Source organism: Myotis daubentonii, chromosome 9, assembly GCF_963259705.1.
Source record: "Myotis daubentonii chromosome 9, mMyoDau2.1, whole genome shotgun sequence".
NCBI classification, from domain to species: domain Eukaryota; kingdom Metazoa; phylum Chordata; class Mammalia; order Chiroptera; family Vespertilionidae; genus Myotis; species Myotis daubentonii.
In genome coordinates, this window is record NC_081848.1 from 78705735 (window position 1) to 78775089 (window position 69355).

The 69355-nt window shown below is 56.5% G+C and overlaps 2 protein-coding genes across 3 annotated transcripts; one reads left to right on the forward strand and one right to left on the reverse strand.

Moving 5' to 3' along the window:
- The first annotated feature begins 10339 nt into the window (after nucleotides 1-10339).
- LTO1 (LTO1 maturation factor of ABCE1) lies at nucleotides 10340-17954 on the forward strand. The gene is made up of 5 exons (XM_059709813.1): nucleotides 10340-10518; nucleotides 11815-11920; nucleotides 12940-13010; nucleotides 16309-16426; nucleotides 16623-17954. Exons 1-5 carry the CDS (start codon nucleotides 10469-10471, stop codon nucleotides 16689-16691), a joined length of 414 nt encoding a protein of 137 aa, XP_059565796.1. The 5' UTR covers nucleotides 10340-10468; the 3' UTR covers nucleotides 16692-17954.
- Nucleotides 17955-21818: 3864 nt separating this feature from the next.
- Nucleotides 21819-32875, reverse strand: CCND1 (cyclin D1). Of its 2 annotated transcripts, none has more exons than XM_059709810.1 (5): nucleotides 32468-32875; nucleotides 30763-30981; nucleotides 30110-30269; nucleotides 26547-26695; nucleotides 21819-24892 (listed from the first exon to the last, which is right to left on the reverse strand). In XM_059709810.1, the coding sequence occupies exons 1-5, from the start codon at nucleotides 32663-32665 to the stop codon at nucleotides 24728-24730; spliced, it is 891 nt and encodes a 296-aa protein (XP_059565793.1). In that variant the 5' UTR covers nucleotides 32666-32875; the 3' UTR covers nucleotides 21819-24727. The 2 variants fall into 2 exon arrangements, with proteins under 2 accessions (XP_059565793.1, XP_059565795.1); XM_059709812.1 differs by having other exon boundaries at nucleotides 30763-30978; nucleotides 32468-32871.
- Between the last annotated feature and the right edge of the window lie 36480 nt (nucleotides 32876-69355).

Below are 69355 nucleotides of genomic sequence, written 5' to 3' on the forward strand. Positions count from 1 at the left end.
CAAACATGTCTCCATAAGTAAAAAGAGGTGGACGAACTAATTTGCCAACCTTTTAACATACGCCATGGGAAAACCTGCTTTATTATATAACGGACTTCGGGCTTTAATAGACACCCTCTCGCCTGAATGAGTCTGTGATGCTGAGGCTGGACAGCACAAGTTTCCATGCCCAGGAGTTTTATCCCGTAATTGGCCTTGTTTCCCTCCACCATGTATATCTGTTCTCCTGAGCCCAAGGAGGTAGCGCATTTCATTTTCCCTCAGCTGATACGGTTTATGGTCAAAGGATGCATTTTATAATCCTAAGAGTTCCCTTATTTCAAACGTGTTTGTAACATAATGTTAAGTGGGCAGCAGGACATAAAATTGTACACACCGGGTGGGGCAAAAGTAGGCTTACGGTTGTGAGTATGGGAAACACAGTTTATTCTTTTTTTTTTTTTTAAGCAAAAGGGAAGCGAAGTTTATTACGGCAAAAGTAACAAAGCTCTCGGCACGCTAGAGGGGTCCTGAACAGGGTTGCCCCGGAGTTTATTCCTGTATTATTGTTCATTAATTATTGTATTATTTTCCATATGAACAGCTGTATAGGCACTTTTGTGCACCCCCCCACACCCCATTATTTTTACGTGAAAACTCAAAGGAAACAATGCAACAAAATTAGCAAAAACGCGTTGGTGGCCAGAGCGGTGGGAGAACCGATTTGTTTGCTTGTTTTGCCAGTTTGTCCACATTCCAAATGTTTTGTGATTGTTGTTGGATTAAATTAAGAAAACAAATCAACTGAAAATGAAGAGGCGTTGTAAGAACAAAATAATACAAAGCCTATTTGGTTTTATCTCCCAAAAAGTATCTTTTACTGTACTTTTTATGCTCCAAGGAGGAACTCATATTCACTGTACAAACAGGGGCTAATCAGTAAAATAGAAAAGAAAGCATCTGGATAAAGTCAGTGTTAGCACATTAACAATGTTAACATACTAGCCTTGGGGTTTTTTTGGTTTGTTTTGGTACCAAATTACTTTACCTGAAGGGATGGGGCAATGAGAGACATGACATGTGGCTGATTTGGTGCAAGTTAGGGGAAAGGGCAAGGGAACTCCAACAAGCACTGGCCCGGTGACCACGGAGTCACCCGGGGGCCGCGGGCAGCCCGCCCCAGGCTGCGCGCATCCCTGTCTCCTGGGCGCGCTGCCAGAGGCGCCCGCCAGGCCGGATTGCCGCGGGACCGCCACCGGTTCTTGGATGCATTTCGCTGCTTCTCCAGGGAGTGCGTCTCCGTGACGTCACACAAGGAGGTGGCTTTTGTCAGGGGCAGTTTGTGCGCGTCCGGGACAGTCCCACTTTTTCCCACGCACAACGCACACTCCGCGCACCAGCCTCCTCCGGGCGTCAGGGCTGCCGTCTTTCTGCTGTTGCTGGGAATCCTCACCAGAGGACATTTTTCCTTGGATTTTTAGAGAGAGTGGAAGGGAGGGGGAGAAACAGAGAGAGGAGCATCCATGTGAGAGAGACACAGGGACTGGCCGCGTCCCACCTGCGCCTGGGCCAGGGCCAGGGATGGAGCCAGCAAGGGAGGTAGGGGCCCTCGACTGGAATCGCATCGCGAGCCCTCGGTCCGCGGGCCGATGCCCCTGCCCTGACCACTGCGCCCACCCGGCCAGCGGGTCTGGCTTCTGGAGACCCTGCAGGAAGGCTCGCCCGCGGCGGGGCTGCAGCGTCACCAGTTCTCAGCGCGTTCCTGCTCCGCAGGAGGCTGCGAGACAATATTTGGCAAAGTTCTTCAAAGCCCCGTCATGGTGGTCAAATAGTCAGACATGGACAGGCAGGCAGGCAGGCAGACGCGGGAAGCGTGGAGCTGCGGCTGAGGGGGCGGCGGATGGCGGCCTCCGAGTCTGGGTAGTAGTCCTGGTGCCTGGGCGGAGGACGCGGAGATGGCTGCTGTCACCATGGTCCATTGCCGCCATTGCCGCGCCGTCGTCACCGTGGTGGGCATTGCCGCGCCGTCCTCGTCCTCGTTGCGTGGTCACATCATCTGTTCAAAGTAGTGAGACGCGGACAGGCAGACAGACAGGCAGACGTGGAGCTGCAGGCTGAGCTGGCGGCGGATGGCGGCCTCCGAGTCTGAGTAGTAGTTCGAGCCCGCTGGCGAGCTGGGTGCCGTGGTAGTCCCTGTCACCATGGGCCTATCGCCGCCATTGCGGTCATTATCGTCATCATGGGCGTCATTGCCAGGCCCTCTTCATCCTGGTTGCGTGGTCATCATGGTGGGCGGCTACGTGGCACTGGGACGGTGGCGATGGGACGGGGGCGCAGGGACTAGGGGGCTGGGACAGTGGTGCTGCGACGGTGGTGGCGGTGGTGGTGGCGAGGGTGGTGGCATTGGGACGGGGCAGTAGGAGGGGGCGGTGGCACTGGGATGGAAGCGGTGGCGGGGCCTCGGGGCTGTCGGAGGCGCTGTGAGGAGGGGGCGAAGCTGCGTCTGGGCGGCGGGCTGGGGTGGGTGAGCGCCGGGTTCGCCCAAGCTCTGTTGATGTGGGTACCATGGACACTCTCTGCGAAGACTGTCCCTTTCATTATTAAAAAATTTTTTAATTGATTTTTAGACCGAGTGGAAGGGAGGGGGAAGTAGAAACATCGGTGTGAGAAACACAGGTTGCCTCCACGGGTTGCCTCCCGCACTCACCCCGACCAGGGGATGGAGCCTGCAGCCGGGGTACGTGCCCTTGACCAGAATCGAACCAGCAAGCCCTCGGTCCGTGGAATTAAACCTGAAACCCCTCCGTCCGTGGAATTAAACCTGAAACCCCTCCATCCGTGGCATTGAACCTGCAACCTCTCGGTCCGTGGCATTGAACCCGCGAGCCCTCCGTCCACGGGCCGACGCCCCGACCACTGCGCCCACCCGGCCAGCAGGTCTGGCTTCTGGAGACCCTGCAGGAAGGCTCGCCCCGCAGGCGGCGGGGCTGCAGCGTCACCAGTTCTCAGCGCGTTCCCGCTCCGCAGGAGGCTGCGAGACAATATTTGGCAAAGTTCTTCAAAGCCCCGTCATGGCGATCAAAATAGTCAGACACGGACAGGCAGGCAGACAGGCAGACGTGGGAAGCGTGGAGCTGCGGCTGATCTGGCGGCGGATGGCGGCCTCCGAGCCCCGGTAGCGGGAGCCCGCTGGCGAGGTGGAGGTGGTGGTAGTCCGTCGCATGTCCTTATCGTCGTCATTGATCGTGGTCATCATTGCCGTGCAGTCATCGTCCTCCTTGTGTAGTCATCATGGTGGGCAGCTAAGGAGAGGCCGCTGTGTGGCGCTGGGACGGTGGTGGTGGTGGGACGGGGACACTGGGACGGGGCGGTGGCGATGGTGGTGGCGCTGGGATGGTGGCACTGGGACAGGGGTGGTGACGGTGGTGGCGGCGAGGGTGGTGGCGCTGGGACGGGGCAGTAGGAGGGGGCGGTGGCGCTGGGATGGAAGCGGTGGCGGGGCCTCGGGGCTGTCCGAGGCGCTGTGAGGAGGTGGCGAGGCTGCATCTGGGCGGCTGGCTGGGGTGGGTGAGCACCGGGTTCGCCCAAGCTCTGTTGATGTGGGTAACCATGGACACTCTCCACGAACACTGTCCCTGTCATTCTTTAAAAAATTTTAATTGGTTTTTAGAGCGAGTGGAAGGGAGGGGGAGGTAGAAAGAGAAACATTGGTGTGAGAAACACGGGTTGCCTCCCGCACTCACCCCGACCAGGGGATGGAGCCTGCAACCAGGGTACGTGCCCTTGACCAGAATCGAACCCGCAATGCCTCGGTCCGTGGGATTGAACCTGCGAGCCCTCGGTCCGTGGGATTGAACCTGCGAGCCCTCGGTCCGTGGATTGAACCCGCGACCCCTCGGCCCGTGGATTGAACCCGCGACCCCTCGGCCCGTGGATTGAACCCGCGACCCCTCGGTCCGTGGATTGAAGCCACGAGCCCTATATCCGTGGATTGAAGCCGCGAGCCCTACATCCGTGGAATTAAACCCGTGACCCCTCGGTCCGTGGATTGAACCCGTGACCCCTCGGTCCGTGGATTGAACCCGCGAGCCCTATATCCGTGGATTGAAGCCGCGAGCCCTACATCCGTGGAATTAAACCCGTGACCCCTCGGTCCGTGGGATTGAACCTGCGAGCCCTCCATCCGTGGATTGAACCCACGAGCCCTACATCCGTGGATTGAAGCCACGAGCCCTACATCCGTGGAATTAAACCCGTGACCCCTTGGTCCGTGGATTGAACCCACGACCCCTCGGTCAGTGGATTGAACCCGCGACCCCTCGGCCCGTGGATTGAAGCCACAAGCCCTACATCCGTGGATTGAACCCACGAGCCCTACATCCGTGGAATTAAACCCGTGACCCCTTGGTCCGTGGACTGAACCCGCGAGCCCTCCGTCCACGGGCTGACGCCCCGACCACTGCGCCCACCCGGCCAGCGGGTCTGGCTTCTGGAGACCCTGCAGGAAGGCTCGCCCCGCAGGCGGCGGGGCTGCAGCGTCACCAGTTCTCAGCGCGTTCCCGCTCCGCAGGAGGCTGTGAGACAATATTTGGCAAAGTTCTTCAAAGCCACGACATGGCGATCAAAATAGTCAGACACGGACAGGCAGGCAGAAGGCAGACGCGGGAAGCGTGGAGCTGCAGGCTGGGGGGGCGGCGGATGGCGGCCTCCGAGCCCGGGCAGTAGTCCTGGTGCCTGCGAGGTGGACGCGGAGATGGTCGCTGTCAGCGCGGGCCATTGCCGCCATTGCCGCGTTGTCATCACCGTGGCATTGCCGCGCATCCTCGTCCTCATTGCGTGGTTACATCGTCTGTTCAAAGTAGTGAGACGCGGACAGGCAGACAGACAGGCAGACGCGGGAAGCGTGGAGCTGCGGCTGATCTGGCGGCGGATGGCGGCCTCCGAGCCCCGGTAGCGGGAGCCCGCTGGCGAGGTGGAGGTGGTGGTAGTCCGTCGCATGTCCTTATCGTCGTCATTGATCGTGGTCGTCATTGCCGTGCAGTCATCGTCCTCCTTGTGTAGTCATCATGGTGGGCAGCTAAGGAGAGGTCGCTGTGTGGCGCTGGGACGGCGGTGGTGGCGGCGAGGGTGGTGGCGCTGGGACGGGGACACTGGGACGGGGCGGTGGCGCAGGGATGGAAGCGGTGGCGGGGCCTGGGGCTGTCAGAGGCGCTGCAACTGGGCGGCTGGCTGGGGTGGGTGAGCACCGGGTTCGCCCAAGCTCTGTTGATGTGGGTAACCATGGACACTCTCCGCGAAGACATGGCGGTGGTGGTGGCGCTGGGATGGTGGCACTTGGACAGGGGCACTGGGACGATGGTAGTGGTGGGATGGTGGCACTGAGACAGGGGTGGTGTCGGTGGCGGTGGCGGTGGCGAGGGTGGTGGTGCTGGGACGGGGGCAGTAGGATGTGGCGGTGGCGGGGCCTCGGGGCTGTCGAGGCGCTGTGAGGTGGCGGAGAGGCTGCAACTGGGCGGCTGGCGGGGGTGGGTGGGTGCCGGGTTCGCCCAAGCTCTGTTGACGAGGGTAACCATAGACACTCTCCCTGAAGACTGTCATTCTTTTAAAAAAATTTTAATTGTTTTTTAGAGCAAGTGGAAGGGAGGGGGAGGTAGAAGGAGAAACATCGGTGTGAGAAACAGGGTTGCCTCCCGCACTCACCCCGACCAGGGGATGGAGCCTGCAACCAGGGTACGTGCCCTTCGCCAGAATCAAACCCTCAACTCCTCGGTTGAACCCGTGACCTCTCGGTCCGTGGGACTGAACACGCGAGCCCTCCGTCCGCGGGCCATCACCCCGACCACTGCACCCACCCAGCCAGGCAGGTCTGGCTTCTGGAGACCCTGCAGGAAGGCTCGCCCCTCAGCAGGGCTGCAGCGTCACCAGTTGCTCAGCGCGTTCCCTCGCCGCAGGGGCTGGTGAAGAACGTATTTGGCAAAGTTCTTCAAAGCCACGTCATGGCGACCAAAGTAGTCAGACACGGACAGGCAGACATAGGGAGCGTGGAGCTGCAGGCTGAGCTGGCGGTTGATGGCGGCCTCCGAGTCCGGGCAGTCGTTTTGCGAGATGTGGTGGAAGTCCCTGTCGCTGTGGTCGTCATTCCGCCATCGTTGTTGCGTGGTCATCACGGTGGGCGGCTAAGGAGAGGCGGCTGCGTGGGTGCTGGGATGGTCGCGGAGCAGGGCCTGGGGGAGGCGGTGGCAGAGGCCGCGGGGGGTGGGGGGTAGCGAAGGCTGCATCTGGGCGGCTGGCGGGGATGGGGACAGCCCCGGGTTTGTCCAAGCTCTGTTGTAGCAGAAAACCACGGCCACTCTCCACAAAGACTGTCGCTTTCATTATTTTTTAAAAATTTTCTTGCCGAAACCGGTTTGGCTCAGTGGATAGAGCGTCGGCCTGCGGACTGAAAGGTCCCGGGTTCGATTCCGGTCAAGGGCATGTACCTGGGTTGCGGGCACATCCCCAGTAGGAGATGTGCAAGAGGCAGCTAATCGATGTTTCTCTCTCATCGATGTTTCTAACTCTCTATCTCTCTCTCCCTTCCTCTCTGTAAAAAATCAATAAAATATATTTTAAAAAAAAATTAAAAAAAAATTTTCTTAATTGGGCTTTAGAGAGAGAGCGAGAGAGTGAGCGCACGTGCACAAGCGCTAGAAAGAGAAACATCAATGTGAGAGACACGTTGATGGATTGCCTCTCACACTCACCCCTACCAGGGATGGAGCCTGCCAGGCCTGCCACCCAGGTAGGAGCCCTTGACGGGAATCAAACCCAGGACCCTTTGGTCAGCAGGCCAACGCTCTATCCGCTGAGCCAAACCGGCCAGGGTTGGCAACATTCTTCAAGGCCATATCACTGCAGTCAAAGTAGTGAGACAGGGACAAGCAGATGTAAGAAGCGTGGACTCCAGGTTAATTTGCTGGTTGATGGCGCCTCCAAATCTGGATAGTAGTTCTGGCGCACTTGCGAGGTGGATGTGGTGGTCGTCGCTGTCACCATGGTCAGCATCGCTGTCATTGTCGTTGCTGTGGTCTTGGTCCTCGTGGTGTGGTCACGGTGGTGGGCGGCTAAGGAGTGATGGCTGCGTGGCGCGGGGACGGTGGTGGCTATGGCGGGGCCTTGGGGCTGTCCGAGGCCCTGTGAGGAGGTGGCGAAGGCTGCATCTGGTTGGCTGGCTGGGATCGGTGAGCGCCGGGTTCGTCCGAGCTCTGTTGAAGTGGGAAACCGTGGCGACTCTCTGAGAAGACGTTCACTTTCATTATTTTAAAAATATACTTTAAAAAATCCTCACCTGAGGATATTTTCCCATTGATGTTTAGAAAGAAGGAAATACAGAGAAATACCAATGAAGAGAAACACATCGATTGGCTGTCTCCTGCAAGAGCCCCGACCAGGGCCTGGGCCAGGGAGGAGCTCCCAACCAAAGTATACGCTCTTGGCCAGAATCGAGCCTGGGGCCCTTCAGTCTGCAGGCTGATACTCTATCCACTGAGCCAAAACAGCTAGTGCTAAAATATAGTTTTTAATCGACTTTTAGAGAGAGAGAGGAAGGGAGAGGGAGATAGAAAGAGAAACATCCATATGAGAGAGAAACATCTATGGACCGCTCCCCATGCGCTCAAACCAGGGATCGAGCTGGCAACCTCGGCATGTGCCCTGATGGGGAATCAGACCAACCTTTTGGTGCGTGAGACGACGCCCAACCAACTGAGCCACACGAGCCAGGGCTTACTTTCCTTATTTTTAAAAACGTAATCGTGTAGCCCTGGTCCGTGCGGCTCGGTTGGTTAGAGCGGCCTCCGTGCACCGGGGGACCGCGGGGAGGTGCTATCGGTTTACCATTCGGTCACCGTAAACGGTTTCTAACTCCTGGCGTTTACAGATCGCGCTGCACTGGACATCACTGTACAAAAGACTGTCACTTTTCCCTGTTTTTTTTTTTTTCCTCGAGATGAAGTCCTAGACGTGGAATTACTAGGTCAAAGTTAAAGACATTTAAAACGCCCTTACTATCTTTCTACATCGCCAGAATGAAAGGTGGCTTTAATTTAGGCATCTGCGGGCAATGATAGTATCTTCCCCTTCTAAAAAAGAATTTCCTCTTAACTATTGTAAAAGGTAATGGCAGCATCCTATTTTCCTTTCTGTTGGCACTCCCGCGCCCACTCCTAAGGCGGTCCTTGCTTCCCGGTGCTTTTCTGTGAATTAGGCCTGTTTTTTCCCCTGTGAGGATGCGTTTATTTCTTATTCACTTGCACAAGCTCTTTATAAACCAGAAACAGTATGCCGTTAGTTATCCTATTTATGACAAATGTATCCCCAGATTGTCCTTCGGTTTCTAATTTTATTACCACTTCTGAGGTGCAGAAGTTGGTATCTTCACAGTTTTTTCCTTTGTGATTTTCTCCATGGCTTTTTATACATTACAAGCGCATCTCCAGGCTCACCTGAACGTTCCACTAGATTATTACACGTCCATTTTTTTTTTTAAAAAAAGAAGTTAAGTCTTTAATTTGTCTGCAACTATTTTAATGAATGCTGTGAGATATAAATGGAACTGGAGTTTTCCCAAACAGCTAATTTTTCTATTATCGTAACTGCTTCACATCTATTTTCCCTGTTAGTTTGTGCTTCTTTTTATCATATATCATACGAGAACCCCTTTCTGGGCCATTCTACTCTATTTCATTCATCTGGTTTCTTCAGGAACTAACGTGTTACAGTATTTTAATTGAAACTTTCTATTTTTCATATCTGGTATGGCAAGTTCTCCATATCATTCTTTTTAAAAAAAAAATCGTAGTTATTCTTATCAGTTTATTCGTCCAGATGACATTTAGAATTTTGACACATTTCCCCCAGATCATGTGGAATTTTGGCTGCAATTGTTCCCACCAAGGATCAGGGTGTGTGGCTGTAGTTTTCTTCACATAGATTCTGCTCAATTGTTATTCCTAAGCAATTTATTGTGACTATTGAGAGTGGATTTCCCCAGCCTCCATGCCCTGGCTACTACTAATTATTGTTAGAATAACAGAAAGCAAGTGAACTTTTTCTTTTTTCTTTTTGCTACTACCAATTCTGAGACTTTCTTAAACGCTTATTTTGGGGTCTCTAGATGGGCCATCACACCTACACATAATGACACTTTGGAGTCTTCTTTCTGAGACTTCGGTGGCCTTCTTGCTGCTGTTCCCGCGTCACTGCTTCCCTGAGGCCTGCAGAGAGTGTTCAATGGGCCCGTGATGAAAGCCTACCTGCTTTAGGCTTATTTTTTCCCTTGAGAATGAATGCTTCCAGCACTCATGTCTATATTCCACTGATAGTCTGAAGCACCTTTTAAAATGTCGTGCTCAGAAAGTCTCTTTCCCGGAAACGACAAATGGGAGAAGTAAAACTAGATACTCATTTTTAAAGTGTGTGTGTGTGTGCGTGGGGGGGTGCCTCTGGGTGCAGTGGGGGCGCCCGCTGCTCTCACACACCCTCCTGTACAACTGGAGCTGGACTCTGCACGATTTATGAATTACTCTGCTTCTGCTTTAAAATCAAGCAACGGCCAGGGGAGGGGAAGGACACAAACATTTCTCTTTCCAGTTTTCAAATAACTTAAAGTTCGAGAGGGGATGCCAACATTTATGACTGCCTTTCCCAGCGAGTGTGAGGCCGGCCAGGCGGCTGCTCAGCCACGTCGCCAGGCAGCCTTGCGTTTCCGGAACCAAGGCTCGCAGACCCTGGGCTCCGGCTACCGTGGACCTGGTGGGGTCTGAGGTCCAACGTCCCGTGTGAGTCGGGTCAGCGAGAGGTGGGAGGGGGCGGGAGGAGGGGGGGAGGGTCGGGTCCTGTGACCACCCGGAATGGCCCTTCCTGGAACTTTTCACCCCAATCCCCCGGGGCAGAGCCTGGCTTTCCCAGTTTCTTCCCAGTAATTCAGTCCCATCTGCTCGCTTTTGTAAAACCTAAAACACGTGCCACGCCCCCACCCCGCGGCGAGGTGGATGCTCCCTGCTGGGCCCTACAAGCCCATTGTGGAGCTGGGGGGCAGGGCTGCGGGAGCCGGGGGCGGGGCTGTGGGAGCCGAGGGCGGGGCTGTGGGAGCCGAGGGCGGGGCTACGGGAGCCGGGGGCAGGGCTGCGGGAGCCGGGGGCGGGGCTGTGGGAGCCGAGGGCGGGGCTACGGGAGCCGGGGGCGGGGCTTCGCCCCTGCGCAGGACCGCCCCACGCCGCCCGACGCTGTCCCCGCGCACGCGTTCCGTTCCCGCGCACGCGTTCCGGCCCCGCGCCGGCGCTGCTGGACTCTCTGGCGTGCCGTCCTTTCCCGGCCTGCCCCGCGCAACCGAACCCGGAAGTAGGGTTCGCCTACTCCGTAGAGGTGCGTCCGTGCCCGAGCCTCTCGCGGTGGTGGTAGCAGCGCCGGGTGGCGCAACCCGCGGGCAGGGGCTGGTCGGGCTGCCGCCATGGCCGGGGGGCAGGACCTGTTTGACGCTATCGTGATGGCGGACAACAGGTGGGTCCCCGTCCTCTCGGGTCCGCTCTCAGCTACTGGGGTGCAGTGGCCGCTCGGGCCTGGTGTCCGCGGGCGTGGGCCTTGGAGGAGCGCTCTGTGGCCCTAGAAGCAGCGGGCACGTGTGGGGCCGAGCTACTGTCGATTCTCCTTTACTCCTCGGCCGCTGGGGCGGGGCGGGGCGGGCCCCTCGTGCCCAGCTGCTCGTCCAAACCCGCCTCCGCGTGCGGGGCTGCCCCAGGCATCTGCTCGGTCTGTTGACTGCCTTCCTCCAGGAACGCCCCGTCCGCGGCTGGGACAGACCTCTGCCATCTGGGCACTGCCCCCTTCTCTTGTTCCTCCGTGGTAGGACATAAGGCAGCATTCATGGACGTGCTGATGAGTGTGTCAGACGGCATCCCTGGCCCTCCAGAGCCTCCGGGGGCGCCTGGGGCTGTGACGAGGGGAGCTGTGAATTGCTTTGTGCCTCTGAGACGGCAATAGGTGTCAATCAGTCGCTGCTGACTTTTATTTCGAGCTTATTGTGAATCTGACACTGACTGGAGCGTTGCAAACCCCCTGCCCCATTATCTGTTTTAGGAGATTGTGTTATTCGCCCCGCCTTACAGATGAGGCAGGGTCGCTGTTCAGGGTCACACCACCAACACAGGCCAGACCTACATACCCTGCCTCATTAGGGGCTCCGACAAGCACCTTTCCTCTTTGGTGACTGGGGGTTAAAGGGTGCCATTTCTGCTGTTGAGCCCTCCCAGTCAGAGCTGGAATTATACCCCAGGCCCCTGGGCGCTTGGTGGCAACCCAGTGGCATTTTCCTCTGCCAGTCTACTCCGATGTGGTGGGAAACCCTGTGTATTTCTCTGAGTTCTTCGAAAAGGTTGGCTGAGTGTGTATCTTTCAGACTCAGAGGACTTCGGCTGCAGACCAGCGTCCCCTAGGAGGTATCGAAAAGCAGATTCCTAAGTCGTACCCCAGACTCAGTGAATTTTGGGGCGAGGCTCTTGCGTTGGAGTTTCCCTGCGTGCGCCTGGTGTTCCGCCAGGCGTGGGACTCGCTGACGAGGCCGCGCTCCCCATGGCAGAAGGGGCCAGTTGGGCTTCAGGAGGTCCAGTGACTTGCCCGAGGACAGACGTAGGAAGGGGTACAGCGGGGATTGGAAGCTAAGCCTTCTGACTTAAAGTCTGTACTTTATCTACTATTCTCTGCGTTGTCTTGCTGGGTCTGGGCATTATGGGAGAGAAGTGTTTCCAGGAAAAATGCCCTCCCTCCTGTTTGCTCAAACCCGCTTCTCCTCTGTCGCAGGTTCCACGGGGAAGGGTACCAGGAAGGCTATGAAGAAGGCAGTAGTTTGGGCGTCATTGAAGGAAGACAGCATGGCACGGTGTACGGAGCAAAAATTGGGTCTGAGGTAAGTGGCCGTCCCCACGCAGCCCCGGGTCCTGCTCACGGACCGTTGAGAGCTTACTTTGATGATCAGTCTGATCGAGCCAGCACTTCAGGCCTCTTACCATGGCCCTGACTAGGCAGCATGTTGATGGAGAAACATTCTTAGCACAGAGCCGGCAGCGCACATTGCTGATGGAGATAATGCGGTGTGCGTGCGGCTGGGGAGCGAGAAGAGCAGTCCGCAGCCACCTCCGTGGCCGGCGAGGGTCACGGTGCCACCTCGTGTCTTTAGCCAGCTGAGTCCTCACTCAGAAAAACTGCTCTGTGTCGTGTGGGAACACTGCATTTTCATTGAGGTGGAAACACCATGGTTTTCCTTCTCTTTACCCTTCGTCCTACATTGGCCCTCACAGACGTCTGGCCCTGAATGCTAAGTTGAGGCAGCCATGACCGTGAGATAGATATCTGCTGCTGCAGAAAGAGTCAGCACAAAACGTATGGACTGAGGTCAGCAAACACTGGTTCTCACCAGCTTCTGAGGGTCAGCAGGCCAGGAGCAGCTGAGCTGGGTGCTCATGGCTCAGGGTGTCCTGATGACGGTGCCAGACCAGCCAGGGCTCCACTGGGGCAGGAGGAGCCACTTGTGAGATGGCTCGCACGGCAGCTGTTCTCGCCTGTGGGTCTGCTGTAATGTCCTCGTGACCTTGAGTGAGTGAGTGATTCAAAACAGCAAGGTACAGGTGACGTTGTCTGTGTGTCTAGCCTCAGAAGTCACGTGTGCCCTTTCCTCCAGGTTCTGGTTATACTGGCCACCCTGGTGCAGCCGGAGGGGGTGGGGTCCGTGGGCCCAGCTTGGAGACTGGCTGCCCCACTGATGACTTGACCTGACTCCCCCTCCTGATGCTCGACACCTAATTCCAGAATAGCAGTACAAGAAGCACCCCTGCCCTCCGCCCCCCTCTTGTTTAGAGGGCTTGATCATGAAATCGAGTGTAGCCAGTTGCGTATTAATTTTACTCTTAAATATTTGTGAATTCGCAGATCGGCTGCTACCAAGGGTTTGCGTTTGCTTGGAGATGTCTCCTGCACAGCCGTGCAACTGAGCAAGACAGGTAAGTTCGAGACTCCTTTCTTTTCCAGTGTACGGACCAAGAGTTCTGGTTCCGTAGCTTGCTATGACCTTGGGCACTTACTGTCTCAGTCTTCTCACCTGCAAAATGGAGGAAATAATCAGGCCAAACTTGAATGTTGTTATGAAATTAATAGGAAATAGTATGGTGATTCTCCTTTATCTGCAGTTTCAGTCATCTGTAGTCTGAAAATATTAAATGGAAAGTCCCAGAAATAAACCGCTCACAAGTTTTAATTGTGCGCCATGGGGAGTGGGGTGACGACACCTCATGCCGCTCTGCTCTGTTCCACCCGGAACACAGATGGTCCCCGTGTCCGGCGAATCCACGCCGCAGACACTGCCTGCGGGCTAGTCACTTAGTAGCCGCCTCGGTGATCAGACGACTGTCCTGACATCGCAGTGCTTGTGTCAGGCCCCCCTTACTGTACTTCCTCATGGCCCCGAAGTGCAAGAGTGGTGGTGCCGGCAGTCAGGATACGCCATGGAGAAGCCATAAGTGTGTTCTGTACGTGAAGAGGTGTGTGTGTGTGTGTGTGTGTGTGTGTGTGTAGGAAGAACCAATATTTGTAGCATCGGTGCTATCCATGGTTTCAGGCGTCCCCTGGGGGTCTTGGACTGTATCCCCGAGGTCAGGGGAGATTGCCATAATAGACAGTCCTGATGAACACCAGTGGTTACTACTTCCCAGGAGTTCTCACGTCCCGGCTTTTCATGGCGTCACTCAGAGCAGCGGGCCTTCGGATACCCTGCCAGTAAAATGCTGTTGAAGTTGGTTATATCCTCTCCCTCACCGGTACCTGGGTGTCTAACAAAGCACCTAGTCACGGCACGGCTAGGGCTCGGAAGTGGCGCTTCACTGTCACCAGCTTTTAACGTAGCCAACCAGATCCAATGAGATAGGCGCTCAGTGTTTAACAGGCGCCTGCACTTGGAAGCACCATGCTGTTGGCTGTCACGGGCATTTTAACTGTTCTCACGGTGTGACCCGTAGCATCTGTCTTCATTCCGATGCCTGGCGGCCTGGCCTGGCCTGGGAGGGGCGTGAGGAGAGTGGGTGACAGCGCAGGGAAGGTGGCATTCCCGTCTCCGTGACTCGTTGTAGGTGAGATATTTTGAGTTTCTGGAGCTTGGCCCCCCCCCCCCCCCCCGTATTCGGATGTAAGAACAGGATGCTTTCAGCCGAGTGGTTGGTTCTAAGTTGCTTGCCTTCTGGCTTGTCTGCTCACCAGCCATCCGTTTGCATGGAGAGCTGGAAACTGACCAGGTTCTGGCGCCTCTGCAGGGACTTTCCCCTGAGGAGTCAGCGGGAGCACAGGGGGGCTGGTGATCTGGTTGGAACAGTGGCTGGCAGCCTGGGGCACCACTGGGTGGCAGTCACAGCTGAGCTTGGCTCTCCCTCCGATCCATGAAGGGACGAGGGGAGGTGCATTCCTGGAGTTCTCCACGAGTCTCCCCAGTGCCAGGTCTGCTGGCGGGTGGAGGCATGTTGCCCTGGACCCACACCCAGGGCTCCAATCTTTGCCCAGAGCAGGGGTTCCCTGTGCCTAGTCTGTCAGAGAGCAGGAACCGCAGCCTTGGCACCGGCAGGCAGATGTCCTCAGCCCACCCTGCGGCCGCCCCCACCCTGCCAGCAGTGCCTGAGGGTCTCAGAAGCATAACCTAGAGGCCTCTATTTCAGTGCCCTGGCCGGGGGAATTGCTGGTGGAACGGCTGGCAGCTTTTGGCTCTTGTAGGTCAGTACAATTTTGAAAAAATGGTAGAAAGCTGATAGAGGATCTTCTGCTTCTTTATGTCCCAAATGAGGGCGCTGAGAGAGAAACACCTGCGTCCGCATCAGCACGCGGTGGAACTGGGCTCTTTACAACGGAGGAGCCACGGATGGCAGTATCTCAGACTGAGGATGGTGCTTTACGCCTGCTGGCTGTAGCTCTTCCATAAACTTGGAGCTGCTGTTTTGCCCCTGTTAGCAGCCTGGTGAAGCCTCACAGAGACCGACGCTGGGCCAAGGCTGAGCTGGGGCGGCTGTGAGCGGTCCACGCCCTCCGGGCACACACTGACATGGCTGGGTGTGTTCGGAGCAGTGTCACTGACCAGGGAAGAGTAAGTCGCTGCTTGCAAAGTTGGAAATGGTGGTGTTCTTCGTATCATGTTCAAGTTCGACCGTTTCCCACATGCTGGCCTCTGCCTGCGATCTCCTTGGAAACCAAATGCTTTGTTGCTTTAATTAACTTGCTTTGACCTTTCACCGTGCTGCAGTTTCTCAGAGAGGTGGCCACCATGGTCCTGGTCCAGAGATTTGCTTGGCAGACGCCCTCACGCCTGTATCTAAAGCCAGCAATGCAGCAGGCATGCAGGAGGTCTTGGTTGCTTCGAATTGCTGCTGATTCACCTCCAGGATAAATTCTTTGAAATTCCCATTAATCAAATACTAGCATACTCTTGACACGCAGATGCTCAGGTGTGGTCCGGGGGCGGTGCCCGTCAGGATCCCTGTGGCACGTTACCCAGATGCGCACACTTATGGCTGTTTTCACCCTGAGCTTCCCCAGGTGGGGCCCCGGCCTCCAGGGTCTGGTGGAAGCGAGGACACTGAACTTACTGAGCACCTACTCTGTACTAGGCTCTGCATTTTCCGTAGATTATCTGTGGCCTCGAAAGCCGGTAGGGTCACTGCGAGCGCCCCGTTTTACCGATGAGGACACGAGGCTCAGGGTTAAGTAACTGAGCTCCTTGGAGCGGCTGCTCAGGGCTGCTCTTCCTGCAGAACCACCCGCCGCCCAGAGCTCTGTCCTCCTGGGAACGGGAGCTGGACTCACACACCAGACACCGCGCCTGCCCTTTGCAGGGAGGGGCTTGCTGGTTCACCTGCCCCTGAACTCTGGGAGCGAGCTGTCTAGGTCCCAGAAACCCCCCAGGTCCAGAGCAGGCTCCATCGTGCCGGCGCTCTGTCCTGCCCGGTTTGATCTGTCCACGTCTCTGACCTAAGGAAGCAGCGGTCGGGTGCTTGTTGGGGGCTGTCCCAGTCGCCCGGCTCCACGCCTGGGATGGCGGTATATCTGTCCGCTCAGTGCACTTGATGTGGAGGCGTGGGAGTGGGCAAGAGCACGTTGCTAGGTAAACAAATATTGTTTAGTGTAATAAGAAAGTGAATCATCCAGCTTCTGAACTCAGCCCATTTGCACGCCTGTTACTTTTAAGTGAGTGATGGCCGTAGTTGTTACACAATCTGAGCCTGTTGTGTACAAAGGACTAAAAGTCTTTATCTCTGTACTTTACAGCAAAAAGATGAAGGTCTTAGACTCCTTGATCAGCATGATTCAGAAGTTCCCTTACGGTGACCCTACTTATGCCAACCTTCACGAAGACTTAGGCAGAATTAGAGGGAAATTTAAACAGGTTTGTCCGCCGTGTGTTACTTTGGGGCAGGAGTGGCGCAGGCCCTGGGGGCGGTTTGGACCGATGAGGGGTCGGTGTGGACTTGGGTGAGGGCCCGTGATGGAGACAGAAGTTGCAGCAAGAGGTAGTCATGCTCCAATTGTGAGTCAAAATACACAAGATTATAAAAACCCTCTCTTCTCTTTTGTGTTTTCAGCTTTGTTCATTACTAAACGTTCAGCCGGACTTTAAAATCAGTGCGGAAGGTTCTGGACTTTCATTTTGAGGATGACAGATGAACAAAGATGAAACACGAAGGAACAGATGTCCGTATGCTAAGTGCTTAAAACTGATGAAAGGAAAACAATGATGGGGCATTCATTGTTCTCAAGGGAGGGTTCCTCCCTGAACCTGCCTGTGTCGCCTCGGTGCCCCCACAGCCTGCACAGGCCTGAGCCCGTCTGCCCTGTAGTCTGAGCGAGGCCCTGGTGGAGCCCTCATGTCTGCCTGGAGTTGGCTTGGCCTCACTGGTCCTGCCCGGCGGGCAGGCCCTGCTGCTTCTAAAGCAAGCGGGTTCCCCAGGCTGGACTCGGCGCTCAGGAACCGTTTTACCGAAACGAGAGCCTAGGGTTGCCATGTAGTAAGTGCACGGGAAGTGGTGACGTGTGCGGCAACATTTACTGAACCTTGGGCCGGGCCAGCACCGTGTGGCGTGCCTCCCTGTTGCATTTGGTCCCTTCTTTAGCCCGCCAGGTGGGTCATTCCCGTTTTCCAGGTGAGGGGCTGAGACCTGTGGCGCCGGGCCGAGAGGAGAGGCCAGCGGGACTTCGGAGCCAGACGTGCTAGGTGTTGCAGGTGGGGCGGGGATTTGCAGCATTAAAAGTGGTTAAGGGGGAGCGTGTTAAACTGGAGACGAAATGATGGGCTACGCTGTGTGGAAGATACTGAGGTCCTTTGGGTCGGAGTCCTTCTGTTTGTCTCACATAGGGGGTATCGTGCACAGGGAGAGGCCGGGTCAGTCCTCCCTGAGCTGAATGGTTCTCCACGTTTCTCTGTGCTTCGTGTGTCTCCCCCGCCCCCCCCCCCCCGCCCCGCCCCACGTGCCCAGGCAGATGACATGCCATTCCCATCTGCTCCTGTTGGAGGGAGTACCTCTGAAGCTGGGAGTACGATGAATAAAAAGGTGACCGACCAGGAGTCTGCTCCAGTCTTACAGTCCATCCACAACGTCTTGTGAACTCTGCTTCTGGGCGTGGGGACCGGGGTCCGGGAGTCCCTGCGGGGCTGACCAGCATTTTCTTCCCACTTTGTGCCCTTGCCGAGTGCTGACAGAGAGGGGGCGGGGAGGGGGAGGCAGACCTGCAGTGCTGCCCTGGCACTGCCTTCTGCTGGTCCTTGGGGCGCACACCCCACCAGGGCTCTCCAGGTGGTGGGAGTCAGGGTTTCTGCCGCTTTCCTTGGTGGATTTTGTGTCTTCTGTTATCTGCTTTTATAATGTATTATTTTTACAATTGGAGGAAAAAGAATAAACAGTGTATTTTAAAGCAAATGGCCGTCTGGGACTATTTATAACTCGACATCCAGCCAGTACTTCCTGGGGTACTGGGGTCTAGGTACAGAGGAAGGCGCGGCGGGTCAGCCCGTGCAGCATTCTGCCCACCTGTTTCATTGGCACATGGAGAAACTGTTACTGGGCAAGAATGGTGCCCATGATGCTCAGGCAAGGGTCAGTTCCCCGTGACCCCGCCCCGGCCGCCTGTCAGCAGTTATGCTCGTCCCTCCTGCCCATGTCCCTCCTCTCCCTCCCCCTCAAGCTCAGCTTCTCCCATCCAGGTGTTCGTGTGAGTGTGGGCAGCCACTTCCTCTGTTCCCATCACACGGGGCTGAGCTGCCTCAGCGATCCTCAGGGTCTCCAGACACTGGACTTGACTGCCTGCCTAGCCCCTTGGAGAGCTAGACCGAGTTTCTAGGAACCCTTGTCGCTGGTCAGGGGTAAGCACGCCCCTCTTCTGGCCTCTCATGTCCTGTGATCGATCAGTCATACCAGCTCAGTGACTCAGCCCCCCTGGTCGCAGACCAATTCCTCTCTTCATTTATTAAGGACCTGAATGACTGGAAATTGGGAGGTCCTGGCCTGTTAATCATAGTGTTTGATATCTCTAAATTACAGTGGTGTTCTCAGGGTCATGTTGAGGTCACATGAAAACTCACAAAGCGAGTTGTGCGATGGTCACCTCCTCCAGGAAGCCGTCCCTGCCCTCTTCCCACTCCCTCATTCCCCAGCTCCGTGAAGACAGACACACAGAGGAAAGATGGCCACGAGGACACGGAGGCCATGATCAGAGCAATGAGCTAGCCAAGGACTGGGGGGGGAGTGCCCGCAGCCGCCGGGAGCTGGGAGGGAGCAGGGACCCGACACCTTGATTTCAGACGACCACCCTGGAGAACTGTGAGAGAACTGCTGTTTTAAGCCACCCAGTTTGTGGTCATTTGTTACGGCAGCCCCAGGACACGGACAAGGCCCCTTTCTCTGTCCGGCTGCTGTGTGCGCTGCGTTGGGAGACCGGCCCTCACGTGCTTGGACGGCCCGGGCTCCAGGGTGGGGGTCCTGGGGTCAGACCATTGGGCTCTCAGGAGCCTGCGGTGGAGACTTGTCCCAGCTGCCTGAGCTGAGGTAGAAAAGGATTGATGGTGGCTGCTGTCTTTGACAGGCTCAGGGCTGACTGCAGCGATAGTGGAGGGCTGCAGAGTTCTCTTCCCCATCCTCCTCGAGAGTGGAGAGTGGCGGGGACAGTGCCCCCGGATGTGGGCCTCAAGGCCCGAGCCTGGAGCTGCCCGCCCACCGCCCCCTGGCTATTGTGTGCTGGGCCCTGGTGTGGCTCAGGGCTGGGGGCCAGCGCTGGGACTGTGGGAACGGATTAGAGGCCCTGCTCTGCTTCCCCTCAGTGTAAACCTGATCAAAGACATTCCTGGGATGACAGAGCCCTGTGTGCTCAGAGGCTGCCGGCCTGCGGGATGCACCCCCACGCAGCAGAGCCCGCTGCTGGGATGGATGGTCTGCAGGATGGGCTCTGAGGGGTGTGGGGGGCTTGGCACTGCAGCCGCCCCCAGGGGCCTCATGGCTGTGATCTCATCTGGAGCTGCCTGCTCTGGGGCCCCACCTCTCCCCCTCCATGGCCCCAGCAAGGAAGGGTCTGTCCTTATCGCGTAGCCCGGCTATCTATCGCATAGCCCCGCCGGATCCTGGGGCCTCCTGGTTCTGCTGGGTCCCTGGAGAGTCCCCTCCCCCCACCTCCTCACAAGGCCGGGCCTGTCCTCTACCCCCCACCCCCACCCCCGCCAGCTGGGTCAGGCAGGGCCGTCTCTTTCTCTAACTCACAAGGCATCTGGGTGACCTGTGGGACACTCGCGCCCCTTCCATTCACCTCCCACTTCTCAGTACCCACTGTGTTTGCCAGGTTGGCACTGGGGGCAGAGAGCATCGGCGGGACGCCTGTCCTGAGGCTCACAACCCAGGGCACACGTGGTGTGGTGGGGTCTGGCAGGAGCCTGAGAGGGAGCAGAGGGGAAGCTCCTTGGGCTCAGAAGTGGAGGCAGGAGGCACGGGCGGAAACAGGCTAGGGGAGATGGAGGAGGGAGCGAGATGGGGAGTAAGGGGAGGGGGGGTGGGAGAAGGGCCAGGTGTTAGGACCGTGGATGGAGCCAGAGGAGCCAGCAGCCCCAGGAGGGGTTAGCAGGGAGCTGGGTTGGGAGGCCGGACAGGCCCAGGTGAGGGCAGTGGGGCTGCAGCAGGGGCAATGAAGTCCCTAACAGTTCAGTTTTTATTTTCGCCACAGGCACGGGCCTTCACTGCCATCATATGAGTGTGCGCGGGCACCTGAGGGGCTGTGGGTGGCTTGAGAGGTCAGGGCCCGAGGCATCACCCAGAAGAAGAGCCTTCTAGACACCTCACATGGGGGCTTCCCAGAGGAGCCAGGGCTGTGGGGGACACGGGACCCCCTTGCTCGGCCCAGACCTCTGTGCTTGTAGTTGTGCAGCCCGTCGGGGGCTGTGCCCAGTTCCTGCCTCTGCCTTCCACTCTGTCCACCAGGCAGCCCTCACTCACCCTCTGCACAGGGACCCTGAATTCCCATGCGTCGCAGCCCCGCCCCAGGCATTCACCCCCGCAGGGCGCTCTCCCTCTTTCTCTCTCTCCCGGTTCCTGCTGGGACTCAACACTCAGACTGTTGCCTGTCCCCCAGGACTGCTCCTCAACATGACCTGGGCCCTGGTGGTGTCAGAGCCACTGCTCAGCCCCCTGTACACATGTGGAGGCCACAGATGTCCCTGGGCCCCCTGCATCGACATGCCTAGCTCGTCCCGGGCTGAGCCACCACGATGGTGTGGACCCGGACCTGACCTTCAAGGCGCCTTCTCCGGACTTGACTGTCCCTTGGCCTCCTGCCACATGGGATCCCCTTTTGGAGCACCCTGCAGGTTCCCGAGGCAGCCTGGCCTCATGTCTCCTCCCACCCAGCAGTTCCAGCCCCTCCACACCACACCTCCCAGAAGCCCCAGTGCCCTGCCAGCCTCGTGGGTGCCCACGGGGAGCCCCGAGGAGAGCCCTCCCGGGCAGGGCAGGGCAGGGCAGGGCAGGGCAGGGCAGTTCACACAGGCCGCAGTGAGTTGACAAGTAGTGACATCCTTGACAGGTAACCTGGGCTAGAGCTGTTCTCCAGCACTCACTGAATTATCTGATAGCCAGGGGCACGGACACACAGGGGACCCCCACCTCCGGGAAGCTGGGACCAAGGCCTGCTGACACCCGCCCAGTGCGCTGACACCGAGGTAGCTGCCACAGGTGTCCACCAGCCTCCCGGTCACCAGTCCGTGTGAACGGCCACCAGAACACAGCCTGGACACAGTGCTGTGCTCTCCAGAAACCTGGGCCTCAGCACCATGACTCACCGAGAGCAAACAGCCATTTGCTCCAGGAGAGGGGTAATGAAGGCTGGACCTGCTTATTTTCCTGTCTGCAAACAGCCTGGGAGGGCGAACTGGCGAAATGCAGCTGGAAGACGGTCTTCACCACCAGGCAGTCACGTCACCCGGCCAGAAGCAATGGCTTCCCTAAAGTCTTCCTGGGGCCCAAGTGCACCCCCCCCCCAACCCCTGTGCTGTGAGCTTCACCCATTCCTGGACCACTGGGGACAGCTGGCAACATCAGAGACGTTTCTGTTGTCACAGCTGGGGAGGTGCCATCATCTGGTGGGCAGAGGTGAAGGATGCAGCTACACACTCCACAGTGCACAGGGCAGCCCCCCACAACAGAGGACCTGGCACCCTGCCTGCCGGTCACCCCCAGCCCAGGAGCCCTCAGCACCAGGCTCTGTGCCCCTGGCTCCCCGCCTGCCCCAGGAAACAGGCACCACGGTGGGGTTTTTACTAATTTTATTTCTACACTTTTCATGTTTGTCTTGTGTTCCGCTGGAAATGTGCTGGTTACATGTCCATGCTGGGAAATGCCGCGGTGTGCAACCAAAACCACACACAGACCAAGTGCCCACCTGCCAGGCTCTCACAGATCTGATGGCCACAGGACAGACTCCGCGGTGCTCCCGACCCGCCACTGGGACAGACCTAGGACGGGCCGTCCTCAAGGACCCGGTTTGGTTCAGACACAGATGCTGCAGCCAGAAGAGTTGAGGTAAGCAGAAGCTGGGGTCCTGCGGAGCGGGGCCTCGGAGCACACGGCCATCCCTCTGGGCAGGGCCCCCAAGGGTGCAGATTCTTTTGGTTCGGCAGCATGCTAGGCAACTCGGGCGCACAGCACCATGGCTGGCTCTGACGAGGTCTGCAGCCTCTGTCGTTAGTTAGCATCATGTGGCCCTGAACAGAACAGAGAGCACTGGGACGTGACCGCTTCCACAGCCCGGAAACAGCGACTCCGGGGGCCGGGACCAGTCCAGGGCACAGCACCACCGCGGCACACAAGACATACTTGTTACAATAATAATAATAATGCAAGTTTCATAGCTATATGCAAACAACACAGCCGTAAAAGCTACTAGGATGGTCGATGCTAGGGCAGATGGAGAGTCCAGCGCAACGGGCGCAGGGAAGGACGCGGACACGGACACTGGCTGGTCCTCAGACGCCGGGTGGCCGCCCGCACGCAACCCGGCGCCCGTCCCCACCAGGCCCGCCGGGGATCTCGTCTGAGTGTCTGTTTGCCGAAGCAGGAGGCCGCGGGGCCAGACAGGGGCCTGACCGCTGGTCTACCTACACATGGCTAAGTGAAGCATGAGGTATCGTGGAACGGGAACCTTTTTGGAATAGAGCAGTAATCACATTACATCAAAATCGATCACATAAAAAAAAAAAAAAAGTCTACCAAAAAGAAAAAGGCATCCGTAATACATTTTTCTATGAGAAAATTAAAACTAGAACATGGCAGTATATGACGTCGTAAAACAGAAAAACTGATCCTCCGATAGCAGCAAAACAATGTGAGAGAGACAAAGAAGCGTGGTGAGTCTGTTTCCAAACACGCTGGGAAGTCATCGATAGCAGCGAGTAAGAAACGGGGTGCGCAGCCTGTCCCTCCGTGGTCCCGCCTGCCTCCCCTCCCGCACTTCCTCCCTCACGTCCTCTCCCAGCACCAGGCTGGGCGCTCTCGCCTCCTCCCTCAACACGCACCACTTAGTCATTACTCCAAGGTCCATAGCCAAGACGTGCATTGTCTACTGGTTGCTAACATTTCTTTAAAGGAGGGGTGGGGGTGAGACGATGCCCCAACAGCTCGATGCAGGGACCCTAACTCTCCTGTCCCCGCTGCCTCTCCGATCGGCTCACGCCGGGGAACACCAAACAGGCTGGATCAACGTGTCTGTGTTTTTTTTTTTTTTTTCCTGGGGACTTTCCCCCCTTCTCCTATGAAAGGACCTACCTTCTCTAAGCAGTATGGAGCCTGCCACAGAAAGGTAGCAGGCTGTGTGTTTGAGTCAAGGGGAGAGTGCATTACTTGAGAAATCATACTGGCCTTACGAACATCCTCTGCAATAAATACTCTTTGTAGCCTTAGCTATAAATTACATATTTTAGTGTTAAATCTTCCTAACCCTTAAACTACACGTCCTTTAGGCAAGCCTTTCAGGCTCCTACTTTCAAACACCAGTTGGCACCAAAGGATTCCTGAACTTGAACCTCTCTCCGGGAAAAGGAACCTCACATCCTGGCAACGTGAGAACGCACACTCTCTCCTTGACTGGAACCTCGCCTTCCACCACACCCCCTCGCGAACTCCGTGGCGACTTGCACGGGCCTTGCGATCCTGTCTGCGCACGCGCACGTGGCTCTCCCAACCCTTCCACTGGGAACCACCCCCTCTCCGCCCATGAACAAGAGACCTTCCCCAGAACTGCCGGACCCAAAGTGCTTTGACATGGAATGGGTTTAGAACATCGAGAAGGAGACAAAACAAGCGGGCTGTGGGTTTCACCTGGATCTGAGCAGGCTGCAGGCCGGGCGGCCGACAGCACCTCCTCCACAGGTAACTACAAAAATGCGAGGATTAAAAAAATAGAATCTGTGACGCTGCTGTTTCGGCTTCTCCTGTAAGAGCGTCCGCGCTGGCCGGCGCCCGACACCCGCTCAGGTGGCCGGTCCACGGGAAGAAAGAGGATTAGCACTCGGTGATGCTCAACTACACTACTCTACCCGATAGGTTACATCAGCCATGGACAAGGTGAAGAGGTTACATACACGCCTACCTACGAAATAAACACGCACCAATGACTTATAAAGTGACTACATGCATGAGCAAGCGAGATACAGGATGCCTACAACCGCCTTAAAGCCGTGCTCCTCAGGAAAGCACAAGAATACGCTTTTCTATCTAAAAACCCTCCTCTACTTTAAACATGGTTTGCTGAATTTTTTTTAGAACATTTTTATGCTTTTTTTTTTTTTTTTTTGCTTTAAACACATCAATCAAATCTAAGCCCCCCTGCAGACTCGCTCCTTGTGTTAATGCCTACCCTTACAATGCAGACACAGTCCTACAAAACTAGTCGATTATGGGCTATAAAGTCCTCTATTTTTGTAGCACAACCCTCCCTCCCCCCCTAGAGCTTGGGGTTATGCAACTACTATTTTTTTCTTATTTTAACGACAGTTTTGGGTACTTTTTTTTTCTCTTGCTTAAGTCAGAGACAGAAAGGAGAAAGAGCAAAGGAAAAAAACAACAGAAGATGAAAGCTTTCCCTTCTGGCGTGGCCCGTCCGGGAGGGGCGCATCCAGCAAGGGAGCCCCCGGGGCCGGCCCCTCCCTCCGCCAGCCCCCTCAGATGTCCACGTCGCGCACGTCGGTGGGTGTGCAGGCCAGGTCCACCTCCTCCTCCTCCTCTTCCTCCTCCTCCACGGCCTTGGGGTCCAGGCTCTGCTGGGCCTGGCGCAGGCTGGACTCCAGCAGGGCTTCGATCTGCTCCTGGCAGGCCCGGAGGCAGTCCTAGGGGGTAGCGGGCAGGGGGACAGGGCCTCAGGGGGAGGGCCCATCCCCAACACACCATAACCTGAATGGTGATTTAGCAGTGAGGCTGACCTGAAGTTGCTGCCCCGCCGCCCCTCAGAACAGACCCTCATGGGCCCGTGTCCAGCAGCTGCCAGCCTGAGGAGCCCACATGCCGGCCAGGCAGTGATGGCCCCACTCAGGACCGAGGACCACAGGGCTGCTGGCCATCGTTTGTGAATGGAGATGCGCCTGTCCCTGTGTGCCCAGCAGCAGGGCCCTGGCCTCTCGCTGGAATCCCACTGCCGGGCTCTGGTCTCTGGCCCCGCCGTTCCCACTGGCCCCGCCACTGTCCTTGGTGAATTCAGCCGTTCCACCCAGGGCAGGGAGGCCCTCTGAGCCCTGCTTTTGGACTTAACCTCTGCTGTCAGCCCCACGGTGGACCCAGCCTTTGGTGGTGAGTGGCCATCAAAGGCATTAACTGTGCAGGACTGTGCATGACGGTCGGGTGGCCTGGGACCCTTTATACAGTTCGGCCTGCATCCTGGATGATGCACCGGCCTTGCGTAGTGCCCACCTGGACCTCAGTCCCCCTCTGCGATGAGCTGCCTTGGTCCCTGAGGTCCAGCTTTGGAGAAAGGCAGACAACCCAGGTGGGCCCCCCTCCCCCCCCTTGGGGGTATCTCTGTCTCAGTTGAGCAGTGTCTGTCACTGCATAAGCAGACGGACACATTTCAGCCTCAACTGATTCCCCGCCCACCCGCTATTGGTGGCATTTCTAGTGAGCATGCTCCCCGCCCCCTCCCTTGGCCATTGGAGAGTGGAGAGTGAAGTGAGCGTGAGCGCCAAGAGGCAGAGGGGAGTCCATCTCTACAGACAAGAGCGAACCCTCTGGGGACACAGGCTGGCAGCCTAGTGCCACTGGCCAGAGGACAGGCAGGTGTCTGTCTCACACCCTTCCTCTCCTTCCCTGAGTGGTACGGGTGAGGTGACACCTGCCCGGGGCCAGAGCCTCCCAAAAGCTCCGGGGTGGGCCACGGGAAGGCATCCCAAGCCAGACCTGGACTGGGGTCAGCGGTCACTCACTCTCACCAAACCACGCTGGTCTAACTTGGTAAATGCCATAAACCTTGTAATTGTTATTTTAATTCTTCACGGAAAGCAATAAAGTGGGACTAAAACAATGGCACTTTTAAAGACATCACCGCCGCCTCTGGCTCTAACTGCAGCAGCAGCAGCGCCCAGAGGGCCCACAGTCACCACCTCAGACCTCACGGGGGCCCTTTCACAGCAGCTGTTTACTGGCATCCACACTGTGGCCCAGACAGTCGCCGGGGCCCACCGCACACCCATGAGGGTGCGCATCACTGCCGGCCGGCCCCACTTCCCGGAGGCCTCAATGGCTCCGGAGGGCCTGTCTGCAAGTTCTGGGAGGTGCTTCTGCCAAAGGAGTCCCCGGGAGAGGTGGGTGAAGCTGGCGCTGTCAGCCTGTGCCTGGTCCTGTGCCCCCAGCCCGTCCTCTCGGGGGGCCTCGGCACTAGTCCAAGCATTCACCTCTAATGAACTGTGGCTGCAGCACCCAGCACTGGGTCTCCCATCCCCGGGACCAGCAGGTCTGCCCCTGCCCGTGCAGGAGGGGTGCCCGCTCACTTACTGGGTCGCACTTGATCACTTTGGAGAGGAATCGCGTGAGGCGGTGATAGGACAGGAAGCTGTTGGAGCTTCCCAGGTGCAGGCCTTGCGCTGCGGCCACCACGCTCCCGGCAGCCACCATGGAGGGCGGGTTGGAAATGAACTTCACGTCTGCAGCAGAGGGAGAGGCAAGGGGCCGTGAGTGCGGACACGGCAGGATCCCCGTGATCCGTACCCTTGTCAGGGCCTGTCCCAGCAAACAGCTGCCTGGGTGTTCACTCGAGGGTCTGGCTGAGGAAGTGTGGGAGTCCCTGCAACCCAGCTCTTCTTCCCACTCCCCCCCCTCACACACACACACAGAAAGGGCTCTGGGGCTCCGAATGTGCCTCAGGCGGGAGCTGGTGCCCTGAAGCAGCCCTGGCCAGTCCACCGTCTGAAACCAACAGCAGAGACCTGGCCAGGGCACTTGTTGACAGCGAACACCCCATCTCGTCCTGTCAGCAACGGCCTTTTGAACATGGAGCCCATCTACACAAGTGAACGCTGACAAGCCCGCCAGGGAGCAGAGGCGTTGCCTCTCCGTGCCCGCACCGGCGCAGGGACGGAGACCTGCCACCTGCTGGAACAGTGGTTCCCAGCGTAGGGCACGCGCCCACAGGGGGGCGGTTCCAGAGTGAGTTAACAGTGAATTTTTTGCATTTCTTATGGCTCTAGGGGCCTCAGGTACAGAATATATAAATATATATTGTGACATATTTATGCATTTCAGTTCTCTATGTTTTGAAACTTTATTTGCTATTTTTCCATATAATTTCATGTTATATTTAAGAATTTCTTAGTGATTTCTTCCTCAGTACTTCAACTGTCCTTTTGTTCTTTTATTTTTCTCTTTCATGGATGCCATGCTCCTTGGAAGCTTGTTTGGACCAAATTAATGGCCTTTTAGCTTCCTCCACATGAATAGGAGTTCACTTTTTGAATAATAAGAATTCTATGTCACGGGGGGAGAGGGGGGCATCAGATTTGAGAGATGCTTAGGTGGGGCGTGGCCAAAAAAGGTTGGGAACCACTGCTCTAGGATCTTCACCTGCACCAGTCGAGCCTCTCCCAGATCCAGGGGTGCCTCCCCCTCCCTGCCAACCCTCAAACTTCCACCTGCGAGGCCCAACCCAGGCACAGAGGCCCAACCCAGGCACAGCCGGCATCCTAAATCTGCACTCGTCCCCACTTCATCTTCCTCCAGAGTCAGCTTGTTCCCGCCCCAAACTGTAGGGAAACTCTCCACCTGGTAGGGTGGGCCCCCGCCCTCCCCCTTCCCTGAGCTCCTAGAGCTGGGACTATCACAGAGGAGGGAGTCAGTACGGGCACCTAAGTAGCACCAGCTATGGCCAAGGCTGCCTTTTTGTCGCACCTGGATTATTGGTGGAGAGGGGGGACTGATTTCAGCATCTTAATGGGGGGATTGGGGACCCTGAGCCTGGAGCCGGTGCTGGGTGTGGCATCTTCGCCATCCAGTACCGCAAGAGGAAAGGCTCAAGCCCTGGCTGGATTGGCTCAGTGGATAGAACGTCAGCCCACGGACTGAAGGGTCCCAGGTCGATTCCGGTCAAGGGCATGTACCCTGGTTGCAGGTTCCACGGCCGTGGTCAGAGTACGTGCAGGAGGCAACCAATCAAGGTGTCTCCACACTGATGTCTCTCTGTCTCTCCCTCTCCCTTCCACTCTCTCTAAAAATCAATGGAAAAATATCCTCAGGTGAAAATTAACCAAAAAGAAAAAAATAGGAAAGGCTCCAGTGTACATGCACGTACACGTTTAAGGAAAAACCAGGCGGTGGCGTGTGCACACGTGCAGGGACTCAGGAAGCCGGGTCTCCGGGTGTAGGGAGAGCAGAGCCCGCCCCCTCCCCCCACGGCACCTTTCAGTGGGGCCCTTGCTCACGCCCACCTCACATAACATGTTTATTTTTGAGCTCAATGACGTCACTCCCATCTGAGAGGCCCCTTTGTGACTAAGGGCACGACTGCGTCTCAGTCACCTCCAAACTGTGGGTGCACAGTCAGGACCAGGGCCCTGAGCGTCTTCCGAGGGACCTGGCTGGTTGCTGCTCCCTCTGGGGCCCCGCCCTGGAGTTAATGGTTGCAACAACCTGGGTCACCGCAGGTATCTGAGCAGAAGGCCCGGGTGCCTGCTGGGCCCCACGTGAGCAGCTAGGGAGCTGGACCAAAGCCAGTTTGCAGCCTGTGTGCCAGGATCGCTTCCCTCACTGCCAGCACTCACAGGCCACACACCCCGCTGTCCGGGGGATCTCGGGAGCAGGGGAGCTCCAGGCTGCCCCAGCCATCCTGAGGGGAGGGTGTGCAAGAACCACTCCTCGTATTATCTCCAGGAAACGCTGTTTTTCCAAACAACTTTCAGCTCCATAAAAGGCTGTCTGAGAGGCTCTGGAGGCCCCTCCCGGCGGCTCCCCAGTGGGGGAGGCGGGACAGCCTGTGGAAGCTCCCCACCCCTGCCCAAGGGCCAGAGCTGGAGCGCCTGGAGAAGGGGCGCCCCAGTCCGGTCCATTCAGGCCAGCAGTGTCCTTGGCTTCTCCTGGGTCCCCACGCCTCACTTGGAAGGACGCGGAGGGGGGTGGGAGGCCAGCACAATCTTCCCAACTCTCGCCTAACCCAGAAATACCAGCCACCAGAGCACCCAGACATCAGGAGGGTGCAAGGACTTGCCAGGCTGGGGGCTCTGCCTCTTGGGGGTGGGGAAGACACCAGAGGTCAGCCTCCCCCTTGGATAAAGTGTGGCCCTTAGGTTGCCCAGAGTAAGTCCCAAAGAGATGTGACGTCTGAAGTGGGATGGGGCCTGGGGCCTGGAGCCTGGAGCCTGGGGCCTGGAGCCTGGAGCCTGGGGCCTGGGGCCTACGGTCAGGGTCTCCAGGGAGAACAGGAAGCAGTCCCAGAGGGTCAGGATCGGGGCTGGGGGAAGCTGGAGGCAACACTGTGTGTGTGTGTGTGTGCGTGTGTCCACCCTTGGTTTTGAAAGGCTGGCTGCCGCGGGGATCTGGGGCCAGGGCAGAGCCAGGGGAGGGAATGTTGCCCCCTGCCGTCAACCACAGCAGCAGGCTGCACCGAAGCTCCTCCCAAGGCTCAGCTGAGGCGCCCCTAACAGGGCCTCAGGGAGGGCCAAGCTGGCGGCCCAGAGCACGTGGCGCAGGCGCTGGCGGCCTGGGCTCCCCACCCCGTAGGCGCCCCTGGCGGGTGGCCCAGCTTGGGAGAGGCCAGAAGGGGGCCCCAAAGCTCAGACTCCTTGAGGACATAGGAAAGGACTGGAGAGAGGTGGGGAGAGGCAGGCCAGGGGAGCAGACACCAAGGCAGCTGGACACAGGCAGACCAGCCACCCAACCCCAGGAGGACACCCCCCCGCCCCCCTCCCCGCCACCTCCCCTACAGTCCGAGCCCTCTGCTCAACAGAACAGGGGAAGAGGAGCACTTCTGAGAACAGAAGGGGCCTGGTGGGGAAACTGAGGCAGAAGGCAAGAAGCCCCGCCAGGAGCACCCAGGGAGATCAGGCCAACCGACCAGCCAGCCACCCTACCTGTGGCACAGAGGGCGACAAATGTCTGGGCGTGTTTGCGGATGAGCTGCTTGTTGACCTCGGCCACCGGCATCTTGGAGAGGAAGTGTTCAATGAAATCGTGGGGGGTCATGGCCGCCAGGTTCCACTTGAGCTTGTTCACTAGCAGCAGCTCCATGTGCTGTGGGAATAGGTGACCAAACATGAAAAGTGCAGGGGAACTTCGGGGGTGTGGGGGGGAGCGAGTGGGGCCGGGGTCTGGAGAGAAGTGATGGGGATCTGGGGACCCAGGAAATGGGGGACAACATGCAATCCCAGATATAAAAAGCGAATGTGACCCGTGAAAAGACTCCTGCTCATTATCCAGATGACAGTTCACACGTGGCGTGGCGACAGAAAAAGATCTCCCGCAGGGGGAGGCCTGCAAGACCTTGCCCTTAGCGCGCGCTGCCCATGCGGTGGACGCTAGAGGGCGCGCACCGTCCACTTTTCGGCCGCGCTAGGGATTCAGCCGCGTTGGGAGTGGAAGCAAAAGTGAGGTGGGGCGGCGGGGATGAGGGGGGGGCGGCGGGGTTCCGCTCGCTCCTCGGAAGGGGCCCGGTGGTAGGGTCTCCCGCCCTTCCTCCCATCCCGGGGTCCTTTGGCTAACGGGGTGTCGGGCGGCAGTGGGTTACCAGCAGCTCCTCGGGCTGGATGGAGTTGTCGGTGTAGATGCACAACTTCTCCGCCGTCAGGGGGATAGTCTCCTTCATCTTCGAGGCCACGAACATGCAGGTGGCCCCCAGCAGCTGCAGGCGGCCCTTCTTCACGGGCTCCAGCGACAGAAAGCGGTCCAGGTAGTTCATCGCCAGCGGGAACACCTCCTCCTCGCACTTCTGCTCCTCGCAGACCTGCTGGGGTGCCGGGTCCGTGACTGCCGCCGCCGGGACCCCCGTGCGGAACCCCGCGCCCCCCACCCAGCTCGTGGGTCTCCGAGCTCACGGAGGGTCGGGGAGGGGGCGGCATGCGCTTCCGTTGATGCGCTACCTCCCCCGAGTGTCCCCCATCCCCACCTACTGAAACTGAAAGGGAAAGCCCAGAAGCCTGGCTCGGAAGGAGCGGGAGCGGGCACGGCTGGGCGGCGTGCGCTGTGCGCGGGCTGCCGGCCCTGGGGACCCTGGCCCGGGTGGGTGCTAGGGGGCCCGCCTGGGCCAGGGTCGCCTCAAATGGGGTGTGGGGCCGGGGGGCTGGGCGCCACGCTCGCAGCGCCTGCGAGACACAAAGGTGGCGTCCCAGGCTGCCGCGCCGCATTTCCCCAGACGTCATCTTTTCAAAAAATATTTAAAAATATAAAAAAAATACCTGGGTACATAAAAAACCCCTGAAAATGACCACTGAGCGGCCCTCTACCCGAGCCGGGGGTCTGGAGCTCGTTGCAGGCTCCGGGGAGATCCCCAGGAATTCAAAATCAGGGTCCCCCCCCCATCCCAGGGCGCGGGCACCGTTTCTCTCTCGCAAGGGCACCACGCCGCACTTTCAAAAATTATTTAAAAATACTTGTGGGTTCCTCAGGCGCCCACTGAAAGTCTGAAAATGTGACCCGAGCCTCTGGCTCGCTCCAGACAGATCACCCAAGCGGAGACCCTTGCATACGGGGGTCAGTCCTCAGAGCCTTGGGGGCCACGCGACCTTGCAGCCCGGTGTGCTCGCTGGCTCAGGCTAGCCGTGCAGGGCACCCCGGGACTTGCTGCTTGAACAAAGAGCCCCCCTTCTCGAGTGGGGTCCCCCCAAAATGCCCGTGCTCGGTCCCCGCATCCCTCCAACCAGTTCTTCGCAACCGCTCGGCCTCTAGCCGCGGCTCCAGCGCCTCGCCGGCTGTCCCCCTCCCCCACCCTGCCCCCAATTATTAATAAACTTTAGCTTTGCAATAAAAGAACAAAGATGGCGCATAATACTGGCATGAGCGGCCCTTGCATACGTGTCCACGGATATTAATTTAAAAGTCAAATATGTGCCCCCTTCCCCATTAAGCTGGTGGCTCCGCGGCTGGGAGGAGGCGCAGCGGGGCTCGGGCGCAGGCGGGGGGCCACAAAGGGCGCCCAGCCTGTGCGCCCGCACCCTCTAGCCAACTGGGGTGCGCCTGGCACTGGTCTTCCCCATGGGACCCCTCGCCGGCTGCTCCCCTCCCCCCAGGAAAGGGTATTTCTAAACGCCCCCACTCCTTCCTAGTTAAAAAAAAAAATACCCACAACATCTTTATATTTTGAAAATACGATTCCTAGCAGCAACCCCGGCAAACTTCAAAGTTAGAGTGGGAGAAAAGGGAAGATGAGCGGCAAAGAAGTGTGGGTGTGGGCAACAAGCTGCAGGGGTCTTAAGAGAGCCGCCCGAGCCCCGCACCTCCAGCATCCAGGTGGCCACGATCTTCCGCATGGATGGCAGGATCTCCTTCTGCACACACTTGAAGTAGGACACAGAGGGCGCGCAGGTCTCCTCTGCCTTGAGCATGGCTCGGAGCACCCGGTCGTTCAGGAGGTTGGCATCGGGGTACGCCCGGCGGATGGTGTCCACCTCGCAGCACAGGAGCTGGTGTGCCATGGCTGGGGCTCTACTGGGTGGTCTGGGGCGGGAGGTGGGTCGAGGGATCGGTCTGCGCTCGGCTCTGGCTTCTGCGCCCCGCGCTCCTTCGAGCTCTTCTGCCCTTTGCCGGAGCGCGCGGACGCTGCTGCTCGCTGCTACTGCGCCGACAGCCCTCTGGAGGCTCCAGGACTTTGCAACTTCCAACAAAACTCCCCTATAGTCGGTGTGACGTTACTGTTGTTCAGAGATCAAAGCCGCGCAGAGAATGGGAGGGGGGGCGGGGGCGGGCTCAGGGGGAGGGGGCGCGGGCGCGGAGCGCCGGGGAGCGGCGAGGGGCTGAGTCCCGCAGCCGAGTGGCCCCCGAAGCCCGGTTTTCATAGAAATGCAAATCGCCCCGAGGCAGCCTTTCTCCCCGCCGGGGAAGAGGGGTGCAGGGGGGGCTGTTCTCCCGGAGTGGGTCCCCTGGGATTCGGGGGTGGGGTGGGGTGGAGGTGGTTCTGCAGAGGGGGACAACTAGGAGGGGCGGGCAGGCCACACGCAGCCGGGGGTGGGGGGCGGGGGGCGGGAGGGAGACCACATGGAAGGGGGCTTCTGGGGCTTGGCGACACCCTATATCCGTGCCGGGAGAATGGGCGCACTTCCGAGAACGCCACGAGGCACCCACGGGTGGAGAGGCGGCCAAGGAATCTCAGCGCCTACATCTTCTTTCATTTTCATTAACACGTGTAAATTTCAGGAACCATTTAACATGCAGGGACACCCGGTAGAGCCCCACAGCCCTGCTGCAGGGTTCATTCCGGTGCGCAGGGGGGTCATTGCCCAGGGGGGGGGACCCTAAAGGTTTAAGAGATTTCAGCCTAGCATGCGCTCGCTCGAAAAATAAAATAAAATAAAATAAATGCCCGAAAATTCCAGCAGCAGCCCAAGATGGTGGCCGGCATTTCCTTCATCCTGTCGTCCTCGCCCGGGGGATCTGCGGGTTGTCTTCCTACCTTGGCCAAGTCCATCCTTGCGGGGGTCCCCAAAACCCACCCCGCCCCTCCGGGCAATTTAACTGCTAGAAAAACACCCTTTATAGAAGGCAGCAAAACAGTGGTCTCTGTCCTGCTCATTTTAAAATTAAGAAGTGAAATAAATGACTGGAAATATTAGTGGCTTCTCTGTCTGGGACAAGACCACCGGGAGCTCCCTGACTGGTTCTGTTCGGGTGTGGACTCTTCCCCTTCATCACCTGCGCTGGGGCTGCATTCCCGAGCCTGAGGGGCTGGCAGCGGCTAACAAAAACAACAATTATCAGTTAAGGAAATGGGTGTACTGACCTGATGGTTTTTTAACAAAAATCTACACATGTTCGTGGTTCTAGGAGAGGGTCCTCAATATTATCACAAATTTAAGATATATAAAAGAACACATAAAGTGTTTTATTATTAGATACCGTCTTTGTAGTGTTTTGTGTTGTTTTTTTTTTTTTTTTAAAAAAAACATAGGGACATTTTACCAAATCTTAACATTTTGCAAAGTTTTACACTACCTGCCCCAAACTAAGAAAACTGTTCATTTACTTCCCTGTGTCATTAAACCACTGTACCCCCTAACAGTAAAGCCTCAAAGAAAAAGGACAAAAAACACCCCTCCCCTTTGCAAGGGGGCACACATCAAGGCAAGACACCCCCTCTTTGGGGACAGATTCGTCCCGCGCTCCCCTCCCCCCGCCGGGAATTAGGGTTACAAATCTCCGGGTGCAGGATGGCAATTACCCCCGGGCTCACGCCTCGGCAGCCGTGGGTGGCCCGAGCAGGGAGCACCCACCGCGTGTCGCCCTCCCGCGGCACCCACGCTCGCGTTTGCTCGGGGCACTCAGGAGCCTCGCAGCATCAGCCTGCGCACGAGGGCGGCCGGGCGGCTTTTTCATTCATAAAATTCCGACCCGGTGGCCGCCGGGGTGATTTATGAGGCTGCGCGCTATCACCAGGCGGCTCCTGTCCCGGGGACCTGGGGGTCCGAGCCCCGCGTGCACCCCTGGTCGGCCCGAGGCGGGTCAGCGACGGTCGGGGCAGCGGGGCATAAAGAGGTTCGGCCAAACGGGCTCCGGGTCCTTGAGGGAGCTCCCCCCACCCCCAGCCCGGGAGCCAGGCAGAGGAAACTGGAATTAGCATGAGCCAATGGGGGTGCGGCGCTGTTACTAGGCGGGGCCAGGCAGATCTCAACAAGGAACTCCGCTGATTTCCCCGCTCAGTGACGGGCGCAAAAGTGCAAGCCCGGCCAGTGAGCGTGAAGAGCCGTCCAGGAACCCGTGGGGGAGGCGCTGGAATTTGGGGCCAGGCGGGGAGCGCCTGCCGCCCAACCCCCCACCGGGGAGCTCAGATCTGCGTTCCCCAGAACTCCCGAGGGGGCCCCAAACCGGGGGCCCTTGAGGGCTGCTCCTTCTAGGAGAGCAGAAGATGCATTTGTCTTATTTTAACATTTTTTTTCCTAAGAGAAAAGTAACTTTAAAAAACTTTACTGTTGTAGTTTAATTTTGCATTGCAACCCCCCCCCCCAAAAAAAAAAAAAACAAAAAAAAATAAAACCCAACCCACCACGAAGCAGGATCTGCGAATTCTGGGCTTATTTAAAGTGCTCCGCTCTCATTTCTTGGTGGCCATTTGTAGACAAAGGGCCGGCGGCCCAATCGGCAGGGGAACCACGTTGGTTCGAAAGGAAATCTAAAAGTAACTTAAATCACCTTCCGCTCTCCTCGGCCCCTGGCCCCCAACCCGGGTGGCCGCGGAGGGCGGAGAGCTGGCCTCCGGAGGGCGGGTTCCGCAGCCAGCGCGTTTGCCTCGGTCCCTGGCTGTGGGAACCTCCATTCACCGCGGGGGCAGGGAGCGCGTTCATTCAGGAACCGGCGCCCGGCGCCGACCTCGGGAAGCACCGCGGCTGCGCGCCGCTCCGCCGGGGGCTCTGGGGAGGGGGTGCGGGGCCCAGTGGAGATCTCCCACGGGTGTCGACCTCCGGCACCCGCCTTTTCCCGAGAGGACCGGGGCGGCGGGAGGGGTGTACCCAGGTGGGGGCACCTGCGGCCGCATACCTGGCGGCGACTTGAAAGGACTTGGCTCCAGTTCCGCGAGTTTTTCATTGTTAAGCCCTTAAGTAGCCCTAGAAAAAACGCTTCCGAATGAGGGCTGCGGAGTTCCGGGGGTGCCCGGGCTCCCCTTCCCCCAGGCTGTTGGCTTTGGGGGCACGCATGGCGGCCCACGTGCTGCGGTAGCTCCGTTGGGGCCGCGCAGTGCGGACCCGGGCGCCCCGAAGCTGCGGCCTCTGGCCCAGGCGCTTACTCGGGACAGCCACAAGCTGGGCACCGGGGCAGCCGCACCCCCCCCCCCCCGCACCCTGACTTGCGTTTCTATCCCTGATCAATGAGTTTCAGCCGCACACAGACTAACCCGTCCTCCGAACCCCAGTCGTAGGAATGGCAGGATGCGGGATGGGGACACCCCTTACCCCCTCTGAAGGTCTCCGGCGAGGTGTCCGTGGACGTGAAAAGCAAACCCCAAGGTGTGGGAGGAGGCTGGCTCCCCGGCCTCTGGGGTCCCCAGGGAGAAGGTGCGCTTTTGGAGGTGAGAAGAGATTCTAGCTCCTTGATCTTTGCCCCTCAAAACGCATCGCCTGGTACCCGAGCAACATGAAACCCCAAGTCCACTGGGCATTTCCCGGCCTCTTGGCTCAGGCCCTGGCCGGCCGCTGACCACGTGTCGTGTCGTGGGCGCCCAGACCGAGATGCGAACCACCTCCAACTACGGCAGATCCGGCGGGGGGTGGGGGTAATGACCCAGGAAGCCGTGTCCTCGCCCACCCACCGGGGGCTGAGCAGACCCGGCCTCGGACCAAGGCGCAGGGAACGGCTTCGGAGACTCGCGGGGGGCGGAGGGGGGGGCGGGAAAGGTGCGGGACGGGACCTTCCGCAGGGCAGGACGACCGGTTCTAAACCTCCTCGACGCCTGCGGCGAGCCCACCCCTCCCACGAAGGACTGGAGGCCCCTGCCCTCGCCTCTAGGACTTGTCGCTTGGCCCCCATCCTCGCTTTTTATGGGAGACTGCGGGGAGGACCCCGCATCCTCTGCCTTCCGGTCAGCTTTGTTCTGCCCTTGGAGAGTTTCCTTCCTTCACCATGGCCCTGGGGGTGGGTGGGTGGCGGGGATCCTCTGGGTTCTGGGGCTCTGGACACTTGCCAGGACGGGCGGCGGAGGGGCTTTTTCAGGTGAGCAAAGAGGGGTCCCACACCTAACGCCCTGCACCCCTCCCTCCCTGTGGTTCCCCCGGCCTAACGCGGTCGGGCCTGGTGGCAGGACACAGGTTTGGACCCACCGGGAGTTCTGGGCGTGGGGTTTGCGGGGTTGAATGGGCCGCTGTCCGTCCCTAAGCCTCGCCGCCCGCCCGGTGCTCTTTTGGGGCTCGACCTGTCCTGGCGGGCCTGGGTGACCGGGCCTGGCGCGGGGGTGCGGCTGGGCTGGGAAGGCGGGAGCGCACGCTGCCGGCACCCCGGCCTTGGCTCGGAGCAGCGCGGGCTGCGCCCCGCATTCCACGCATTCCCGCGCGGCCTCGGTTCTGCCGCCACGTGGTTGCTTCGCGCGCCGCCGCTACCGTAAGGCTTGGAGAAGGCGCGCACTCGCGGCGCCGGAGCGCAACGGACCTCCCAGCAGGCAGGGCGGCCGCAGGGCCCAGCCAGCCGAGGTGCCCGCCGGCCCTCTCCCAGAGTATAGACCGGGGCGGCTTTCTTACGTAATAAGGAGAGTAGTACCGCTGATGCCATGACATGTCTCTTTGCCAAGACAGGCGGGAAGGGTGCCCAGGCCCCACTGCTGCCCGGAATAGGGTGACTGTCCATCTGGAGAACGTGACCGAACCGGACCCGTGGCCATTATGACTTCCCAGCTGTGACAGGGCAGGAGAGGAGCTGCAGCTGTCCGATCGTTTCTTTCTCTTTTCTTTATTAATCAAGATCAATCCGTGTCTCGGTCCAATGGTGTGCTTGGGGTGCAGAATGCATGGGGGTGCTTAGCGCAAAGGAAAATATCTGCTAGCCACCATAACTGAAAAAAAGTCCTGCAGGTTCCTTCCTCAGAGGGCGTTCTGAGCACCTGACCTTAACTAGCAGGATGCCTGCGCTGTGCCTCCCGGGGCCCACCCTGACCCCCCAGGCTTGGCTGGGTGACCAGCGTTCTGAATGCCCTCCTGACACTGCCACCTCTCGGAATCCTGGCTCAGACAGAGTGCTGGCCGCCCTCCCGTGGAGGCGGGCATGGGGATGTGGACAGAAAAGGCTGCCAACCAGCCCATCATGGTGACAGCCCTCCCGCCTGCCCCAGTGGTGTAAGGGAGCTGGCCCCTTTGCTCTGAACTCCTGCAGGTTTGGAGAAAAAGCCTTTACTCACGTCCCCGTCCTCAGTTCCTCATTTCTCCTGCCAGGTGATCCTCCCTCCGCCAGGAAGCCCGTCACTGTCAACACTTAATCTTCAGAACTTAATCTCCATGGGTGAGGGAACTGAGGCACAGGCACCTGGTCCAGAGTCACGGCCTTGGCAGCCGTGATGAGCTGACTGTCAGACCCGCATCCTGATGGTTGGGCTGTGCCTCCCTCTGTGTCATGGCTCCTTCCAAGCTGATCAGGATAATCGCCTCCCTTTTCAAGAACTCGTAAAAGCAAGCCACTGCCTCCAGCTGCCAGGGCGCTTGCAGCCACACTTGGGAGACTGCACAAGAGCGGCACACACAGGTCCGCCTCTGCCGCAGCGTGCAGCCTTGGGCAGAGCTCTGGTCCCATCTGTAAAAGGGGTGTGATTGTGCTCATCCCAAGGCCGAGGAGAAGAGTAATTAAGGTAATAGGTGTGAAGCGTTAGCCTGTGTCTGACACATGAAAAAGGTCTAATTTTGACTCACATCGGACAGCTATTGTTGTATTGGCTGTTGTCATTCCTTTATTTGACCGTCCAAGGGAAAAGGTCAGTGCCCCTGACTAGTTAGGTATTGCATGTGTTAAGAACTCTCGTGGCGCACCAGTGTGCCGTGAAAATGGCTGCCCCAGAGGTAGGGAGAGGGAGAAAGATTAATTGCATCTAATGGGCGATTCAATCCTTATATGTGCTAAGGACTTGGTTTGTTGGGCATTTAGGGGCAGACGGACAGGGCCCAGACACGACTGAGTTATGGCCTCTGTCCTCTCGCGGTTTCCCACTGGAGAGCTGGGAAGTCATGCATGGGGGGAAATTTTTTTTTCATATGACGGTTCCTGGCCAAATCGGCAGGTGCCTTCTGCAGGGGCTCGCGGTCCCTGTCTTGCTCACTGCTTTGCAGAAGCAGAAGTCGTGAGCAGGATGGCCGCCAGCAGAATTCCGAGGAGGCGCACAGAGAAGCCTTCGCCGGAGAATGAGGAGGGGTAGAAACTGACAGGTACGGGCGGAGGCGGCCAGGAGGTGGACACGCCTAACGAGCAGCGGCTTCGAAGCATTTTTAGGGTTTGAAGTATGAAGCACTGGGGAGGGTGGGCTCTGGAACTGCAGACTGGACTCCCAGCTCTGCACCTGCTCTGCGTGTGGCCGACCCCTCTCCAGCCTCAGCCTCCTCGCCTGCCAGGTGGAGACGATGATACCGACCTCACGGGTCTTCACGGAGATGAAACGGCTTGGCGAAGGTTAAGTCCCGCACAGAGGAAGTCCTGCGTGTTAGCAAAGAGCCGGCATCGATCCCACAGTCTGAAACTGTGACTTCATTAAGTCACAACCAACGTATCTCTCCATATTTTTTTAAACAAATAAAAAGCTTACATCACTGCCAATGAGATCGACACAGACAAGCAGGGCTGTTGTGCCCGGTTTCTGTACTTCCAGCCAAAGGAGAGATCCCCAAGGGTTTCCTTTCGAGCCTGGTCTTGGGGGAGTGGACTGTTGCCTCTGTGCTTCTTGAACAACAATAGGTCCCAGAGTCCCTTTTGTGGCTTCCCAGGTCAATTTACTGCTGCAAGAAGGAAGCCACAGGGTCACAGAGGGCAGAGAGCAGGGTGGGGAGCCACGGGAAGCAGCTGAGAGCGGCTCTTGGGGAGATGAACCTGGGCTCTTCCAGAGGGTGGCCCCCGCCCGGGCCTCGCCCACCCCTTCTCCTGCCCTTTGGTTCCTGGCTGATTAGGCCAAGCTCAGAATCCACCCACCAACGAATTCCCAGGCAAGTTTCAGGGTAATAGAGGCTGTTTGGAAAGAGGAGATGAAAGATAAGGACGGTGGTGAGGAAGGTAAGAATGCCAGGCAGGGGTGGAGGGGGAGGCTAGGGGGGGTGAGGTGTGGAGGGGGAGGGGTCAAATGGCCAGGAGGCCTACAGGCGAGTCAGGAGGAGCAAAGAAAGTTAGGAGCCCACCCCGGGTAGCAGTCCCCCCTGGTCCACCCAGGCTGCTGAGGGCAGAGACTAGCAGAGATGCTGGTGGGGGCGATCATGTGACCCTGCTTTCGGAGACCTCCGACCTGCACAGCATCTTCCCAGATGGTACCTGACTCACCTTCCCAGCGGCCCGAGGACAGCCACCGGGTTCCCATTTCACAGATGGGGAAATGGAGGCCCACAGAGCTGGGATGCCTTCTGGCTGTCTCAGTCTAAAACCCAGGGGGAAAGGGCAGATTACAAAGCACCTGGAAACTGCAGGGTTCACCTTTAAAAAACACACAAAAAACCCCAGCTGTATTGGGATATAATTTATACGCTATAAACTTCACACATCGACAGTGCACAAGGCAGTGGTTTTAGTATAAAGCAGTGCCACCACCACTGCTATCAATTTTAGAACATGTTCATCATTCCCCAAAGAAACCCGCCCCCACTGGCAGCCTATCTCTGTGGACTTACCTGCTTTGGACACTTCATTTAAAGGGATTCCTACCACTTGGGCCTTTTGTGGCTGGCTTTTGCACTTTGCAGCATGTTTTCACGGTTCCTCCCTGTTCTGTAGCGCGCATCAGCATTTCATTCCTTTTCCTGGCTGAGTAACATTCCACTGTGCCCATGGGCCACATTTTATGTATCCAACCACCAGTCGGTGGACATGCGGGTCGTACCCACGTTCTGGCTGCTAGAATAATGGTAGTTTTTGCATGGCACCTTCCATTTCTCTTGCAAAGTGGGGTTCGGCTTTAGCGGGTGCTCCAGCCGAGGGAGAACCTTGTGGGGTTTGCTCTCTGGGACCCAGGAGACCAGGACAGACGGACACTTTCAATGAGGACATCTCAGCCACTTCGCTCCCCCTGCCCTGCCCTTCTCTTCCTCCTCCTCTTCTTTTTCCCTTTGATCTTTTCTCTCATTCCTTCCACAGGGAGGTCTAGTCTGGAACCACAGACAATTATGCATACGAAATGTTTGTTTGTTTGTTTTCTGTGAGTTGAGAAACTCGACAGGATGGACACATTGTCCTGATTAGCTTGTGAGGGTCAGTGTGCTGTGACAATGGGGGGGAGTGGTGGTTCCCGGGGACATGGGCACAGGCATGGGGGGGCGGTGGATGTGCGTCAGCTCTGACTTTCACTGAGTACACCTGCACCTTCAGTGTCCCAGCAACCCAGGGCTCTGACCTGTAACAAGAGAAAGTCATCCCTATCTCCTGATTTCTTCCTCTCTCCCCGTCTCCGATCTGGGCCTGCAGAGCCCCCAGCGGCCGACTCACCGGGAGCGGAGGGCTCCTTACGGCGTAGGCCAGTGATGGCGAACCTTTTGAGCTCGGCGTGTCAGCATTTTGAAAAACCCTAACTTAACTCTGGTGCTGTGTCCCATATAGAAATTTTTTGATATCTGCAACCATAGTAAAACAAAGACTTATATTTTTGATATTTATTTTATATATTTAAATGCCGTTTAACAAAGAAAAATCAACCAAAAAAATGAGTTCGCGTGTCACCTCTGACACGGGTGTCATAGGTTCGCCATCACTGGTGTAGGGCCTTGGGGGGTGTGGGCCTGTGGCCCTCAGATGTGGCTCCTCTGTCCCAGCCACGAGAAGCCCAGAGCTAGAACCAGGGCATCAGAAAACCAAAGAAGCTCACAGTCCTTAGTCGGTTTGGGAGCTCAATCCCCGCCCCACCTCCGGCGTCCCTCACCGGCTCAGTCTTCTCTTCGGTCAAGGGCACTGGGTCCCCTCACCGCCACCCTGGCCTTCCCAGAGCTCAGGGGAGGGAGATGCCAGGGAGTCTGTGGAGTTAGGAGAACGTGCCGGAGTCCTGTTGTGGAGCCGGGATGCGAGGGGAGGGGGGTCTGCCTGCAAAGGCAGCTCTTTGGAAACCGTGAGGACACACATTTTGCCGACCCTCCAGCTCCTCCAACGTGCGTCAGACCCCAGGGGGCCTCGGGAGAAGGAGGCCGGGCACTTGTCATCGCAGTTCTGTGGGCCATGAGACTCTGGTCGCCAGGCACAAAAGCTCCTCCAAAGAACACGAGCAGGCGAACTGCAGGGAGACTGCCGGGCAACTTCGCGAAATCGGAAAAATGAGCGTGCTCTCCGCCCGGCGGAGTGCGCTGGCCCCTCCCCGGCCCTGATTAAGGGGAATTGGTGTTTGTGGGGCGCTGGGTAAGAGGCCTCTGATTGGGAGACAATTTTGTGGCTTTGGCCTGTAATTTGGACTCGGGGATCGGGCACAGTTAATGTGATAAACTTACAAACCTCCGCTTGCGACCAGATGCTGAGGCCGGCCCCCAAGGCAGCCACCAAAGCTGGTACTGCACACGCTCCACTCCTGAGGGGGACGGGGGGAAGGCTGCGTCTCCCAGGCTGGCTCTGGGAACTGGGAAATGCAGACCCTCGCCCTGTCCGCCGTCTATTCCAAATGCACACGGCTGGCGAGAGTCATTTTTATTAGACATCGGTGTCTGAGCCTGTCCGTGTCCCAGACTGTGAGCTCTGGGGGGGCAGGAGGGCAAGCACTCTTATCCTACCTTGGGGCCTGGCACACAGTAGGGCCTCCGCACAGACATGTTGGGCCAAGGAACGAAGGAATGAAAGGGACGAAGGTTTAAAAGACATGTTTTTGGCTTGAAGAGCCTAAGGGCCACTCCAGGTCAGAGGTTTGTTGCAGAAGGGTCTTTTTGGCTAGTGACCACTTTGTTATATTTCTCTTGCTTCCTAAATCACCAAGCTAGACTCACTGTGTGTGTGTGTGTGTGTGTGTGTGTGTGTGTGTGTGGTGGGAAAATTGGGAGGATGGGTGGGCTAGATGCTTGGATGGGTGCCGGAGGGATGGGAGTGATGAGTGGGGTGGGGTGGGGTGGGATGGGAGGAAGAATCAGTATGCACAGCTGTGGTCCCACCCTCGCTGTGTGCCGGAGCGTCCCCAGCCTGCCTTCACCACCAGTGTCCTTGCGCACATATGACATCCTTTGGCGTTTATATCGCCTTCGATGCTCTGGCTTTATTTCTCTTTCTTTGGTTCAACCTTTCCTCCCTCCCTGTGACCAAAGTGGGGCGAATCCCTGCTCCCTTTCATTTGCTGGGAGAAGACTGGGCATTTTCAAACAGGAATGCTCACTAGGAACCTGCAGGCCAATGAACCGGCAGAACATGGGACGGAATAAGACGGGGATGAGTTTACCCAACGCACATTCTGACCCTAAGGAGCTAAGAGCTGAGCAGGGCCAGCAAGTGGAGCTGCCGCCACCAGCGGGGCCCGCCCCCCCCCCCCCCAAAGGTCACAGACACCCAACGTCCAGCCCCAGCTGCCTTCCGGACTGGCCGCAGCCGGCCCTGTGATTTCAGATACCATCTCTGGGTGGGATGATAAAGCAGCCAGTTAGTTTTCTCAATGAAACAGGGACTCCCTGAGCCATGGCCACCGAGGAAGTGGGACTCGAGTGGCGGGGGGTGGGGGGAGGAGGGGGGAGGGGGAGAGAAGAGTCATGGGGCTCCATGACTTCAACAGGAAGTCCCAATAGCCTGTGTTTCTAACCGGCAGACTAGAGGGACTGCCTTCCAGGGATTCTCGCTGAATACAGCTGCTTGGGTGACTTTTCCGAGGCTGTAGGACACGCAGGTCGGCCCAGCTTTCACTTTCACGAATCGCAGCTTCACACGGAGTATTCCTCTTCATCTCAGTCTGGTCCCCTGTCACCTGGCGCTCTGTGAGGTGTTCCTAAAGTTATCATGAAAGAAGATCCCGAGGTCAAATGACCTGGGTCCATACGACGCACGTGGGAGAGTCCTAGGGCACGTTTGCAAAGGCACTGAGAAGTCCTGCAGGATGGAAACGTGCTGGCTTGCGAACGGAACACGTTTGAGGTCACATCTATTGGCAACTGCGGTCAGGGTTCCAGCAGTAAGGCTGCTTGGGACACACTGCCTCAGAACGTATTTTAAGAGTCTATTAAAAAGTATAAATAGTTGTCTTTTTCCCCCTCAATAAAACGAAACGGCTGCTAGAAAACTTGCCACACAGAACCAGATTGTGGCAGGCCCCTCCAGCCATGTGGGAAAGTACTGTATTTTTATACCCCCGCCCCCCTCCAGGGTCTCATTTTGTTTCTTTCAGCTGGATTGGGCTGGGCAGGGGGCGGGGAGGGAATGATGACGCATTACTCTTATTATTTAGCGCTTCTTTCTTTAATTGCTAGTGGAGAAGCTTTGCATTTTTCCATCTGATGATTTGTTACCCAAATTTTCTGGTGTATAAACTGTATTTCCTTCTTCCTCTCTGATCACGTAGGAAATTGAAACTGGAGGCGGATCTTGTATATTTTATAGCAATACTTCATCTGCATGGAGAGTTGGCTTTCATTTGCATCTATTCCACATTTGCCCATTGCTGTTGCTCTTTTTGTATTTTATCACACATGTGATAGGTTTAATTTTCTTTTTTTTTTACGTCCTCGAACTCCTCCGTCTGGTCTCCAAAGAGATGTTTCCATTTCTTTAGTCAGAATTTGTGTTCTTCCCACAGATGGGGAAAATGCTATTCTATTTTCTCCTAGCTTGTTAAAATAAATCTGAAAAAAAAGTGTGTTTTCTCCTCAGATACGTAATTCACGTTTATCATGGGAAATAAAAATGAGCAAAAACAAGAACAACCCAACCCTGTAACATCCTACCAGCTGGGAATGGTCACATTGTTTTGTCGGTCTTTCCAGACTTTTCTCGGCATTTACATACAAGTGTAAAAGTATTTTTTTAAAAATATATTTTATTGATTTTTTACAGAGGAAGGGAGAGAGATAGAGAGTTAGAAACATCGATCAGCTGCCTCACGCACATCTCCCACTGGGGATGTGCCCGCAACCCAGGTACATGCCCTTGGCCGGAATCGAACCCGGGACCCCTCAGTCCGCAGGCCGACGCTCTATCCACTGAGCCAAACCAGTTTCAGCAAAGTATTTTTAATTTTACGTTTTAAAGTGTGGACGTCCACGCACTCGTGGGCAGGCGTGCACTGCTGGATGCACGCCAGGCGTGGCTGCATTTTGCCACTTTCCCCCTGTGCTTGGGTGCCTGGCCTGTGTCTCTGGTTGGAGCTCACCGATACGATTTTCCTCTTCTTTCTGGGGGGACTCAAAAGTCTACGTGCATCCTCCTTCCACCGCGCACCCCTTTCATATGCTTTATGCTACTTTTCTGAACGGAGGAGTGATTATTCCTGGAAGGACCGACGTTCCCACGGCGTGGACAAGCATATGTGGGAGGTTAACAGCATGATGGCCCGCAGTCCAGCTGTTCTAAAGGGACCGCAGGAACGGGGGCCATTGTCCTTACGGAGGGCAGGCGAGTCCTGGGTGGGGAAGGGCTTCCGGATAATTCCGTGGTTTTAGCAAAGTGATGACATGCTCCGGCCCCAGGGGAGGCTCAGGTTTGCACCAGGGGCTGGACCCAGTAGGCTACATTTTGAGAGTGGGAGAGACCCGTGCCCTGGGCCCTCACAGCACCCTCTGAGGGGTGGCACTGAACGACAGGGTGGGGGACGGAGGAGGGGAGTTGGCGGTGGGACTCGTGGCGAAGGTCCTGGGGCCATCCCTGGCATGGCAGGAGGGAGCTCCACTTTCGCGTGACCCGTGGGGACAGCTCGCTGGTGACCCAGGGGGACCGCAGACAGGCGGCCTCTCTCCCATCCCAGGATTGTGTAAACCTCCCCTCGCCTCTCTCTGGTGCGACAGGAATGATGCTCGCCGACATTTCCCCAGATCACCCTGGAATCTCGTCTTTGTGCTGCCGATGCCCATCCAGGTCAGGGCTGTGGGTGCCAGTTGGACGCTGCTCACTCCCGAGTGGGTCTGTCCAGCCAGTCCCCACACTCATTTGCGGGGCTGCCGGGCGGCATCTGCCTGGCCACTAGCTCAGGTCCAGACTTTACATTTCCAAAACACCCCAAAGGCCTCCTCGACTCCTGGCTTCCTCCCCGCCTCCCCTCGCCCCCTCCTCGCCCCCTCCTCACCTGCGGACCCCCCATCTCGGCGGGTGGAAGCCCATTTCTCCGGTTCGAGCCCCGAACCTTGCAGCCATCCTTCACTGGCATGGCCCCCTCAAGCCCAGGTCCAAGGTCAGCAGGTCCTCCCAGCGAGACCTTCCAAGTACGTCTGGACCCTCCCACTGCTCAGCACCGGGGCCTTTCTGTCTTTCTGATCCCGTGCAGGGCGGCCTCACCCTCAGGACCTCGTCGTCTCCCAGAGGCCACACCTCCTGACACCATCACCGTGGGGGCTAGGTTCCCACACAGGAATTTGGGAGGACACGCACGTCCAGTCCATAGACTCTGGTCTCACCCATCTCATTGCCACAAATGGGGTTTTTCTCACCCCACCCCCACATGTTTGGGTTCAGGGGGTGGAGAGACGGGAGATGGGCCGCCGGGTAATTAGAAGGGTCAACAGCATGAGGTCTCCCATCCGAGGCCCCTGCACCCGTGGGAGCGCGGTTCCGGGGAACGGCTTCTGCAGACGCGACCGATGAACCCCAGCGGCGCGTTGCGGAAGCTGCCCTTCAGGAAAGGGCCTGCCTGCCGTCTGTGAGCGGGGAGATGCGGCCTCCCCCAGCGCGGGGGGAAAATCATGGCTCAGGAATTGAAAATTATGTGGTGAACAGCAATTTAGAAGGCTCCTCGCTGAGCAAGTTTTAAAACAGAAAAACATCAAAATAGAGGAAAAGAAAAAAACAGCTTGTCATTCTGTTATAAAAACTCCATGGAAGTGGTTGCTTTCAAATACTACCATTGTTTCTGACTTAATTTAGTAAAATATTTATGAAGTCAATTATTTCTCCCCTCCTCCCATCTTGATTTTGCACTTAATAAAAACATCTAAACAACCTCTCAAACCCCCAAATCAAGGCTTTTATCTTCGCAGGGCCAATTCCACCTGCCAATTTGCAGAAGGGCTGGGTTTGGTCAGCAGACCGACCGCAGCATCCCGCCTTGGCAGAGTTTCCGCTTGCAGCCAGCCAGGCCTGCCGGGCCCTCACCCTGCCCTCGGGGGGCCGGGGGCCTGCGGTGTTCGATTGGTTGAGGGGTGTGTGGTGGAGAGGAGAGCGTGGATGCTCCAAGCTTCCTTTTTGTCTTAACGGCTTTTACAGTTTTGCAGATTTCAAAGGTAGGTCCGTCCTTGGGACCCGGTCCTTCCGGCCTGAGACCTCAGAGGGCAGGGTGGGGTGTCTGCTGCCTCTCCTGCCCCACTCAGGGGCCCTCCTGATGCTCCCGGCCCCTCTCCTGTCCGTTCCGTGCCCTGGGCCACAGTCCCCGGCAACCTGTGTCAGGTGCTCACCCGAGAGCTACTTCCTGCACCTTCCTGGGCTGGACTGGGTGGTACCGGCTTCCTTTGCTCCACCTGGAGCAGTGGTTCTCAACCTTCTGGCCCTTTCAATACAGTTCCTTATGTTGTGGCCCAACCATAAAATTATTTTCGTTGCTACTTCATAACTGTAATGTTGCTACTGTTATGAATCGTAATATAAATCTCTGATATGCAGGATGGTCTTAGGCGACCCCTGTGAAAGGGTCGTTCGACCGCCAAAGGGGTCGGGACCCACAGGTTGAGAACCGCTGACCTGGAGCTTCCAGCCGGTGGGACCTGGACTCCTACAAAACCATCGCAAAACAATGGAAAATGATCAGGAGACGGAGGAGAGGACGGTCCAGTTTGGGGGTGCGGGGATGTCCCCTCAAGCGCAGCTGGAACCTACAGGAGGGTAAGAGTCCCCGGGAGGAAGGTGGAGGTGAGTTCAAGGAGAGGGCGGCTGGCAAGATACCTCACAGGGACCAGAGTCACCCTGAATCTCAGGTCACGCGGCCTGATACATTGATCATATCGGCTCCCTGGGTGTTTCAATATCTGCTAAGTGAGGAGTGGCCCTGGCAGCGTGGGGCGGGGCCCTCAGGCAGCATCCCCGTCACCCACGTGCCCGGAGAGAGAATTCACAGCTCCTGGACATGAACAGACGGCTCGGCTGATTGGACAGGAGCCTGGGAGGAACGAGCTTGGACCAGCAGCGCGTTTGCCTGGAGAAGAGGTGCTGGACCTGCAGGAGAGCAGACAGCGTGTGGGTCTTGATGCCACCAGACGGCCTGTCCCACAGGCAGGCTCTCCGCGACCGGTGGGTGGGGCAGCCGGTCCTGGGGGGCAGCCAGTCTTCCTCCAGCCACCCCACTCCTCATGGGGTGCCCAGCCTTTCAGCAGCAGGTCCACGAGGAACCCTGTCTAGGGCCCTCTCGTGGGGGCACCAGCCCACCACCTAGTGATAAGTGATCACCTCCAACCCCTCTTGCTCTGGGAAGGACACTGTCCAGTGCTCTGCGTCCATCACAGGGCAGACGGAAGCTGCCCCAGGACACTGCCACTCGCCTGGACCAAGAACTCGGCTCACAGCTGGGAGTCACGGCACCCAGCGGGAACCTGAGCTCTGTCCCACCCCTGTCAGCAGGAGCAGCCAGCCTGAGGGAACGCGGGCGCTGCCTCTCAAAGACTCAGCTAAGGGGGGGCACCCAGCAGAATTGGGAGCCGGCCTGGCTTCCATTCGCCCTGTGTGGCGAATGCACCCAAACAATGGCCATTCTCTGGGGCCGTGTCCCCAAAGGTAGGAAGTCATGGAGTCAAGAGCAAAGGCCGGAAGCGGGAGTGACACTGTCGTCCTCACGCACCTGCGCGCCTCTTGGCAGGTGCACGCTGCCCGGCCTCGCACGTCCTGCCTCGGGCTTCTCTGGGGACCCCTGTGGGCACGCGCTTGGCACTCACACTCCACGATCTGGCAGCGCTAGGACGTCAACATCTGCGGGCTGGCTCTGCCCGGGGAGGGTGGCCGGGACAGACACGGCGGCACTGGCCCGCCCCCTCTCCAGAGGAAGGTTCTGGAGTGCAGGCCACAGGCTCCCGCAGCACCTTGGAGTCGCGGTCCAATCCCACATCCCTGTGGCTCCCCTCCTGTCCCGTCCTGCTCACCGGCCCCGAGGCCACTCTCCTCCACGGGGACTCGCACCTAAGCATTCGCTTCTGCTTCCGCTTTCCGAGGACCCCGAGCTCAAAGGGATGGCGGGTGCTCTGGGCCCCGGGAGCTGAGGCCAGTCCTCTGACGCCGTTTCTCGTTCTCATGATGCATGAGGCAGCATCACAGGGCGGGTGGGGGACGGGACAGCAATGAACCCGGCACAGCCCCACCCCGCCCCGTGGACACCGCGTCCTCGAGCAGGAGACAGTGTGTCCCGAGTGAAATGGCGCTGGGTGAGAGGTGGAGAGGGACAGTGGGCAGCGGGAGGGGACAGCAGGGGCATCTGTGTGGAGCTCTGAGTGCGACAGAGGAGGGAATCGAGTGACCGTCGGGGGTGACGTGACCCGGGCCGAAGGGACAGCCCGAGGCCACACGAGGGAGGTGAGCATCACTTTCATTCCAGCCCATTCAGTGGTTAGAAATAAAAATTATTCAATTTCACATAATACCCCTGAGAAAATGGCTTAGCGGATTACCCAGCAGCCTCACGTCCTCCGGTGCCCGGGAGCGTCAGACCACACAGGATCCTCCGTCCGTTTTCCTTGCCCGGGGGCACACGATCCAGGCAAAACACCCACCCGGTCTCCAAGATGGCAGATCAAAAGGTAACACAACACTGCCTGCATCCCTAACCCCGTTATTAGAGACCCAGTCAGCTGCCATCCGTCAAGCCCGTCTACTTCATTATCACAGGAGAGAATAATAGAAGGCGATGAACCAGCCCTCTCCTGGGCTGCTCACTAAGAAAGACCACTGTGATGTGGGCAGTCGAGCCAGGCGTGGTGGGTACCACGGTCGCCCCCAAATGACATGGGTGATGGCGGAGACATGGGCAGGAGTCCGGGGCAGACGGCAAAGCTCTGCTTTCCCTCTCTGGAGATGGGGTAGCTGCCGAGTGTGTTCGGGCTGATGAGCACTGGGCTGAGGCCGCAGTGGCCCGTAGACGCCAGAGCCTGTACGGGGGCTGGGAAGCAGGTGTCGGGGACAGAGGGACCTCCCAGGAACCGCCGTTGCTGCAAGGGACAAAGTTCAGACGGAGCCCCGGCATTTGATTGCGGAAAGGCAGGCGGCCCGTTGGATCCCGTAATAACACTCTGTGCTTGCGGTCTGGTCTGTTTTCACCCGAGGACCTCAGAACGTTTTCAGGCGTTAATTAAACTTCAAAAACGGTCTGACGCAGTGGGTATAATTAGACCCATTTCTTAGCTGGGTCATCTGAGGCCCATTAAGATGAGCCGTCGCGCTTCGTTAGAGCCTGCCATTCGGGCTTTTCTGTTTCCAGCCCCTGCGTGCCCGGTTTGTTTCAATGTCTCCAAATCCGAGAGGGACACAGACATTTACACAAATCGACTCAGAAGCCAGTTACTGAAGGAATTCTCGGGCAAACCCTCAGTGGGTCTCCGTGACCACGGTGCTATTTCGTTCTCTCATCACAATGAACAGAGGTATTTTTTTTTTTACATGCCTTTAGGAAAAGTCGTGTGGAAATATCCCAAAGCAGGAGGTGGGTCCCAAGGAGCCCCGTTCCCATGGCCCCACACGGACCCCCCTCCTCACCCCCTGGCACCCGGGAGCCCCAGGTACGCTGCTCGGTTCCCGTCATGCTGCCAGGAGGCTATAAAATGTCGTTTCATCTTAAGTTACATAAGCATCCAGCACATAAGAAGTCTGTTATTACAAAGGCAGCCACACTGGGGAAAAAAATGAAAAAAAGGTCTCGTTTCTTCTGAATATCCGCACCAAACACTTTTGATGTCTTTTAAGGGACGGCTAAATCCTACGAGGGAGAAAAATGCACAAAAGTCCTTTTAAAAAGGCAACCTGGCTGTCGCCGATGTTGGGTCTGGCGAGAAGTCCATTGTCCGCGGGGCGGGCGAGGGCCGGGCAGTCCTAATCCATCCTATGGCATTTGCATTTCCCTTCTGCCCGACAGGCAGCTTATGCAAAGCAGCTCTCAGGATTCTCAGGGCGCGGGGGCCGGAGAACCCTGCACTCTCGCTCACTTCAAAACCGCGCCCGCGACAATGGAGAGCGCTGGGGTGGACGCCCGTGCGCTGGACGCTTCCTCCCCCTTCTTTGAGAAAACAAACGGGCAGTTTCTCTGACAGTGAGATTTATAGGAAACGAAGGAAGTGTGCGGTGAGAGCGGGTCCCGCCTGTAATGTTCCCGGGATAATCAAGGGCCTCATTCACCGAGGCACCCACTGCACTCCATCCTTCCACATTCTTTCCTCTTGACTGACTCTCAAAAGATCCATTTCAACGAGGAAGAAAAACCCCCAGCATCTTGGAGGATGGCTGCCGATTCTGACACGTAGATAAGTTGTCTGGCGGGCAGATAGCTCTGGCCCAGCGCTATCGGACAATTGACCTGTGGGTGAGGGGACCCCCAGCAGCCTCGCTCCTGGGGGGGATCTCGCGGGGCACGCCGGCTCTGCAGATTAGGGGCCCCGCCCGGAACCAAGACCGCCGTGGTGCTCGGTTTCGCCTGTAATCTTTCGGGCGAGGTGTGTGCAGTCAGCGACTTCCTAGGAAGGTTTCGGCGGTAGGGGAAGAAATTTAAGTTCCCAGGCGCTGTCCCCAGGGCCACCTGAATGGAGCCGGCGTTTGAGGCCCGGCCAGGATCTCATCCTGCGCTGTGCCAGGCTGCGATAGCATCTGGGCTGCCCCTGACCTTGGTCTGCTGGGGAGAGGAAGGCGGCCTGCCTGCGGGCGTCAAGGAATTTAATCCCAGCGCCCGCTTTTAACGTGACAGCAGAGACAGAATTACGAGGTCCTGTGCGGAATGCAAAGATGCATAAGTTAAGAAAGGAAACCTTCGATGGGAAGGGATGACGATAATGACCCATATCTTAAGAGAGGCACGAGCATGTTCCGGATGAGGGCCTTATTCTGTCTCAAGAGGACCTGGGGCGGAGAGCTGGGTGCAGAAGGATAAACAGTGTGGGTGGGCGGCGGGTGGGCGAGTCTGCTTTCCGTGGGCACACAATTCTACAGGCCCCGGGCTTAGCAGCAGACTGTTACTGTCCCTGTCCTGGAGGCTGGAAGTTCAAGGTCATGGTGTCTGCAGGGCTCTCTCCTTGGCAAATAGATGTCCATCTTCTCCCTGGGTCCCCACACGGTCTTCCCTGTGTGTGTCCTCATCTCCCCTTTGTATAGAACCCCAGTCACGTGGGACGAGGACCCACCCTCCTGGCCGCATTTAATCTTAACGACCTCTTTACTGACCCTGTCTCCAAACACAGCCACCCGGAGGGGCTGGGGCTAGGACTTGAACGCAGGGAGGTTTGAGGAGACAATTCGGCCTTTAACAAGGGAGAAGGAGGTCTCTCCACGGAGGAGACATGGGCAGCAGAGCCAGATAGAAAAGGGCAAGGTGTACGGTCAGGCTTCCTGGGGGCCGAGCATGAGGGAAGCGCTCAAGAGGAAGGAAGTGAGGAAGGTAAGATGGGGCCAAGGGAAAGCTCAGCAAATGGTCTTATCTGAGCACTGGCCTTGCCTGAGCCCGCAGGGAGCTCTGAGGTGTCTGACCATTGTGTCCAGAGCTGGCCCCCCTCGAGGCGTGGGCCGTGCACTGGCCGCGGCTCTCCCAGGCTGGTGCTGCAGTGTGGGTTTCTGGGACAGTGACTGTCTCGCAGCCCTCTGGACAGGGAGGTGGCTGGGAGCTCGTAGTAGCCAACAACCCAGGCCGGTGCTCATGGTGGCCAAGCCAATAGGAGGTCCTGGGCGGGTTCCACAGCTTCCCAGAGGCGCAGCGAGCTTGGGGGCCAGGGGAGTGGCTTCCGGTGGGTTGACCACAGGGGCCCGAGGTGGCAGGTGGGGCTGGGAGCTTCCGGAGAGCAGAGGGTCTGGGGAGAGTTGGCAGCCAAGCAGGAGCCTGGACTTCGGCTGTGGGAGGACTTGCCCAGGGACCTGCTGGCCCTGCGCCTGGGTCCTCTTCACAAACACCTGGTCGGCCCCACCGCGAGGGGGACGGGGCAGCAGGTCCCACCCCAGGCTCCCTCCGGGCCAGCTTCTCGTTTTGATCTCCCCGTCCCATCACCACCCCCACCTGCACCCAGTGGCCCCACATGTGTCAGGGACCTGCCAGAGGGGTTCCCGGAAAACGTGGGCCAGCGGGGGCTCTGCCTCAGCTTCTGGAGGTGCCGCCACCCCCACGCTTTGGTGATTGAAATCTGATGAGTAGATCAAATGGACTGAGTGGATAATGGGTCCGTGCATCTCACAGCCCCGGGCAGGTGGCCTCCGAGCCAAAGCCGGTACCGACTCCCCTTCCAGGAGAGACGAGGGGGGCATGTGCTGGGGCATAGGGCCCAGGGTGTTCAGAGGGAGGGAGAGGGACAGATATTGGCTGGGTTTGCTTTGTTCCCGTTGTCCATGGTGGCCCTGTCTACACTGCACGGCCAGCTCCATGTAGTTCCCTGGGGTGTCCTGGCCACACTGCACGGCCAGCTCCATGTAGTTCCCTGGGGTGTCCTGTCTACACTGCACGGCCAGCTCCATGTAGTTCCCAGGGGTGTCCTGGCCACACTGCACGGCCAGCTCCATGTAGTTCCCAGGGGTGTCCTGGCCACACTGCACGGCCAGCTCCATGTAGTTCCCTGGGGTGTCCTGGCCACACTGCACGGCCAGTTCCATCCAGTTCCCTGGGGTGTCCTGTCTACACTGCACGGCCAGCTCCATGTAGTTCCCAGGGGTGTCCTGTCTACACTGCACGGCCAGCTCCATGTAGTTCCCTGGGGTGTCCTGGCCACACTGCACGGCCAGCTCCATGTAGTTCCCAGGGGTGTCCTGTCTACACTGCACGGCCAGCTCCATGTAGTTCCTTGGGGAGATCCTGGCCACACTGCACGGCCAGCTCCGTGCAGTTCCCTGGGGTGTCCTGTCTACACTGCAGGGCCAGCTCCATGTAGTTCCCTGGGGAGGTCCTGGCTACACTGCACGGCCAGCTCCATGTAGTTCCCTGGGGTGTCCTGGCCACACTGCATGGCCAGCTCCATCCAGTTCCCTGGGGAGGTCCTGTCTACACTGCACGGCCAGATCCATCCAGTTCCTTGGGGAGATCTTGGCCACACTGCACGGCCAGCTCCGTGCAGCTCCCTGGGGTGTCCTGGCTACACTGCATGGCCAGCTCCATCCAGTTCCCTGGGGTGTCCTGGCCACACTGCACGGCCAGCTCCATGTAGTTCCCTGGGGTGTCCTGTCTACACTGCACGGCCAGCTCCATGTAGTTCCCTGGGGTGTCCTGGCTACACTGCACGGCCAGCTCCATGTAGTTCCCTGGGGTGTCCTGGCTACACTGCACGGCCAGCTCCATGTAGTTCCCTGGGGTGTCCTGGCTACACTGCACGGCCAGCTCTGTGCAGTTCCCTGGGGTGTCCTGTCTACACTGCATGGCCAGCTCTGTGCAGTTCCCTGGGGTGTCCTGTCTACACTGCACGGCCAGTTCCATGTAGTTCCCTGGGGTGTCCTGGCCACACTGCACGGCCAGCTCCGTGCAGCTCCCTGGGGTGTCCTGGCCACACTGCACGGCCAGCTCCATTCACTGTTTGTCTGAGTGAGGGTTTCCAGTTTCCTCACTGTCAGCCTCGTGTGTGGGGTAATGATTACGCACTTGAGTTTCCCAAGTGCCCACCAGTGTCTCCAGGCCTGCGTTTGGCACTGACTGCAGGCAGGGAGGGGTTGTCATGGTGACAACGTGTTAGGAGACCCCCATTCCCACATCAACATGGTTTAAGGCTTCACGAGAGACACACGCACAAGGTCGGGGCCCACTCCCGGCTCTGTTCCCACCGTGGACGCTGGTGGGGCAGGCCCTAGGACCCCATGTGGTGAGCTGGTTAAGGAAGGACATTAGAAGCTTCACTCGCCATCCCACTGAGCCTGCCCGGGGCTGCGAGGGTGGAGGGCGCGTGAGTGCTGACGCAGCTCTAACGGTGCCCTGTGTTGACTCTGTGTTGACGATGGAGAAGGATCCCAGGAAGGCCCGGTGGGCAGCGTAGGGCGGTTGTCACATTGGCTCATGGCTGGCAGCTAGTCCTCTTTGGAAAGGGAGCAGCACGCCTCAAAAAGAGACACCGTCCTGCAAAGGGTAGAGCCCTCATGTTAGAGAGAATTCATTTCAGAAACCATGTACTCAGTTCTGTTTGACACAGGTCTTCTTTCCCTCCCTCCACCCCCACGACTCTGCCCACCAGATGGGCGCGGATGCGTCGCGGATCCCAGGCAGAGCTGGCCTTCCCGTGGCCCAGGTTCGGTGGCCTCGCCCCTGAGTGACTGCTGGACGGCAAACACCCCGGTCCCTCGAATTTATAAAAATACGGTGCTTGTTTTTAAAACTAAAGGGCACAAAGACAGACAAAGAAGGAAATGGAGGAATGCTGACTTAACGCGAGCTGACTATTTTCTTTAGCTGACTTGGGGGCACGACAGAAATCTGGAAAAGATAAAGCGACAAGTTCAAATGTATCGAGCTTACTTTTCGTTCGCATCAAAGCAAACCAAACATCGAGAAGGCCTATACGCGGAGCTAGAATACTCAATTGATCCTTTCTCCCCCCCTGGACCGACCGCTGGGGAACAGGGATGCCCGGCCTCTTGAATAACGCTCGGAACAGCGGGCCAATTGTGTGGCGGGCCGAGCGCCGCCCCAGGGAGCCGATAACTTCCTGTGTTGAAATGATGACTGGGAGATTTCATCATGATATCCTTGCACACACCAGGAAATATCGCCTTACGGACCTGCCATTTCTTAAAGTAATCGGTGAGAATGCCATTAAAGTCGATGTCTTAATTAAGCTAAGCATTAGCCGTGGAATTACAGGCATCTGAAGGTTTAGCTCGTGTGGGATCTGGTTTCCCGGGGCAGAGGTATGTGGGGGGTGGGGGGGGCCGGGGTGAGGTGGGGGGGGGGACTCCAAGGGACAGGTCGTTGGCTCTCAGTGCACCGGCCTCCCAAGAACACCTCCCGAAGGCTGCGCAGACGCTGCGCAAGGTGAGCCGGAGCCTGGAGTCCTCCTCCCCGGGCGGCGCCTTTAACCCGCGTCCTGGCACTCAGTCAGCGGCTCCCTGCGCTGTGCAGAGGTGCACGTTCTGACAATGAAAGAATGGGGGGTGGTGGTGGTGGGGGGAATGTGTGTGGAGACTGTCTGCATTCATTTATAGCTGCCGGAAATGATGGAAAGCAAACATGGCTTAAATGGGTCTATAAAAAGAGCCCCAAATCCCCTTAGACAGACCAATAAGCATTTTGATGATTTCAGTATAAATAAATCTGGAACATAAGGACTGAACATCTCTCTCAGACACTCCGAGTCTGAAACGGCGCAGAGCAGAGAAGGGCTGTGAGGAACGTGACTGCTTTGGGAGGCTGTTTCGGAGGAACCTGTAGCTAGTTAACACCCAGAGAACGAGCGGCTGCTGTTTCGTTTCCCAGTGTCTGGGGTGACCAGACGGTGGCTTGGAGGAGCATTGTCTTCTCTTCCTTGTGCTCACGGAGGGAAATCCCATCAGTCCTGGCCCCTCCATCCAGGAAGCCCCTGCCTCCCAGCCTCCCCGTCCTGGGCTTGGCGGGCTCCTCACTCAGGGTCACGCAGCATCGGAGAGGGTGGGAAACTGGCTGGGGACACGTTGATGCCAAAGAGGGTGTTGGGGGTGGGGGTGGGTGGGTGGGGGGTGCTGGGCTGTCAAACTCAGGGCACCAAGGGAGACCGAGAGGGGCTGATGAAGTCAGCTGCCAAAAAGGACCCCAAACAATTTCCAGGTGTGAAGGTTCTGCCCAGGCAGGAAGCATCAGAATGCCAGGGACAAGAAGGGGCAGGAGCCGGGCAGAGGCCAGGGCAGGGCCAACAGTCACCTGTGGGATCAGTAGCAGCTTCCTATGGGACTGTAGGGAGAGTCTCATGGGAAAATCTGCTGGATTTAGTAAGCAAGATACTCCCCACCAGCAAGATACTCCCCATCAGCAAGATACTCCCCACCAGCAAGATACTCCCCACCAGCAAGATATTCCCTACCAGCAAGATACTCTTGGTCCTCAGGATACTCCCTGTATTCATTTCTAGTGGCTTTCATAACAAAGCCCCAGACAGATGGCTTACACAACAGACATTTGTAAGTCCTGGAGGCTGAAGGTCCAAGATCCAGGTGTAAACAGGGCTGGTTCCTCCTGAGGCCTCGCTCCTCAGTGTGTAGATGATCATCGTCTCGCTGTGTCCCCAGATGGTCCCTCTGTGTGTGTGTCCGTGTCATGATCTCCTCTGCTTATAAGGGCTAGGCCCACTCTAGTGACCTTATTCTACCTTAGTCACCTCTTTTAAGGCCCTGTCCCAAAATGTGATCACACACTAAGGCACTTGGTGTCAGGACCTCAAAATATGATTTTTTTTGGGGGGGGGGGACCCAATTCAGCCCATAATTTTACACGGTCCCTAAGATGCCCGTGAAAGGTCCTTCTAGTTCTAAAATTCCAGGAGCCTGATTAGTCTTGCCTTCTGATTTTTCTCATAGTGCTTTTTTTCCCCCCGTGTGGAAAATTTCAGTTTTTATGTAGTTAAATGTTTTGGGTTCCTTTTACATTTTTAGTCATAATGGAAAGGCCTTCCCTATTGTGGGGCTATGAAAGGATCCTTCCCTGTGCTCTCCTAGCACTTTTATGGCACTTCTGGTTTCTTTTCTCCTTTGACTCTTGGACCCAGTTGGTAGCTCATCCTGGCATATGCCACCAGCTGCCCGCTTGCCCCCCACCAGCTGCCTGCTTGCCCCCCCAGGTGCCCTCTTGCCCCACCACTTGCTGGCTGCCTTCTCCCATGGACCGAGACGCCTTCTCTTTCCTGGTTGTATTCGAGTCTACCTGGACCTTCCGCACTGTGTCTTTGTCTATTTATTTCTGGTCCCACCCTGTTTTAATGATTGATGCTTTCTGATATGTTTTAATATCTTCCAGGATAACCCCTCTCCCTGTTCCCCCCCTTTTCAGGGTGTCCCTGGCTATGTTATTCATTTTCCCATATGAATGTTAGCACCGCCTGGTCTAGTCAAAGAAAACGTTTGTGTTTTCCTTGGTTTGACCAAGTTAACTTTGTAAAGTAGCGTGGGAGCACTGGCCTCGAGCTCCGCTTGTCTTTCCGATGGTCCTCTTTTCTGTTCTTCAATCATCGACGAGTTTACTTTTCATCTCGGCCTTTTAAAGTTCTCGTTATGCTTATTCCTTAGTATTTTTAAAGAAATTAACTGAGGCTTGTTTTTTCCCCCTTCCAGTATAGTTTCCGTGCACGCGTGCGTGTGTGTGTGTGTGTGTGTGTGTGTGTGTGTGTGAAAGCTATTGATGACTTAATATTGTCTGCTGCCTTGCTGATCCCTTTTCTTGCTTGAAATAGTGTTTTAATGGATCATTTGGGGTTTTCTACAACATCAGCCCAAATCCAGAACGCTGACAACACCCAGTGCGGATGAGATTGTGGAACAACCGGAACTGTCGTGCGTTGCTAGTGGGAATGGAAAGCGATAAAGCCTTTTTGGAAGACAGTTTAGTTCTTACAAAACTAAACATACAGTCCAGCAATTACGCTCCTGGGTCCTTACCCAAAGGAGTGGGAAACTTATGTCCACACAGAAACCTGCACACGGATGTTTATAGCAGCTTTTCCCATAATTGCCAAGACTTAAAGGCAACCAAGATGCCCTCCAGGAGGCCAGCGGATGAGTAAACTGTGGTCCATCCACACAATGGAATACCATTCAGTGCTAAGAAGGAATGAGCACAGAAGCCACGGGAAGGCGTGAGGGAATGTTAAATGCATAACCACTAAGTGAAAAACATTCATTCGCAAAGGGGATACACTGTATGATTCCAACTATAGGAAGTTCTGGACAAGACAAAACTATGGCCACAGCAAAAGCTCAGTGGTGCCCTAACTGGCTTGGCTCAGTGGATAGAGTGTTAGCCTGTGGACTGAAGGGTCCCAGGTTCGATTCTGGTCAAGGGCATGTACCTGCGTTGTGGGCACATCCCCAGTAGGGAGTGTGCAGGAGGCAGATGAGCGATGTTTCTCTCTCATCGATGTTTCTAACTCTCTATCCCTCTCCCTTCCTCTCTGTAAAAAATCAATAAAATATATTAAAAAAAACACACACAAACAAACTCAGTGGTTGTCCGGGCTGGAGGATGGAAGGGGGTCGCGGGGTGTCAGGGCCCTGAAACCGCCTGTAGGACCTGCAGTGGTGAAGACTGGGCCCTCGAGTGAACAGAACTCTGCTTGATCGCAAGGTGCAACGTTGCCTCGTCAGCTGTGACAAAGGTTCCGCACCAAAGCAGGATGTTAACACGGGAAACTGGAGGCGGGGCTGGGGTGAGAGGGGACACCGGAACTCTGTACTTCCCCCTCATTTTTCTGTAACCCTACAACTGCTCAAAAAAGTCTATTATAAAACAAAATATCGAGAGAGGGGCCCGCAGTGTGAGATGTTGTAAGAACCCCATATAAAGAGGAGTCTCTCTTTCCCGAGGGAGGATCCCGGGACAGACGGGGCGGAGTGGCTGGGACTCTCCGGAGGTGGCCGCCGCCCCGAGGACGCATGCAGCGGCTGCCATCAGCGCTCAGGGAGGTGGGTTGCCAGGCTGCGATGGTGAAGTCACGGGAGTGAGTTTCTGGTGTGGCTGAGCAATTCCTCAGAGAAGCAGCCGGCCTGGCACCTCCCTGCACGAATGTGGCCCAGGCCGTGTCCCTCCGGCAGCTCCGCGCCTCCCCTGAGGGTCCCGCCGACCAGGAACCGGGACCCAGGCTGCCCCGTCAACAGGGAGCCAGCCAGGTGGCAGCCCAGTCCTGGAGGAACATGGAGCCAGGGCCCTGACCCGCCACGGTGCTGCCCACGGACCCCCAGGCCAGACCTGCATCCAGAACTTTCCTCACATCCTCAGCTCGGGAGATGGGCAAGCAGGCCTCCTGTTCCGACCTCAGAGGGGACAGCGAGAAAGAAGGACTGAGCTGGGCTCGGAGCCGCCGGCACCAGCCCACATCCGGCCAGGTGGGCCTCTGGGGCGGTTCTGCCCACACCCTCCTCTCCCGATGAGGAAACTGAGGCTGGGTGTGGGTCTCAGTCAGGGAGAGCAAGGGGGTGTCCAGTCCATCCTCCAGGCCAGCACTGCCCGCCCCAACCCACCCAGGTTGTTCCACAGCTGGCCGGAGGCTGCCTGCGGAGGGGAAGCAATTCTGTGTGCAAACCGAGTGACCTTTTTGCCTCCAGAATCCCTGAAACCCAGGACAAGAGCCACCCTGCAGCCACAGGAGGCAGTAACTCCTCCCGCTAAGGCCGTAGGAGTGCTGTAGGTCCCTTCCTTCTCCCCTGTGCCTCTCAGCCCCAGAACCCTCCAGGCAGTGCTGAAGTCCATCCCACATACCTCAGAGCCCACCGGGCAGGGAGGGAAACGTCCCGAGGACGGCCGGGTGGGCGGGGGGGAGGGGAGGACTCCCCACTCATCGGTCATCAGTGTAGGAAGAGAGACAGAGAGATGCAGAGACAGGGAGACTCACAGAGGGAGAGACAGACACTCAGACACAGGAAGACACGCCGGGAGAGACAGAGAGGCAGCTCTTAGCATTTCAGCAGAGAAACTGAACCCCAGCCTCCCGGGGCTCTGGACTCCCTGCGGCACCTTTGATGTCCCCACCTCCGGCCCCTGGGGGAGACAGACACGTGCAAGGTCTGTCCCTGACCTCAGATGGCTTTGGTCTGGCTGAGGCCACATAAAGACACGCAGAGCAATGCACACACACTAGCGCCCACCTGTGGCCATCCATGCCCAGCCCCCGAGAGCAGGGGTGGGGAGGAGAGCAGCTGGGGCCCATGACCTAGCAATTCCACTCCCAGGTACGTGCCCAGGAGAAGTGAAAGCAGGTGCTCACACCAAAGCTTATTTCCACATGTTCACAGCAGCGTTACTCACAACAGTCAAAAGCGGGGAGCAGCCCACTGTCCATCAGAGGACGAGGGGATCAACACGCCGTGGTCCCCCCATACAATGAATGTTACTCAGCCATCGCGTGTGGAGGAGCCTCCCAAACGCTGTGCTCCGTGAAGAAGCCGGACCCGGGAGACCACACATACGGTAAGGCTCCGTGTGCGTGACATGCCCAGAACAGGCAGACCCATAGAGACGGAAGGCAGGTTACTGGCTGCTGGGGCCGGAGGCTAATGGGGCGCTTTTCTCGGGGAGGGTGATGACGTTTTGGAACGAGGCAGGGCTGGCGCACCGTTCGCTTTAAAATGGCCCACCTTCTGTTGGGCGCATTTCACCTGAATGGGAAAGAAGCAGCCGCCAGAAACCAGAGTCAGGACACAGACGGAAAGGAAGTATAAAACTATAAACGTTCTTTCACAGGCTCTTCCCCGCAGTTTCAGGGTGTGGGGGGCAGGTCCCCGAGAACAGGGACGCGAGCCGGAGTGCCCCGTGGTGTCCGGGACTCATTTGCAGGGAACCCAAGGAGCTCGTGTGGCCCCTCCCAGCTGGGCAGGTGCCCAGGTCCCTTCAGCCCCATCCGGCTCCTTCTCCCTCGAGAATGACCCCTGGTGACAGAGGCCGCCTCGGGGCTGTAAGTGCCCTGCCCCTCTCCTTGGTGTGTCCTCCTCGCCCTCCGAAAAGGCCCAGCCAGCCGCTTCCTGCTCAGGTTAATAATTTTTGGCCGGACATACCCACAGACTTAGACTCGAACCTGCAGATCCGCTCATGGTGCCTGCTGACCGGGCTGGCGCTCAAATGCTCCACTTCGGCAGGCAGGCCAGACCCGAGCCTGCCTCTGCCCGTTCTCCATATACTGGTACACGGCGCATCTCCCACTCCTCCCCCCGCTCCCGACTGGTAGGTCTTTCTTCCCAGTGAACAAGCTGGTCCGAGAGGGACAGGGGAGGGGGGACCTGGGAGCTGGCACTTGTAGGATGCGGGGCGATGGGTGGGGCACAGGTGGCAGTGTTTTCCCAGGTGCATGTCCTTCCCGTGGCATCGCTCATCCCACTTCGGAAAAACCTTTTCTCGTATCACGTGATTGGTAAGTCAAAGCGTCCGCAAACTGGGCTGGTATGACAGACAGACAGGCAGGCAGGCAGACAGACGTCATGCTGGAAGAGGCCATGGGGAGGAGGAGGCAGAAAGGAAAGTAGAGAGCAGGGAAGAGAACTCGGGGAGGAAAGAGTTCTGCCTCATCTGGCTGGGCACGTGACGAAGACAGAAAGGTGCCCAAGTGGCCGCAGCTGCTTACGGCCTGAGAGCAGGTTGTGATTCGTAAGACACAGCCAGTGAGGAGCGCCCGCAGGAGAAAACGAGAAAGCGCGAGATGCCCAGCCCACCCATGGGTGTCTCTGTCCATGAACAAAGCGTGCAGGTGTTGACACAGCGTCACAATCAGGTGCCACATGCTCACGTGGACGGGGAGAAGCAGGACGGGGTGGGGGTTGGGGCATGGCCAGCAGGACAGCAGGCGGCCCCTTCTGAGGGGCCACCCCAGCTCACGTCTGCCACTGTTTCCCACGTGGGCATTTGGTCCGGTGTTGGTCAATTTTGATCTTTTTGAGGGACACCAGAAATCTGGACCTTTCTGTGAAATCTCCGGATGTTTGAGTTTTGGCCAACGATTAGAATTAATAATCAAACGTAGGCCAACCACAGCCTGTCTCCGGGTGGCACTTAAGTTTGGGCAGCCTCGCATCCTGGATCTTGTCTGTGCACTCAGAACGGTAATTATGGTCCCGGCGCAGTTTTCCCCACTTAACGTGGCATGAATACTTTCCATGTTTATGTAATCCTCTAAAAGCTGTTTGCAGTGGTTACATAACGTTTGGACGTGTCGTGATTTGCTTTACCCTCCCGTCCTTTTAGAAACCAGGGTTTCGGGGTGGAGTCTTAGACCCATTCCCGCCAAACCTTACGGTATTACTTCATCGCCTTCAGGTGGGCAGTGCAGGGGCAGGGCCTCAGAGAACCCTCAGGTGTACCTGACCTACCCTCTCCTGAGAGCCCCAGAGGCCTTTTTGGGGCAGGAAGAGACGTTAGGGATCATCCATTTCCATCCTTTTGTTTTTCAGGTGAAGAAACTCAGGCCTTGTCCTAAGTCCAAGGGCAAGTGTATAATCATCTGTTTATGGTAAAAATGACCAAACTTCACTACATTAAAGCAGAGTTATGGCATAATTTTCCTTTGTATTGGAACTGTGCTAAATCTAGATATAACTTGGGGGAGAATCAATACCTTTATAATAGTGAGTCTTTTATCCTACATATAGGTGCGTTTTTGTCAGATTCACTTCTAGGCTATATCATTAAAAAAAATTTTTTTTAAATCAGTGGACATAGGCTATATCATTTTTGTTTCTTTGTTTCTGTTGCTATTGCAAGTGGCATCTTTTAAAAATGTGTGTTTTCTAACTCACTGTTGCTGCTTTATAGAAATGCAGGTGACCTTTGTATATTGGTTTTGTATCCACTCATTTAATTTAACTCTCTTATTAATGCTTGTTCCACAGGTTATTTTTGGGTTTTCTATGCTGACAATATTTTCATCTACAGCTAATAAGAATTTTTTCTCTCCCTTTCTTCCTTGATATTTTTTTCATGTCTTATTGCGTGGGGTTAGGACCTTAGGATGGAGGTTATATAGAAATTTCCAATATTAGATTTTAAAAGGAATTCTATCAGCATCTTTCTATTAAGTATTAGTATTATTGTAGGTATTTTTAATAGGTGTTCTTTATCAGATTAAAGAAGTTCCCTTTTATTCCTATTTTGCTAAGATTCTGAAACCATGATTGGACACTGAGTATTATTAAATTTTGTTGTTGTTGTTGCATTTATTAAAACAATCATTTGGGTTTTCTCTTTTAATCTGTTAACTGTGGTAAATGAACAGTAATAGATTTTCTAAACCAATCGTGTATTCCTGAGATAAACCCAACTTGGATATGACTTATCACTAAATATTTAGGACTCTAAACTTCTTTATAAGTATTGCATACACTGCTAATGCATCCTTTCATAGTTTCATATCCTTTCTCTGGGCTGCTTTCTAAACAGTTTCTTCATTAAGTCTTCTTTCAGCTGTGTCTCCTAAGCTGTTTAATACTCCATCCATTTCTATTTTTTTATGTTTAAAATGATCATACAGTAAAACCACTTTTATTGGAGAAGATGCACAGGTCTGTGAATTTTAACACATGTGTCGATCCATGTAACCGCCACCACAGTCAGGACACGGAATAGCTTCCTCGGCCTCACCAGCTCCTTGGTGTCAAGCTCCCTTTATGGTCAAGCTCCCCGCGTCCTCGATTTATTCTCCTTTGCTGTCATTTGGTCATCTATGGGATGTCCTATAAATCAGCGATCGCCAACCTTTCGGATCTCATGGACCACGGGTTGGCGACCACTGCTAATGACACCATATAGTATAGTATGTAATTTTTTAGACTAGTATATATATTCTTTACTCACCACGGTATCTCTGAGTCATTTAAACTGTGGCAAGCTCTTTTTCATTGCCAACTAGTGTTTCATCTGACGCACCCAGCTTGTTCACCCATTGAATGACCGAAGGACATTTCCCTGTTCCCTGTCTCGGCAGCCATGAGCGTCGCTGCCAGAACTATTTGTGCCTAAGTCTTGTGTGGACGTACGTTTTCATTTCTCGTGGGGGACCACCCAGGGGTGGAATTGCCGGGTCCTATCGTGAGTGTGTGCTTGGCTTTTGAAGAAGCTGCCAAGTTGCTTTTCAGAGAGGCTGCCCCACGTTGCACCCCCACCAATAGCGTATGAAAGTTTCACTTGCTCCACGTCCTTGCCAGCGCTCAGTACTGTTCACCTAGACAAGTGTAACTGCTCTAAGAGGCGTGCGGTGGCCGCTCATCATGGCTTTGGTTTGTGTTTTCTGAATGGCTAATGATCTTGAATCACCTGGGTGAGTCTACTTGCTACCTGCTTTCCCTCATATTTTAATTTGGTTGTCTCCTTACTATCGAGTTTTGAAAGTTCTTTATCTATTCTGAATGCAAGTCCTTTGTCAGATATTTGATTTGCAAATATGTTTTCTAAATCTGTAGCTTTTCTTTTTATCCTTTAACAGTGTCAATCTCAGAGCAATTTTTTTTCTTTTAATGAAGTCCAATTTATCAATTTTTATGGTTCTGCCATTGATATTATGTCTAAGAACTCTTTGCTTAACTCCAACTCACAAAGAGGAATATATAAATAGTTTTAGCCCCGCTGGCATGACTCAGTGGTTGAGTGTCAACCTATGAACCAGGAGGTCATGGTTAGATTCCCAGTCAGGGCAGATGCCCAGGTTGCAGGCTTGATTCCAGTGTGGGTCATGCAGGAGGCAGCCGATCAATGATTCTCTCTCATCATTGATGTATCTATCTCTCTTTTCCAATAAAAAAGTATTTTTAAAGTATTATAGTTTTATGTGTTACATGTAGATCTATGATCCACTTTGAGTTAATTTTTTTGTATAATGTCGATGTTTTGGTTGGAATTTATTATTATTATTATTATTATTATTATTATTATTATTATTATTATTGCATATGGATATTCAGCACCATTTGTAGAAAGATTATCCTTTCTCCACTGGCTGTGTGTTGGTGTTTTTGTGGGGGGGTTTTTTTGACACCTTTATCAAAAATCTCTTGGTCATATTTTGTGTGGGCATCTCCCTGGGTTTCCATTCTGTTTCACTGATCTGTCACCAAGCCTTCGCCTGCAGGTTCCCCCTCCTGCCCTTTGGTTCAGGGGGGCGGGGGGTGGCCACCCCTGAGCTGCGCTCCCAGGACACAGTTCCCCCGACTGAAGGGTGAGTGACGTCTCGGTGCACAAACACCCAGGTGTGCAGCCCTTTCCTCTCTGCACGCACAGGTGTGTTCTCCCTCCGCGCTTCCTCAGGGTCCTTTGCTTTTGCTCTGGGCTGATGAGAACGCTCCTGGGGACCGGGCCGGGCCAGACCCACGATGAAGCCAGTGCCGTGTTGGAGAGAAGAATGATGGTAGTAAGAAAAGTAATCATCAAGCAGGGGGTGTAAGCATGTGCCTTGGGGGACTCTCTCCACCACCTTTTCTCTCTCCCTGGTGGTGCCCGAACTCCACGCCACCGTGGGCCGGATTCTGGTGTCCCGAGGGCTCTCTGGAGGAAGGGCTAACATTCCACGGGGTGAGCTTTCCTTTTGTTGAGGAGACATTCACATAACATACAACTAGGCATTTTTTTAAAAATATATTTTATTGATTTTTTTACAGAGAGGAAGGGAGAGGGATAGAGAGTTAGAGACATCGATGAGAGAGAAACATCGACCAGCTGCCTCCTGCACACCTCCCACTGGGTATGTGCCTGCAACCAAGGTACATGCCCTTGACCAGAATCGAACCCGGGACCCTTCAGTCCGCAGGCTGACGCTCTATCCACTGAGCCAAACCAGTCAGGACGACAACTAGGCATTTTAAAGGAACCATTAAACGGCCTTTCGCACGTCCACAGCACTGTGTGCCCCTCACATCTGTCTAAGTGCCTCACCCTGGAAGGAAGCCCGCACCCTGAACAGTGTCCCCCATCCTCTCCCACCCCCACCACGGGGTGGACTGTAGGAAACCAGAGGCGGGAGCCATGGTGCGTGCGGGTCCTGCTCAGACACCTGCTGTGTTTCTGCACAGCGCCCCCCTTTTCTGGGCGCCTGGCCTTGCTCCACACCCCCTTTTCCTCACTCCCACCACCCAAGGCTCTCACCTCCCTCAGAAGGGATCAGTGTGAAGTCCCCCCACCCCCCGCTTCCCCCCGAGCTCTGCATTTAAGAGCAGGCTTCTCAAACTGTCCTGTGAGGGGAGCTCCCGGGGCCATGCGATGGTGGAGGCAGAGGATGGAGTGATGCTGCCACAAGCCAAGGAGTGCTGAGGACGGCCTGCCACCACCAGAAGCTGAAGACGCACAGAAGGACCCTCCACCTCAGAGCCTTCAGGGGCAGTGCAGGCCTGCCAGCACCTTGAGTTTGGACCGCTGGCTTCCAGAACTGTGAGAAAATACCCTCCTGTTGTTTTCAGTGACCCAGTTTGTGGTATTTTGTTACAGCAAGCAAGGAAAACTAATATCCTTCATCACACATATTGGCTGGAGGGTAGATGAAGGGATGGATGGAGGGAAGGATGTGTGTGGGGATGAGTGAGTAGAAGGGTGGATGGATGGATAATGGATGGATGGATGGATGGATGGATGGATGATGGATGGATGGATGATGGATGGATAGATGGATGGATGGATGATGGATGGATGGATGATGGATGGATGGATGATGGATGGATGATGGATGGATGGATGATGGATGGATGGATGGATGGATGGATGATGGATGGATGGATGATGGATGGATGATGGATGGATGATGGATGGATAGATGGATGGATGATGGATGGATGGATGGATGGATGATGGATGGATAGATGGATGGATGATGGGTGTGTGGATGGATGAATAGATAGATGTGGGGATGGATGGACAGATGTGGATGAGTGGTGGACAGATAGGTGGGGGAGTGGGGGAGTGGATGGGTATTCACAGAGGTTTGTAAGTATCTGTTGGGTTGGCCCCGCACTGTGAGTTGCTCAAGCACAGGCTGTGACTTTTGCCCAGGTGTTTCTGGCAGCCTGTAGGCTGTGCTATATCTGCTCAGAAGATGCCAGTGGGAATGTGGGGGTACAGGCTGGTGACCAGGGGCTCACAAAGACCTACCTTACAAACATGGGAGACAACACACCCTGAGCCCAGAGGCATGGTGGGGAAGGAGTTGGGAAACCGCTACGACCATCCCTGGCCACCTGCACACAGCGAGAGGAGCAGAGGCTCCTGGGAGGGAGGTTTTGAGCAAAGATGCAGGCACGGCGTCCGCCCGGCTGGGGCCGCGGAGGTCAGAGGTTGCCTTTGCCCCAGAAATGGGACCAGGGCCGCTCTCTCCCTCCGTGGCAGAGGCCGGCAGGGAACTTCCTGGAAACCTCGGTGATGTTTGGGACCGTGCGCTCCAGGCCTTCTTGGAAGCCTCCTGACTGTGAGGAGCGGCCGCAGGCTCACAGTGATGGCACTGTTGCTTTTTGTTGCCAAGTTTTGCTTTTTGTTTTTTGTTTGTTTCTTTTTTTGTTGTTCTTGATGTTAATCAAAATCAAAAGTTTCTCGTCTCGAAAGCAATTGAATTATCTGAAATATTTCTTTAAAATCCCTCAGGAATCAGCCCCCGTAGATGTTGCTGGAGTTCTGGAAGTGGGCGGAGGCCGTGCGGGGTGAGCGGGCTTCCCCGCTGGGCGGACGCAGGCCAGGAAGAGACTGAGCCAGAGGGTCCGTGGGCTCCAGGTGCGCGGCCTGAAGTCTTCGATGGTGACCACTGGCCTTTGGGGAAGGAGGGGCCACGCCCAGGGCTGGAGTTAGCCAAACAGCTTTTTAAATGTTTCGGGTTCAGCAAAAACCCACATCTATTTGTCAAGTTGTTTTTCCTTTAATTCTTTTTTTTTTTAAATATATTTTTATTGATTTTTTACGGAGAGGAAGGGAGAGAGATAGAGAGTTAGAAACATCGATGAGAGAGGAACACCGATCAGCCGCCTCCTGCACATCTCCCACTGGGGATGTGCCCGCAACCCAGGTACATGCCCTTGACCGGAATCGAACCCGGGACCCTTCAGTCTGCAAGCCGACGCTCTATCCACTGAGCCAAACTGGTTTCGGCAGTTTTTCCTTTAATTCTTAAACCTGGGCACATTCCCAGGGGAATTTCACCCGCACGCTTCTGACGCATCGATTCTTCACTCACCAGCGCACCCTGTCAGCCCCGCGGGTGCCCGCCGCGCCCGGGATCCCGCCAAGGCTCCCCAATGCCATCCCGCTCGCCCCTGTAAACAGGAAGCTGAACTTTGCCAACATCGGATGAACTTGAACTCCAGAAGGACTGCGCTCAGCTTGAAATTCAGAACTCTGGGATTTCAGGAGGGTTCTCGGGGGCCAGACACCCTCTTCCACGGGGTGAGCAGCCCCATCCCGGCGCAGCCTGGGACCCAGCAGCCGGGACCTCGGTGGGTGCACAGACAGACCCCTCTTAGGAGAACCTCACAGAGTGGAGCCCCCTGTGACCGGCTCGTTCACTCAGCATAATGCCCTCAAGGCTCACCCACGTTGTAGCCAGAGTCATTTTTCAAAGAAACTCTACAAAGTGTCCCGATATCCTAGTCACAAAGGGAACTGGGGG

Coding starts and splice junctions, on each gene's coding strand:
- LTO1 (XM_059709813.1), top strand. CDS start 10,469: ATGGCCGGGGGGCAGGACCTGTTTGACGCTATCGTGATGGCGGACAAC. Junction 10,519..11,814: donor ATCGTGATGGCGGACAACAG/GTGGGTCCCCGT, acceptor CCTCTGTCGCAG/GTTCCACGGGGAAGGGTACC. Junction 16,427..16,622: donor TTAGAGGGAAATTTAAACAG/GTTTGTCCGCCG, acceptor TTGTGTTTTCAG/CTTTGTTCATTACTAAACGT.
- CCND1 (XM_059709810.1), bottom strand. CDS start 32,665: ATGGCACACCAGCTCCTGTGCTGCGAGGTGGACACCATCCGCCGGGCG. Junction 30,982..32,467: donor TGGCCACCTGGATGCTGGAG/GTGCGGGGCTCG, acceptor CCGGCACCCCAG/CAGGTCTGCGAGGAGCAGAA. Junction 26,696..30,109: donor TGTCGCCCTCTGTGCCACAG/GTAGGGTGGCTG, acceptor CCTCTGCTGCAG/ACGTGAAGTTCATTTCCAAC.